Source organism: Olea europaea, unplaced genomic scaffold (assembly GCF_002742605.1).
Source record: "Olea europaea var. sylvestris unplaced genomic scaffold, O_europaea_v1 scaffold905, whole genome shotgun sequence".
NCBI lineage: Eukaryota > Viridiplantae > Streptophyta > Magnoliopsida > Lamiales > Oleaceae > Olea > Olea europaea.
The window spans coordinates 120599-191449 of record NW_019267524.1 but is presented as its reverse complement, the minus strand read 5'-3'; the positions used below and the strand labels follow the sequence as shown (position 1 = coordinate 191449).

General features: G+C 33.0%; 1 protein-coding gene, 1 long non-coding RNA gene and 1 other non-coding gene across 8 annotated transcripts; 1 reads left to right on the top strand and 2 right to left on the bottom strand.

Moving 5' to 3' along the window:
* Positions 1–45091: 45091 nt before the first annotated feature.
* LOC111392227 lies at positions 45092–46456 on the bottom strand. Its single transcript, XM_023017515.1, has 2 exons — positions 46096–46456; positions 45092–45507 (listed from the first exon to the last, which is right to left on the bottom strand). The coding sequence occupies exons 1-2, from the start codon at positions 46454–46456 to the stop codon at positions 45092–45094; spliced, it is 777 nt and encodes a 258-aa protein (XP_022873283.1).
* A 6806-nt stretch (positions 46457–53262) lies between these two features.
* On the bottom strand, positions 53263–53335 carry TRNAR-UCU. Its single transcript has one exon. It is a non-coding gene; the product is annotated as a tRNA-Arg (tRNA).
* An 8418-nt stretch (positions 53336–61753) lies between these two features.
* Positions 61754–64060, top strand: LOC111392228. 6 transcript variants are annotated; one of them, XR_002702233.1, is made up of 4 exons: positions 61754–62542; positions 62627–62659; positions 62757–62859; positions 62979–64060. It is a non-coding gene; the product is annotated as an uncharacterized LOC111392228 (long non-coding RNA). The 6 variants fall into 6 exon arrangements; XR_002702230.1 differs by having other exon boundaries at positions 62757–64060; XR_002702231.1 differs by having other exon boundaries at positions 62627–62859.
* The last annotated feature ends 6791 nt before the right edge of the window (positions 64061–70851 follow it).

The following is a 70851-nucleotide window of genomic DNA, read 5'->3' as shown; positions in this document are numbered from 1 at the left end:
TTTTATTTTATTTTATTTTATTATTTTTTTTTTATGAAGGGAAACTTATCACATGGAACCACTTATTTTCACAAATTTCCGTGTCGGTGATTTGAGGATAAAGTCATAATGGGAATGCCAAGAAATTCAATAGGGTTGAGCTTGGTATTGAAACTAATTCGATTATATTAATTTTCATAAAAAATATTTGATGCACGGGCAACTAGTCTTAATTTGGAGGTATTTTTGGACCATTCTTGTAAGGGTATTTACTATTTAGCTTTGTATATCTTTGACTATTTTTGCAAATTTATTTTTCTTAGTTCAACGTACTTCTTAAATTGTAAAGTAGAATAGAAGTAACGGTAATTAATCCAAGTAAAAGCCAAAAAAAAATGTCATAATCATGCTCGTGATATTTTTCTAATTGTTTGATTTATTTTGGATTGTATTACTATCATTAAATTTAGTAGTGGTGTAAAATTTTGATTGTGCCTAACCTGCTCGACATGGTTTCTGAATATTCCGTGCTAAGTAAGACATACCAATTTTACCAGATTAGTCGGACAAGATCGTGTGGAATTATGCTAATTATTAAGGTTATGAATATACACAAAATTAATCTAGATATTTGTTTTTATTTTCGAAAATAGATCTCCTTGTACTCTTGAACATGAATTAAAAATGGTCATTAACTATGACAGACATCAAAATATTAGGGACTAGGTAGTGCACACCAAAAATCATGTCGTCCCTTTTACATACCAAACTTTGAGTTGGAAAAAAGTCGTCACACTTTAGTCCCTGTTTATCATCCTTTAAAAATTTAAATGCTTGCTACAATACCATTCTCCATCACATATTAATACACTAAAATATTCTACACACAAACTAACAAAACTTCCTTACTTTTTAATCATACATTCTCCAAAAAATACTATTCAATAACTCATTATTTTCAAATAAATTTCATCAAACAGGCTCTTAATATTTCAAATAAATTAGGGTATGTTTGTACCTCTTTAACTTCAAAAAGTGTATTATGAAATAGTGATTGATGTTGACTATTTTTGCAATTTTAATTTTCTTAGTTCAACGTACTTCTTAAATTGTAAAGTAGAATAGAAGTAACGGTAATTAATCCAAGTAAAAGCCAAAAAAAAATGTCATAATCATGCTCGTGATATTTTTCTAATTGTTTGATTTATTTTGGATTGTGTTACTATCATTAAATTTAGGAGTAGTGTAAATTTTGATTGTGCCTAACTTGCTCGACATGGTTTCTGAATATCTCATATTAAGTAAAACATACCAATTTTACCAAATAAATTGGACGAGATCGTATGGATTATGCCAATTGTCGAGATTATGAATATACACAAAATTAATCTAGATATTTTTATTTATTTTCGAAAATAGATCTCCTCAGACTCTTGAACATGACTTAAAAATGGTCACACTTTAGTACACACCAAAATTTATGTCGTGCCTTTTACATACCAAACTTTGAGTTGAAAAAAAAGTTTCGTCACACTTTAGGACCATGTTGATCATCCTTTAAAAAATTAAATTGTTTGCTACAGTATCTTTTTTATCACACATTTACACAATAAAATATTCTACATACAAACCAATTAAATTTTCTTACTTTTTAACCACACATTCTTAAAAAATACTATTCAATAACTCATTATTTTCAAATAAATTTTATAAAACGGGCTCTAAATATCAATAAGTTGAAGAATTACACTAAATTCAAAACATGTGAATTCAACGGTCGAAATTTAAGAAATGGTGGCTGAACCAAAGCCAAAAGCCAAAACATGTGAATTCAAAACTTTTTTATTTACTAAATTTTTCATATTTCCAATCCTATGATCGTGCACTCTCAAATTTGAAAAACATATTTAGGAAGTGTTTATAAACTATTTTAATTATAAATGAATAGAAATCAGTGATGAATATTAATGTGACTTGTCGATCTATTGAAAGTATTGATAGAAGAATAGTTTAAGCCCTTATTTGGTGCGAATTAAAATCAGATGTTTAGTAAATTTTGGTAAAAGTTGTTAAAATATATGGTTGAAAAGTTATGGATCCCATAAAATGTGTAGTTAAAACTAATTATTGATTTTGATTTATATTAAAATTTTAATTTTAATTTGTACCAAACATGATTTAAATATTTACAAACATAAGCCAAATATAGATAAAATAATTATAAATTTGTAAACGGATATTCCAAATTCCAAGATTTGTATCAAATCGAGACTCCAATTGGATTTGTATACAAGTTGCGTCTACTAAAGCTTGATGAAAACGTCCATTTTATCTTTCTTTTTTTTTTTTTTTTTTTTTTTTTTAAGGAAAAAAAAAAAATAATTTTTTTTTTTTTTTTTTTTTTTTTTTTTTGTTTGATAACCCAGGTGTCCCAGCTTAGCCGAACTAAATCCTGGACCTCTAGCCCCCGGCCCCTCATTGACTAGTGGAGGTAAATCGCAGGTTGTGCCCTTGTTGGTTCCCAGGTTTCCACATGGCTTTTATTCCTTCCCCAAAGGGACCCTCCTCCATGGTTATTACAGAAAACGTCCATTTTATCCATTGCTTGTAGTGATGCTCAACACACTGAGATATTTCGTGATGGTTACAAATTGCAATTAATTGGCAAAGCTAGAATTCAAATAAAATAATAAAATCTCACATTTTAAATTTAATTATTATTGATGAAGAAAAGGTACATTAAGTAATTACTAGAAGGGAACTGATTGAATATGACAATTGACAAATTTAATCGTATGTGTTTGTATCTTCAATTGTATTTAACATGTCTATTTTAACGTATCAAATACGTTTTCAGGAAAGTAAATGAACAAAATATCCCAAAATTTTAAGTCATTTTAGCCTTTTGATATCATTCACTAGTCTTTAAAGAATCTTAAATGCTATCCGTCTATCTTTTGATATAGCTTTTGGTATAAATCAAGTTGAAACAATTGATTGACTTTCACAAGTTTTAATTGTTACCAAGTTAGCAATTATAAGTTAAATATTTAGTAGGTTTGAAACTTAATTGAAGCTTTGGTTGACTTTGAACCAATTGCGAATGAGTCAAGTCATGTGCTATTTGAAGTATATGAGTGGGTGGAACGTTGCAACCCTTATATAAAATCGACCAAGTTAAACTTAGGAAAAAAAAAAAGAATCAAAATTATTAAAAATAAATTCGACCCACTTTGCAAACAGTAAAATAAAAGCAGCAGCAGAAAAAACAGTTGACTTTAAATTATGTTTCGTCATTGACTGAAGAAAAAAAATATTTATATTTAATTAAAAAAATATCCTTATCTAATGGAGAGTGGGCACAAGCATTCACCACGAGGAATAACAAGGAATCAAGGATCTATGCCCCCCAGGGCACATCCGAGTTGGTGGAACAATCACTTCGCTGGGACACTGGAAGCAAGGGTGGGGAGTTCGATTCCTAGAGTTAACACTGGGAGCCATATGGAGAGGAAGCCATTGGTGTGAACAAACGCCCAGTGAGGAGAGCTCTCTTTGCGGAAGGAGTCCAAATGAGTTGTGGGAACCTGAGAGCCACCTTATTAAAAATAAATTCGACCCACTTTGCAAACAGTAAAATAAAAGCAGCAGCAGAAAAAACAGTTGACTTTAAATTATGTTTCGTCATTGACTGAAGAAAAAAAATATTTATATTTAATTAAAAGAATATCCTTATCTAATGGAGAGTGGGCACAAGCATTCACCACGAGGAATAACAAGGAATCAAGGATCTACCACATGGGAAACAATCCTGCTTTCTTTGGGGACTATTTTGTAAAATTCGTAGGACTTTGCTACGCTAACAGAGTTGGGGACATGGTTTAAAAATAGGGAACACGTGTCAAACATTGATTGGCCAGTTTGGAGGGGAAAAAAAGACCAGACAGTTGTGCAGCACTTGTTTTCAAACCCTGTCATTTTCCCATTTTTTAGTAGTTTTATCCAAATTCTTTTGATACTTAATTATTAAATGCATGATTTTACTTAGAGTATCGCCAAGAGATTTTTTAAACATGAAATACTCTATATTTTAAATGGTCAATCCTTAAAATCATACTTCGAAAGACTCTTTAAAATAACAAATGATTTAGAAAATGTTTTAGTTCAAATAAAAGATAGAGAAAAATAATAAATATTTCTTTAAGAATGGTAAAATTAAGTTTTAAATATAAAGAGTTTGTTGACCTTCGAAAATGGTCAACTGGTGTTGATACAAGATAATATACACGTGGACGTATTATGTAGTATTTTTACTGTAAATATGAATGTTCGTAAAAGAAGGTGAATAGTGGACAACGCAAGTATATTATTCCCTTCACTGTATTTTTTCAAGATCTCTCAATTGATACAAGAATTCCCTATTTATAGTGATCAGGCAGACATGATCACCGTAGGATTGGATCCTCGAGGCCTGATCTGTCGACCTTAACTGTTACATCAACTATGTCATCTATTAATTACATTGATAGACTTTTGACAAGAGGTCAGCCACTCTATAAGTTTGGATGACATTCCTGACACTTATTAACTACGCACGTCACATCAGTCAACTCTGGAAATGTGCTTGTCCGACCCTCTTCTGTTTGTCAAGGACTTCGGGTAGTAGAGTGGTTCGGCGACAAAAGGCAAATCACCTCGGATCAACTTAGTGCAACGACCTCGGCACTTCCTTTGACAGCTTCGGACGTTAGTCCCTTCTGCACCAATTCTTGGGTGCTCGCCATGTGTGTGCATATGAGGTCTCTACGTAGACCTTTCTGTGTTGACTAGTAACAATAATCCCTCAAATCTATGTTCGATCATTTATGTGGTAAATAGAATTTGTAATTAATTCCGAAGTTTCCAAGAAAAATCCAAGAGAAGAAATTACTGATGGATGTTAGTCCCCCCAAATCTAATTTACCAACATTGATGTGGGAACTAGAATTTTTGAGAGGGTGGTGACGTTGAATTTTGAGCTTATAGTTTCCCAATTCAGTTTGGGGCTTTCGAGGGGGATCAACTGAGGTGCTTTTGTAGCAGAGCCGAAGTGCTTTAAGATGTAGGTCGAGGTACCTTTGTGTTGTAGTGTTGCTGACGTTGTAAGTGTCACAGAGAGGGGTTGGATAGGGTCGGCATGGGAATATGTGAAGGGTCTTTTGTGCTGTAATGATTAGCTGTCTTTGTTGTGCATCTGAAATTGTGATGCTTGAAACGGTTCAGGTAGTTGAACCGTCTTTTATCATTTATTGACACAAGTTGCTATGTTGACATTCAGTCTTCCCAAGGAAGGGGGTGTCCTCAATTTTCAAGGCATAGCCACGTGTTTCGATTTGGGCCCTGAAGCTGAAACGTCGATTTTATCGGGTGGCCTTTAAGTGCCTTGAATTTGGATGGTCCAGATTCTTAAGACTGGACGGTTAAAAATGTATGTGTCTGCCTGCAAAAATGATCATTCTTGCTTGAGCATTCATTTATTATGTGAATTGCTCTGTAATGTTTCCTTGCGATATGACAAAAAAATCATATTTATGCTTGGTGGATTTTGAAAGGAGTTGGTGCAAGGGTTTGCTTGATTTTGGATAATGTCATGGAGAGTGCAAGTTGGACGCTTCTTGGGTGCAATAGATGTGATGCTTGGATTTGTGAAAATGAAAAATACAAATGAAACCTCAGCACAATCTTCTCTGAACGCCCTATGCGGAGGGTTGTCCACAACCTTATATTATGTTACAATAGGGTGCGATTTTGGCCTTACTTTGAGCCGACCTTCGTAGCAGGTCAATGAACTCGTACCTTCCCTGGGCAGCAAGGCTAACTCTTTTGCTAATATGAACTAGGCAGAGTGTATTGTAGCTGAAACTTTGAGTTTCAACATAATCCCACATGTCTTGCAAATGTGAAGGTTGCAGCATATTGTGGACATTCTTAAGGAGAAGAGATTTGACGATTTATGTGCAGTGGCAACACTTTATCATCGTTTATTTTTCATTTTTACCATCCATTCTCTTTTTGTGCTAAATAATGCCTTGTAAGTGGCTCTGATTGCCCTTGATTGTAATGTTTCATAGTAATGAATATAATTTTTACCTTTTATGCGAATCTGTGTTTGGACTTCAAATTATTATTGCTTTATATTCGGGGTTGTTTTTTAGAAGAGGGTCGTGCCCTTACAGTAGTCCTCTATTTTCTTATTCTTTTGTAGGCAACTTTTGTGCCTTCATGAGGGTCAGTTTTGTAGGGTTCGACCCTTTGTTTTATTCTACCCTTAGGGCGAATTTTTATTTCTAATGGGGATATTTTTGAGCTCCCACTTCTTTTACCGAGGTGCCCTTTCTTGGGCTGAGCCTTGCGGATGCTTTTTAGCTCATATTCTGAAGTCCCTCTATGGGTCAATGCCCTTTGAGCTATACATTTTTCTTGTTCCTTCAAAGGAACTACCTCAGAAAGTGCCATGCACTTTGCTGAGGATTTAGGTAGTCTTTTCTTCGTGGAGTGGACCATGTCATGTCTTATGTTCCAGTACAGTGTAAATGAACATGCACGATAATAAGACCAGTGTGATGGGTCATAAAATATGCTAGCCGTAATTGTTATATGCCAACTATCTAGTAATTGCTAATTTAATAGTAGATGTTAAAACAAGGAGATTCTAGAAACAAAACATAACTTAATGAAAATTTTCACAAGCCTTTACAGAATGTTGCTCGAGGTCCTAGAGGGAGATGAGGTTGTGTGCCGACGCTGCCGTTTTTGCATACATTATGAAGGGAGCTGAGGTCCTTATTCTCTGCAGTTATCAGATCTTCGTAGGTATCTTTTTGATTTTGTACTTAGTGGTTAGTGCATAGTCATCCTTTTCATGGTGTATGCATATTTTTGGGATGGCTCCATGTGGGGTCTTTCTTTTTCTGCATTTGGCATCTCGACCGAGGTGTTTCATCTTCACCTCTTCTTTGAACAATCTTATTTTGCATAGCTCATTTTGGGGTTATGTATACAGGGTCGGGGTACGACTTCTAACCTAGTCCGATTTTCTTATTCGGATGGGATCGAAGTTTTACCCTTGGAATAGAGGGATCGGCCTTCACCTTTTGTGCCCAAGCTTCCTTAGGCAATATAATTCCATGAGGCTTATGGCTGAGTTGCTTTGACTGGAGAGGACAACAAATCTTACTTTCCAGCAACTGCTGTCAATGGGTCATTTTCTGTTGCCCGATGTCATTGGGACCTGCCTCGACAATTATATAACTTAGCGCCTCTTTCTGCAAAAGGAGCTAATTCGAAGCGGCCAAAATTGGCGCTCATTTTTTCGGACGGGGCCTTCTACTTTTTTCATGAGGATAGTGGTTATGACTTCTATCTCCTATCTCTATTTCTTGGATAGGATGGGGAAAATAGTGTATTACTTTTCTATGGGGTTTGTGTCCTTAGTTTACCGACCTTCTGGGCAGGTCGGCTCATGTCGGTCGAGGTTGCGAAGTCTGGCTTGGTAGTTATATGTCTTAGTGCTTCTTTCTGTGAGAGGGCTTCTCTGGGCCTTGAGTTTTTCCTCTTGCGCGATCAGTTTAGGTAGGTCCGCATCCGAGCTAATGCAGCTCGTCTTTCCCGCCAATTTCTAGGCGAGGGATGCATCTGTCTAAGAGCGAGCTCATCTACTGTTCTTGGCTGAGGTTGTCCATGTTGATTTTCCTCTAAAAAGGAATCGAACAAATGTGGTTTGTTTGAGGAAATTAGAGGGCGCCCAGTTTGAGCGGGTGGAGGCCAGCCTTCTTTGTCTCTTGTAGGACTAAGTCTATCGAAGACACTAGCCTGTACCCTTGGTGCGTTAGCTCGACCGCCTTCTACAAGAACGACAGCCTCGTGAGTTATTCGACCGGTGTCATAATTGGTAATCGTGTCCACATTTACCCCTATTTCTAGTGGAACAACTTCCTCATTTTGGGAGGATCTGGCCAGTTGACTTTGCATGCGTCTGAGTAGTTTACACATTATGGTGTTTTGCCAGGAGATGGCTTTCATATTTGTAGTGACGGCGACCATTTCTTTGGTTAGCCTTGCTGCTAGTTTGTGCCTGTTCCTCGAGCCACTTCTTTGGTGGTGGACCACTGAGCCGATTGGCAGCGGTTCTTGGATTACTGGGGCATTTTGTGAGGATGTCTCCTCACCAACATGTTCTTTGGTCCGACTTGACATGATTCTTCCTTCTTCGGATTCATAGCCGCTCCTTCTTGGTGGATAGCCTTTCTTTAACTCTGTTCCAGGAGTTGTCTACCTTTATTCAAGGATTTTTCCTTTTTGGTTTCTCCTTTGAAAACTCAGATTTTTCCTCCACGAAATTTTCGTGGTTTAGCTATTCCAAACTTCCCACAGACGGCGTCAATCTGTTGACCCACGAAAATGGTCTATAGGTGTTGATACAAAATAATATACACGTGGACGTATTATGTAGTATTTCTATTATAAATATGAATGTTTGTGGAAGAAGGTTAATAGTGGACAACGCAAATATATTATTCCCTTCACTGTATTTTTCCAAGATCTCTCAATTGATATAAGAATTTCCTATTTATAGTGATTAGGCTGACGTGTTCACCGTAGGACTGGATTCACATGGCCTGATCTGCCGATCCTAACTGTTACATCAACTCTGTCATCTATTAATTACATTGATAGACTTTTGACAAGAGGTCAGCCACTCTATAAACTAGGCTGACATTCCTAACACTTATTAACTACGCACATCACATCAGTCAACTCTGAAGACGCGCTTGTCTGACCCTTTTTTGTTTGTCAAAAACTTCGGGTAGTAAAGTGGTTCGGCGGCAGAAGGCGAACCACCTCGGATCAACTTAGTGCAACGACATCGGCACTTCCTTAGACAGCTTCGGACGTTAGTCCCTTCTGCACCAATTCTTGGGTGCTCGTCATGTGTATGCATATGAGGTCTCTACATAGACCTTTCCGTATTGAATAGTAACAAAGTTCGTTGGAGTATTTCAAAATTTTAATTTTCTAAATTTATAGATATTCTCCAAATGATAGAATATACTCTTTAAAAATAGAGAATCTCTTAGAGATACTTTTATCACATGGATTTTACTTCTTCTGTTTTTATTTTTTTATTTTTCATTTTTTCATTTTTATGAATGGAACCTTATCACATGGAACCACTTATTTTCACAAATTTCCGAGGATAAATTCATAAAGGGAATGCCAAGAAATTCAATTGCTCTTATTCCATCATTTTTGAATAATTATATATATACACGTGCTACGATATTTATAAATAGTCGAGTACATCAACAAACTTATTTATCGATATAACAAGAAGGCTACATTTGAAGGTGAACGACCGACATAGAATATATATATGAACTTTAAAAGTTTGAGGGAGATTGCACAAATTATTATTGATGAAGAAAAGGTACATTAAGTAATTGCTAAGAAGGGAAGTGATTGAATATCACAATTGACAAATTTAATCGTATGTATTTATATCTTCAATCGTATCTAACATGTCTATTTTAACATATCAAATACGTTTTCAAGAAAGTAAACGGACAAAATATCTCACAATTTTAAGTCATTTTAGCCTTTCGATATCACTAGTGTTTTTTAATCTTAAATGTTATCCATCTATCTTTTGAAATAGCTTTTCGTATCAATCAAGTTGAAACAATTGATTGACTTTCACAAGTTTTAATTGTTACCAAGTTAACAATTATAAGTTAAATATTTAGTAGGTTTGAAATTTAATTGAAGCTCCGGTTGACTTTGAACAAATTTGGAACGACTCAAGTCATGTACTATTTGAAGTATACGAGTGGGTGGAAGGTTCCAACCCCTTATGTAAAATCGACCAAGTTAAGTGCGGTGAAAAGTTATTTCATGCCATGTATTGTTTGTAGAGAGATGGATAATGTAATGTTTCTTTCTTTAATTTACTGACTTTGAAAAAAAAATTCAAAATTATTAAAAATAAATTCGTGATTCTGAAGGAAAAAAATATATATTTTTATTTAATTAAAAGAATATCCTTATCTAATGGAGAGTGGGTACAAGCATTCACCATGAGGAATAACAAGGAATCAAGGATCTACCACATGGGAATCAATCCTGCCTTCTTTGGGGTCTATTTTGTAAAATTCATTTGATTTTGTTACACAAACAAGATTAGAGACGGTGTTTAAAAATAGGGGACACGTGTCAAACATTCATTGGCCAGTTTGGAAAAAAAAGGACCAAATAGGTGTCAACACCTGTTTTCAAACCCTATCATTTTCATCTGTTTGGATAGGTTTATCCAAATTCTTTAGATACCTAATTATTAGATGCACCATTTTATTTAGGATGCGTTTGATTGCAAGTATGGAAAGAAAATAAAATTTGGATAATTCAATTGCCTAGAATTTATATGTATAGAAATTGTCAATTAAATGTGTTTGATTGATTTAATTTTCATTCTAAAAAATATTATACTTGTCCATTTTTTATTGGTGGGTTAATGAGAGAGAGAGAGAGAGAGTGTGTGTGTGTGAATTCCGTGGAAAATAAAATTCTACTCTTCCTAAAGAAAATATTTTCCTTGATTTGAAGGAAAATATGACCACGTGATCAAAAGTGAGAAAACATTTTGTGTAAAAAAAAATAACAATCAAACAGCACAAAAGTAGGAATTTGAGTGAAAAAACACATTTTCCATGAAAAATATAGGCAATCAAATGCATTCTTAGAGTATTTTTAAGAGACTCTTTAAACATGAGATACTTTATATTTTAAAGAGTCAACCCTTAAAATCATACTTCAAAAGACTCTTTAAATTAACATTTTAATTTAGAAAGCGAGTTTGAGCCAAACTCACTCTTTATAATTAAATACATTCAAGGTGTTTCAATTTTCAATGTAGGAAAATAATAAAATAATTTACAAAAAGAATTAGCTAAAATAAAAGACAGAAAAAAATAATAAATATTTGTTGAGAATGGTAAAATTAATTGTTAAACATAAAGAGTTTGTTGAAGTATTTCAAAATTTTAACTCTCTAAATTTATAGATATTTTTCAAATGATAAAATATTTTCTTTAAAAATGGAGGGTCTCTTGAAAATACTATTATCACATGGATTATTTATTATTATTATTATTATTATTATTATTATTATTTTCAATGAGCGGAGCTTATCATATGGAACCGCATATTTTCACAAATTTCCGTGTGGGTGATTTGAGGATAAAGTCATAAAGGGAATGCCAAGAAATTCAATTGCTCTTATCCCATCGTTTCTGATTTTATATATATATAAAGATCGTCGAGTACATCAGCAAACTTATTTATCAATATATCAACAAGGCTACATTTGAAGGTGAACGACTAACATAGAATGTGAGCTCACAGGGTTGAGCTTGGTATTGAAACTAATTCGATTATAATAAATTTTTTTTAAAGCGTCGTAAAGCGAAGATGGTAGTGACAATATTGATATGTTAATCTTTCATATTGCTAATGGCTAGGTTCAACCTCTAAGCTCGACCGTTATTCAAGAATATCCAAATAGTTTATTTCGTAAATAAAGAAAATTATATATTTTTATCTACACTCAAATGAATAATTGAGTCTCCTTTCAATTTTTTGTGATTTTTGAATTAGAAGCATCAAGTCTCGTGGAACTTGAATTTGATAGGTTAAATGAAAATATATGTTAGAGTAGCACATGTCGTACGTGTAGAAAAAGAATTTGAACAGAAATAATAAGTTGTCTTTACTTTCAATTAAAATAGAAAATTCATAATATTATCTCGACAGTCAGGCTCGTCGGAGAAATCATAATATCTTATGTGGAGTCTATATTTCACTTTGAAAAATATCTTTCCAAAAATTAGTGGAGTGGAAGAGAAACTTGGTACGCAACACACAAAGATATTGACACGTTTTTAAGGCAAAATAATGCCCTAAAAAACATTTGATGCACGGGCAACTAGTCTTAATTTGGAGGTATTTTTGGACCATTCTTGTAAGGGTATTTACTATTTAGCTTTGTATATCTTTGACTATTTTTGCAAATTTATTTTTCTTAGTTCAACGTACTTCTTAAATTGTAAAGTATAATAAAAGTAACGGTAATTAATCCAAGTAAAAGCCAAAAAAAATGTCATAATCATGCTCGTGATATTTTTCTAATTGTTTGATTTATTTTGGATTGTATTACTATCGGTAAATTTAGTAGTGGTGTAAAATTTTGATTGTACCTAACTTGCTCGACATGGTTTCTGAATATTCCGTGCTAAGTAAGACATACCAATTTTACCAGATTAGTTGGACAAGATCGTGTGGAATTATGCTAATTATTAAGGTTATGAATATACACAAAATTAATCTAGATATTTGTTTTTATTTTCGAAAATAGATCTCCTTGTACTCTTGAACATGAATTAAAAATGGTCATTAACTATGACAGACATCAAAATATTAGGGACTAGGTAGTGCACACCAAAAATCATGTCGTCCCTTTTACATACCAAACTTTGAGTTGGAAAAAAGTCGTCACACTTTAGTCCCTGTTTATCATCCTTTAAAAATTTAAATGCTTGCTACAATATCATTCTCCATCACATATTAATACAATAAAATATTCTACACACAAACTAACAAAACTTCCTTACTTTTTAACCATACATTCTCCAAAAAACACTATTCAATAACTCATTATTTTCAAATAAATTTCATCAAACAGGCTCTTAATATTTCAAATAAATTAGGGTATGTTTATACCTCTTTAACTTCAAAAAGTGTATTATGGAATAGTGATTGATGTTGACTATTTTTGCAATTTTAATTTTCTTAGTTCAACGTACTTCTTAAATTGTAAAGTAGAATAGAAGTAACGGTAATTAATCCAAGTAAAAGCCAAAAAAAAATGTCATAATCATGCTCGTGATATTTTTCTAATTGTTTGATTTATTTTGGATTGTGTTACTATCATTAAATTTAGGAGTAGTGGTGTAAATTTTGATTGTGCCTAACCTGCTCGACATGGTTTCTGAATATCTCATGTTAAGTAAAACATACCAATTTTACTAGATAAATTGGACGAGATCGTATGGGATTATGCCAATTGTCGAGATTATGAATATACACAAAATTAATCTAGATATTTTTATTTATTTTCGAAAATAGATCTCCTCAGACTATTGAACATGACTTAAAAATGGTTATTAACTATGACACACATCAAAATATTAGGGACTAGGTAGTATACACAAAAATTTATGTCGTGCCTTTTACATAACAAACTTTGAGTTGAAAAAAAAGTTTCGTCACACTTTAGGACCCTGTTGATCATCCTTTAAAAAATTAAATTGTTTGCTACAGTATCTTTTTTATCACACATTTACACAATAAAATATTCTACATACAAACCAATTAAATTTTCTTACTTTTTAACCACACATTCTTAAAAAATACTATTCAATAACTCATTATTTTCAAATAAATTTTATAAAACGGGCTCTAAATATCAATAAGTTGAAGAATTACACTAAATTCAAAACATGTGAATTCAACGGTCGAAATTTAAGAAATGGTGGCTGAACCAAAGCCAAAAGCCAAAACATGTGAATTCAAAACTTTTTTATTTACTAAATTTTTCATATTTCCAATCCTATGATCGTGCACTCTCAAGTTTGAAAAACATATTTAGGAAGTGTTTATAAACTATTTTAATTATAAATGAATAGAAATCAGTGATGAATATTAATGTGACTTGTCGATCTATTGAAAGTATTGATAGAAGAATAGTTTAAACCCTTATTTGGTGGGAATTAAAATAAGATATTTAGTAAATTTTAATAAAAGTTGTTAAAATATATGGTTGAAAAGTTGTGGATCTCATAAAATGTGTAGTTAAAACTAATTATTGATTTTGATTTATATTAAAATTTTAATTTTAATTTTAATTTGTACCAAACATGATTTAAATATTTACAAACATAAGCCAAATATAGACAAAATAATTATAAATTTGTAAACGGATATTCCAAATTCCAAGATTTGTATCAAATCGAGATTCCAATTGGATTTGTATACAAGTTGCGTCTACTAAAGCTTGATGAAAACGTCCATTTTATCCATTGCTTGTAGTGATGCTCAACACACTGAGATGTTTCGTGATGGTTACAAATTGCATTTAATTGGCAAAGCTAGAATTCAAATAAAATAATAAAATCTCACATTTTAAATTTAATTATTATTGATGAAGAAAAGGTACATTAAATAATTACTAGAAGGGAACTAATTGAATATGACAATTGACAAATTTAATCGTATGTGTTTGTAACTTCAATTGTATTTAACATGTATATTTTAACGTATCAAATACGTTTTCAGGAAAGTAAATGAACAAAATATCCCACAATTTTAAGTTATTTTAGCCTTTTGATATCATTCACTAGTCTTTAAAGAATCTTAAATGCTATCCATCTATCTTTTGATATAGCTTTTGGTATAAATCAAGTTGAAACAATTGATTGACTTTCACAAGTTTTAATTGTTACCAAGTTAGCAATTATAAGTTAAATATTTAGTAGGTTTGAAACTTAATTGAAGCTTTGGTTGACTTTGAACCAATTGGGAATGAGTCAAGTCATGTACTATTTGAAGTATATGAGTGGGTGGAATGTTGCAACCCTTATATAAAATCGACCAATTAAACTTAGGGAAAAAAAAAAGAATCAAAATTATTAAAAATAAATTCGACCCACTTTGCAAACAGTAAAATAAAAGCAGCAGCAGAAAAAACAGTTGACTTTAAATTATGTTTCGTCATTGACTGAAGAAAAAAAATATTTATATTTAATTAAAAGAATATCCTTATCTAATGGAGAGTGGGCACAAGCATTCACCACGAGGAATAACAAGGAATCAAGGATCTACCACATGGGAAACAATCCTGCTTTCTTTGGGGACTATTTTGTAAAATTCGTAGGACTTTGCTACGCTAACAGAGTTGGGGACATGGTTTAAAAATAGGGAACACGTGTCAAACATCGATTGGCCAGTTTGGAGGGGGAAAAAAGACCAGACAGGTGTGCAGCACTTGTTTTCAAACATTGTCATTTTCACATTTTTTAGTAGTTTTATCCAAATTCTTTTGATACTTAATTATTAAATGCACGATTTTACTTAGAGTATCGCCAAGAGATTTTTTAAACATGAAATACTCTATATTTTAAATGGTCAATCCTTAAAATCATACTTCGAAAGACTCTTTAAAATAACAAATGATTTAGAAAATGTTTTAGTTCAAATAAAAGATAGAGAAAAATAATAAATATTTCTTTAAGAATGGTAAAATTAAGTTTTAAATATAAAGAGTTTGTTGACCTTCGAAAATGGTCAACTGGTGTTGATACAAGATAATATACACGTGGACGTATTATGTAGTATTTTTACTGTAAATATGAATGTTCGTAAAAGAAGGTGAATAGTGGACAACGCAAGTATATTATTCCCTTCACTGTATTTTTTCAAGATCTCTCAATTGATACAAGAATTCCCTATTTATAGTGATCAGGCAGACATGATCATCGTAGGATTGGATCCTCGAGGCCTGATCTGTCGACCTTAACTGTTACATCAACTATGTCATCTATTAATTACATTGATAGACTTTTGATAAGAGGTCAGCCACTCTATAAGTTTGGATGACATTCCTGACACTTATTAACTACGCACGTCACATCAGTCAACTCTGAAGATGCGCTTGTCCGACCCTCTTCTGTTTGTCAAGGACTTCGGGTAGTAGAGTGGTTCGGCGACAAAAGGCAAATCACCTTGGATCAACTTAGTGCAGCGACCTCGGCACTTCCTTTGACAGCTTCGGACGTTAGTCCTTTCTGCACCAATTCTTGGGTGCTCGCCATGTGTATGCATATGAGGTCTCTATGTAGACCTTTCTGTGTTGACTAGTAACAATAATCCCTCAAATCTATGTTCGATCATTTATGTGGTAAATAGAATTTGTAATTAATTCCGAAGTTTCCAAGAAAAATCCAAGAGAAGAAATTACTGATGGATGTTAGTCCCCTCAAGTCTAATTTACCAACATTGATGTGGAAACTAGAATTTTTGAGAGGGTGGTGACGTTGAATTTTGAGCTTATAGTTCCCCAATTCAGTTTGGGGCTTTCGAGGGGGATCAACTGAGGTGCTTTTGTAGCAGAGCCGAAGTGCTTTAAGATGTAGGTCGAGGTACCTTTGTATTGTAGTGTTGCTGACGTTGTAAGTGTCACAGAGAGGGGTTGGATAGGGTCGGCATGGGAATATGTGAAGGGTCTTTTGTGCTGTAATGATTAGCTGTCTTTGTTGTGCATCTGAAATTGTGATGCTTGAAACGGTTCAGGTAGTTGAACCGTCTTTTATCATTTATTGACACAAGTTGCTATGTTGATATTCAGTCTTCCCAAGGAAGGCGGTGTCCTCAATTTTCAAGGCATAGCCACGTGTTTCGATTTGGGCCCTGAAGCTGAAGCGTCGATTTTATCGGGTGGCCTTTAAGTGCCTTGAATCTGGATGGTCCAGATTCTTAAGATTGGACGGTTAAAAATGTATGTGTTTGCCTGCAAAAATGATCATTCTTGCTTAAGCATTCATTTATTATGTGAATTGCTCTGTAATGTTTCCTTGCGATATGACAAAAAAATCATATTTATGCTTGGTGGATTTTGAAGGGAGTTGGTGCAAGGGTTTGCTTGGTTTTGGATAATGTCATGGAAAGTGCAAGTTGGATGCTTCTTGGGTGCAATAGATGTGATGCTTGGATTTGTGAAAATGAAAAATACAAATGAAACCTCAGCACAATCTTCTCTGAACGCCCTATGCGGAGGGTTGTCCACAACCTTATATTATGTTACAATAGGGTGCGATTTTGGCCTTACTTTGAGCCGACCTTCGTAGCAGGTCAATGAACTCGTACCTTCCCTGGGCAGCAAGGCTAACTCTTTTGCTAATATGAACTAGGCAGAGTGTATTGTAGCTGAAACTTTGAGTTTCAACATAATCCCACATGTCTTGCAAATGTGAAGGTTGCAGCATATTGTGGACATTCTTAAGGAGAAGAGATTTGACGATTTATGTGCAGTGGCTACATTTTATCATCGTTTATTTTTCATTTTTACCATCCATTCTCTTTTTGTGCTATATAATGCCTTGTAAGTGGCTCTGATTGCCCTTGATTGTAATGTTTCATAGTAATGAATAGAATTTTTACCTTTTATGCGAATCTGTGTTTGGACTCCAAATTATTATTGCTTTATATTCGGGGTTGTTTTTTAGAAGAGGGTCGTGCCCTTACAGTAGTCCTCTATTTTCTTATTCTTTTGTAGGCAACTTCTGTGCCTTCATGAGGGTCAGTTTTGTAGGGTTCGACCCCTTGTGTTATTCTACCCTTAGGGCGAATTTTTATTTCTGATGGGGATATTTTTAAGCTCCCACTTCTTTTACTGAGGTGCCCTTTCTTGGGCTGAGCTTTGCGGATGCTTTTTAACTCATATTCTAAAGTCCCTCTATGGGTCGATGCCCTTTGAGCTATACATTTTTCTTGTTCCTTCAAAGGAACTACCTCAGAAAGTGCCATGCACTTTGCTGAGGATTTAGGTAGTCTCTTCTTCGTGGAGTGGACCATGTCGTGTCTTATGTTCAAGTACAGTGTAAATCAACATGCACGATAATAAGACCAGTGTGATGGGTCATAAAATATGCTAGTTTTAATTGTTATATGCCAACTATCTAGTAATTGCTAATTTAATAGTAGATGTTAAAACAAGGAGATTCTAGAAACAAAACATAACTTAATGAAAATTTTCACAAGCCTTTACAGAATGTTGCTCGAGGTCCTAGAGGGAGATGAGGTTGTGTGCCGACGTTGCCCTTTTTGCATACATTATGAAGGGAGCTGAGGTCCTTATTCTCTGCAGTTATAAGATCTTCGTAGGTATCTTTTTGGTTTTGTACTTAGTGGTTAGTGCATAGTCTTCCTTTTCATGGTGTATGCATATTTTTGGGATGGCTCCATGTGGGGTCTTTCTTTTTCTGCATTTGGCGTCTCGACCGAGGTGTTTCATCTTCACCTCTTCTTTGAACAATCTTATTTTGCATAGCTCCTTTTGGGGTTATGTATACAGGGTTGGGGTACGACTTCTAACCTAGTCCAATTTTCTTATTCGGATGGGATCGAAGTTTTACCCTTGGAATAGAGGGATCGGCCTTCACCTTTTGTGCCCAAGCTTCCTTAGGCAATATAATTCTGTGAGGCTTATGGCTGAGTTGCTTTGACTGGAGAGGACAGCAAATCTTACTTTCCAGCAACTGCTGTCAATGGGTCAGCTTCTGTTGCCTGATGTCATTGGGACCTGCCTCGACAATTATATAACTTAGCGCCTCTTTCTGCAAGAGGAGCTAATTCGAAGCGGCCAAAATTGGCGCTCATTTTTTCGGACGGGGCCTTCTACTTTTTTCACGAGGATGGTGGTTATGACTTCTATCTCCTATCTCTATTTCTTGGATAGGATGGGGAAAATAGTGTATTACTTTTCTATGGGGTTTGTGTCCTTAGTTTACCGACCTTCTGGGCAGGTCGGCTCATGTCGGTCGAGGTTGCGAAGTCTGGCCTGGTAGTTATATGTCTTAGTGCTTCTTTCTGTGAGAGGGCTTCTCTGGGCCTTGAGTCTTTTCCTCCTGCGCGATCAGTTTAGGTAGGTCCGCATCCGAGCTAATGCAGCTCGTCTTTCCCGCCTATTTCTAGGCGAGGGATGCATCTATCTAAGAGCGAGCTCATCTACGGTTCTTGGCTGAGGTTGTCCATGTTGATTTTCCTCCGAAAAGGAATCGAACAAATGTGGTTTGTTTGAGGAAATTAGAGGGCGCCCAGTTTGAGCGGCTGGAATGGGGGGCCAGCCTTCTTTGTCTCTTGTAGGACTAAGTCTATCGAAGACACTAGCCTGTACCCTTGGTGCGTTAGCTCGATCGCCTTCTACAAGAACGACAGCCTCGTGAGTTATTCGACCGGTGTCATAATTGGTAATCGTGTCCACATTTACCCCTATTTCTAGTGGAACAACTTCCTCATTTTAGGAGGATCTGGCCAGTTGACTTTGCATGCGTCTGAGTAGTTTACACATTATGGTGTTTTGCCAGGAGATGGCTCTCATATTTGTACTGACGGCGACCATTTCTTTGGTTAGCCTTGCTGCTAGTTTGTGCCTGTTCCTCGAGCCACTTCTTTGGTGGTGGACCACTGAGCCGATTGGCAGCGGTTCTTGGATTACTGGGGCATTTTGTGAGGATGTCTCCTCATCAACATGTTCTTTGGTCCGACTTGACATGATTCTTCCTTCTTTGGATTCATAGCCGCTCCTTCTTGGTGGATAGCCTTTCTTTAACTTTGTTCCAGGAGTTGTCTACCTTTATTCAAGGATTTTTCCTTTTTGGTTTCTCCTTTGAAAACTCAGATTTTTCCTCCACGAAATTTTCGTGGTTTAGCTATTCCAAACTTCCCACAGACGGCGTCAATCTGTTGACCCATGAAAATGGTCTATAGGTGTTGATACAAAATAATATACACGTGGACGTATTATGTAGTATTTCTACTATAAATATGAATGTTTGTGGAAGAAGGTGAATAGTGGACAACGCAAATATATTATTCCCTTCACTGTATTTTTCCAAGATCTCTCAATTGATATAAGAATTTCCTATTTATAGTGATTAGGCTGACGTGTTCACCGTAGGACTGGATTCACATGGCCTGATCTGCCGACCCTAACTGTTACATCAACTCTGTCATCTATTAATTATATTGATAGACTTTTGACAAGAGGTCAGCCACTCTATAAACTAGGCTGACATTCCTAACACTTATTAACTACGCACATCACATCAGTCAACTCTGAAGATGCGCTTGTCTGACCTTTTTTTGTTTGTCAAAAACTTCGGGTAGTAAAGTGGTTCGGCGGCAGAAGGCGAACCACCTCGGATCAACTTAGTGCAACGACATCGGCACCTCCTTTGACAGCTTCGGACGTTAGTCCCTTCTGCACATGTGTATGCATATGAGGTCTCTACATAGACCTTTCTGTATTGAATAGTAACAAAGTTTGTTGGAGTATTTCAAAATTTTAATTTTCTAAATTTATAGATATTCTCCAAATGATAGAATATACTCTTTAAAAATAGAGAATCTCTTAGAGATACTTTTATCACATGGATTTTACTTCTTCTGTTTTTATTTTTTTATTTTTCATTTTTTCATTTTTATGAATGGAACCTTATCACATGGAACCACTTATTTTCACAAATTTCCGTGCCGGTGATTTGAGGATAAAGTCATAAAGGGAATGCCAAGAAATTCAATTGCTCTTATTCCATCATTTTTGAATAATTATATATATACACGTGCTACGATATTTATAAATAGTCGAGTACATTAGCAAACTTCTTTATCGATATAACAAGAAGGCTACATTTGAAGGTGAACGACCGACATAGAATATATATATGAACCTTAAAAGTTTGAGGGAGATTGCACAAATTATTATTGATGAAGAAAAGGTACATTAAGTAATTGCTAAGAAGGGAATTGATTGAATATCACAATTGACAAATTTAATCGTATGTATTTATATCTTCAATCGTATCTAACATGTCTATTTTAACATATCAAATACGTTTTCAAGAAAGTAAACGGACAAAATATCTCACAATTTTAAGTCAATTTAGCCTTTCGATATCACTAGTGTTTTTTAATCTTAAATGCTATCCATCTATCTTTTGAAATAGCTTTTCGTATCAATTAAGTTGAAACAATTGATTGACTTTCACAAGTTTTAATTGTTACCAAGTTAACAATTATAAGTTAAATATTTAGTAGGTTTGAAATTTAATTGAAGCTCCGGTTGACTTTGAACAAATTTGGAACGACTCAAGTCATGTACTATTTGAAGTATACGAGTGGGTGGAAGGTTCCAACCCCTTATGTAAAATCGACCAAGTTAAGTGCGGTGAAAAGTTATTTCATGCCATGTATTGTTTGTAGAGAGATGGATAATGTAATGTTTCTTTCTTTAATTTACTGACTTTGAAAAAAAAATTCAAAATTATTAAAAATAAATTCGTGATTCTGAAGGAAAAAAATATATATTTTTATTTAATTAAAAGAATATCCTTATCTAATGGAAAGTGGGTACAAGCATTCACCATGAGGAATAACAAGGAATCAAGGATCTAGCACATGGGAATCAATCCTGCCTTCTTTGGGGACTATTTTGTAAAATTCATTTGATTTTGTTACACAAACAAGATTAGAGACGGTGTTTAAAAATAGGGGACACGTGTCAAACATTCATTGGCCAGTTTGGAAAAAAAAAGGACCAAACAGGTGTCAACACCTGTTTTCAAACCCTATCATTTTCATCTGTTTGGATAGGTTTATCCAAATTCTTTAGATACCTAATTATTAGATGCACCATTTTATTTAGGGTGCGTTTGATTGCAAGTATGGAAAGAAAATAAAATTTGGATAATTCAATTGCCTAGAATTTATATGTATAGAAATTGTCAATTAAATGTGTTTGATTGATTTAATTTTCAATCTAGAAAATATTATATTTATCCATTTTTTATTGGTGGGTTAATGAGAGAGAGAGAAAGAGAGTGAATTTCGTGGAAAATAAAATCCTATTCTTCCTAAAGAAAATATTTTTCTTGATTTGGAGGAAAATATGGTCACGTGATCAAAAGTGGAAAAATATTTTTTATGTGGAAAAAAAATGACAATCAAACAGCACAAAAGTAGGAATTTGAGTAAAAAAACACATTTTTTATGAAAAATATAGGCAATCAAATGCACTCTTAGAGTATTTTTAAGAGACTCTTTAAACATGAGATACTTTATATTTTAAAGAACCAACCCTTAAAATCATACTTCAAAAGACTCCTTAAATTAACAATTTAATTTAGAAAGTGAGTTTGAGCCAAACTCACTTTTTTTAATTAAATACATTCAAGATGTTTCAATTTTCAATGTAGAAAAATAATAAAATAATTTACAAAAAGAATTAGCTAAAATAAAAGACAGAAAAAAAATAATAAATATTTGTTGAGAATGGTAAAATTAATTGTTAAATATAAAGAGTTTGTTGAAGTATTTCAAAATTTTAACTTTCTAAATTTATAGATATTTTTCAAATGATAAAATATTTTCTTTAAAACTGGAGAGTCTCTTGGAAATACTATTATCACATGGATTATTTATTATTATTATTATTATTATTATTATTATTATTATTATTTTCAATGAACGGAGCTTATCATATGGAACCACATATTTTCACAAATTTCCGTGTGGGTGATTTGAGGATAAAGTCATAAAGGGAATGCCAAGAAATTCAATTGCTCTTATCCCACCGTTTCTGATTTTATATATATATAAAGATCGTCGAGTACATCAGCAAACTTATTTATCAATATATCAAGAAGGCTACATTTGAAGGTGAACGACTAACATAGAATGTGAGCTCACAGGGTTGAGCTTGGTATTGAAACTAATTCGATTACAATAAATTTTTTTTTTAAAGCGTCATAAAGAGAAGATGGCAGTGACAATATTGATATGTTAATCTTTCATATTGCTAATGCCTAGGTTCAACCTCTGAGCTCGACCGTTATTCAAGAATATCCAAATAATTTATTTCGTAAATAAAGAAAATTATATATTTTTATCTACGCTCAAATGAATAATTGAGTCTCCTTTCAGTTTTTTGTGATTTTTGAATTAGAAGCATCAAGTCTCGTGGAACTTGAATTTGATAGGTTAAATGAAAATATATGTTAGAGTAGCACATGTCGTACGTGTAGAAAAAGAATTTGAACAGAAATAATAAGTTGTCTTTACTTTCAATTAAAATAGAAATTCATAATATTATCTCGACAGTCAGGCTCGTCGGAGAAATCATAATATCTTATGTGGAGTCTATATTTCACTTTGAAAAATATCTTTCCAAAAATTAGTGGAGTGGAAGAGAAACTTGGGACGCAACACACAAAGATATTGATACGTTTTTAAGGCAAAATAATGCCCTAAAAAACATTTGATGCACGGGCAACTAGTCTTAATTTGGAGGTATTTTTGGACCATTCTTGTAAGGGTATTTACTATTTAGCTTTGTATATCTTTGACTATTTTTGCAAATTTATTTTTCTTAGTTCAACGTACTTCTTAAATTGTAAAGTAGAATAAAAGTAACGGTAATTAATCCAAGTAAAAGCCAAAAAAAATGTCATAATCATGCTCGTGATATTTTTTTAATTGTTTGATTTATTTTGGATTGTATTACTATCGGTAAATTTAGTAGTGGTGTAAAATTTTGATTGTGCCTAATCTGCACGACATGGTTTCTGAATATCCCATGTTAAGTAAGACATACCAATTTTACCAAATAAATTGGACAAGATCGTGTGGAGTTATGCTAATTGTCGAGGTTATGAATATACGGAAAATTAATCTAGATATTTGTATTTATTTTTGAAAATAGATCTCCGTAGACTCTTGAACATGACTTAAAAATGGTCATTAATTATGACAGACATCAAAATATTAGGGAATAGGTAGTGCACACCAACATTTATGTCGTGCCTTTTACATCCCAAACTTTGAGTTGGAAAAAAGTCGTCACACTTTATCCCTGTTTATCATTCTTTAAAAAATTAAATGTTTGTTACAATATCATTCTCCGTCACATATTCACATAATAAAATATTTTACGCACAAACAAATTAAATTTTCTTACTTTTTAACCACACGTTTTTCAAAAAATACTATTCAATAACTTTGATTTTCAAATAAATTTTATCAAATGGGCTCTTAATATTAATAAGTTGAAGAATGACACTAAGGGCCCGTTTGATTGACCCTTGTTTTCCCTAGAAAATGGAAATGGAATTCCTTTTTTCACAAAATGGCTTATTTGATAGCCTTTTAATTTCATAGAATTGGAATTCCACCAACAGTCGCCACATCAGCATTTTCTTTCTATTGATGGAATTTCAATCCTCACCAAAATTGTGAGAATTTGAATTCTAGCTTTTCTTTTTCCTTTTTTTATTTAGGTTTTTTTTTTTTTTTTTTTTTTTTTTTTTTTTTTTTTTTTTTTTTTTTCTACAATGGAAACAAATTCTAAGAATTATAAAAAAATATTTCACCTTATTTAACAATTTTCATATAAAACAAAATCAAACAAACATAAAGATAAATGATTTTTTTTTTTTTTTGGGTTTTTGGCAATGGAAACAAATTTTATCCCAAATACCAATAAATTTTATTCCTTTAGTTGAAAATTTTCATGTAAAACAAAGTCAAACGAATACCAAAAACTACTTCTATTTCAACATTTTTCACTTGAAAAATTATATGAATCAAATATAATAATTTACAATTCCCAAAAAAACGATTTCGAGACAATTCAATTCTCTGTAATTTATTTTTTAGACAATTTAATTCTATCTTTTCAATCAAATGGACCCTAACAATATTCCAACTTTCTTATAATTAACCAAGAAGCAAAAGAATGGAGTAGGTCAAAATTAGAACCATCAAATTTGGGTCGCTATCCAAATTCAAAACATGTGAATTCAAGGTCGAAATTTAAGAAATGGCGGCTGAACCAAAGCCAAAAGCCAAAATATGTGAATTCAAAACTTTTTGATTTAATCCCCGTTGGGTACACATTAATATAAAAAAAAATAAGAATGAAAAATATAGTCGTTACGGACCTCACATAAGAGATAGAAAGTCAAATATGATGACTTTATGTAATATATAACTGTCATATTTTTCATTTCATGGGCAAATAATGAAAAAAAACGGGGGCTAAATTTTTCATATTTCCAATCCTATGATCGTGCACTCTCAAATTTGAAAAGCATATTTAGGAAGTGTTTATAAACTATTTTAATTATAAATGAATAGAAATCAGTGATGAATGTTAACGTGACTTGTGGATCTATTGAAAGTATTGATAGAAGAATAGTTTTAAGCCCCTGTTTGGTGGAAATTAAAATCAGATTTTAGTAGATTTTGATAAAAGTTGTTAAATATATGGTTGAAAAGTTGTGGATCCCATAAAATGTGTGATTAAAATTAATTATTAATTTTGACTTTATTAAAATTTGAATTTTAATTTGTACCAAACAGATTTTAAGTATTTACAAACATAAGTCAAATATAGTTACAATAATTATAAATTTGTAAACGGATAGTCCAAATTCCAAGATTTGTATCAAATCGAGACTCCAATTGGATTTGTTTGCGTCTACTAAAGCTTGATGAAAACGTCCATTTTATCCATTGCTTGTAGTGATGCTCAACACACTTGAGATGTTTCGTGATGGTTACAAATTGCAATTAATTGGCAAAGCTAGAATTCAAATAAAATAATAAGATCTCACAATTTAAATTTAATTATTATTGATGAAGAAAAGGTACATTAAGTAATTACTAGAAGGAACTAATTGAATATGACAATTGACAAATTAATCGTTTTATATCTTCAATTGTATTTAACATGTCTATTTTAACGTATCAAATACGTTTTCAAGAATGTAAACGAACAAAATACCCCACAATTTTAAGTTATTTTAGCCTTTTGATATTAATCACTAGTCTTTAAAGAATCTTAAATGCTATCCATTTATTTTTGAAATAGCTTTTGGTATAAATCAAGTTGAAACAATTGACTGACTTTCACAAGTTTTAATTGTTTACCAAGTTAACAATTATAAGTTAAATATTTAGTAGGTTTGAAATTTAATTGAAGCTCCGGTTGACGTTGAACGAATTTGGAATGAGTCATGTCATGTGCTATTTGAAGTATACGAACGTTCCAACTCTTATATAAAATCGACCAAGTTAAGTGCGGTGAAGAGTTATTTCATGCATGTATTGTTCATGGAGAGATGGATTGTGTAATGTTTCTTTCTTCAGTTTACTGACTTTGAAAAAAAAAAAAAAAGAAAAAAAAAAAGGAAGAAGAAGAATTAAAATTATTAAAAAAAAAAAATTTGACCCACTTTGCAAACGGTAAAATAAAGGCAGCGGGAGAAAAAACAGTAGACTATTGTTTCGTGATTGACTGAAGAAAAAAAAAATATTCTTTTTATTTAATTAAAAAAATTTCCTTATCTAATGGAGAGCGGGTACAAGCATTCACCACGAGGAATAACAAGGAATCAAGGATCTACCACATGGGAATCAATCCTGCCTTCTTTGGGGACTATTTTGTAAAATTCGTTGGACTTACAGAGTTTAAAAATAAGGAACACGTGTCAAACACTTATTGGTCATTTTCTTCTTCTTCTTCTTCTTTTAAAAAAAAAAAAAAAAAAAAAAAAAAAAAAAAAAAAAAAAAAAAAAAAAAAAAAAAAAAAAAAAAAAAAAACTGGACAGGTGTCGCACTCAACACCTGTCTTCAAATCCTGTCATTTTCACATATTGAGTTGCTTTATCCAAATTCTTTAGATACCTAATTATTAAATGCATCATTTTACCTAAAGCACATTCAAAAACTCTTTAAACATAAAATACTCTATATTTTAAAGAGTCAATCCTTAAAATCATGTTTTAAAAGACTCATTACATTAATGGCTCAAACTCACTCGTTATAATTAAATGCATTCAATGTGTTTTTATTTTTAATGTAAAAAAATAATAAAATAATTTTAAAAAAGAAAAATAATAAATATTTGTTGAGAATGGTAAAATTAGGTATTTAATATAAAGAGTTAGTTGAAGTACTTCAAAATTTTAACTCTCTAAATTTATAAATATTTTTCAAATGATAGAATAATTTTTTTAAAAATAGAAAATCTCTTAGAGATACTCTTATCACGTGGATTTTACTTCTTGTGTTTTTACCTTTTTTCTTTTTTATGAATGGAACCTTATCACATGGAACCACTCACGGTGTGTTCTCTTTGCCATTTTTGGGCCATTTTTTATTTTCGATTTTTCAAAACTGTGTAAACGTATTTTCTTTCTCGTTTTCGAAAATGAAAAAAAATTGTGAAGAAAACACAAAACAATATTTTTGTCATTTTGGGCGTTTTCAGTACAAAATTGGAAGAAATTGAAAACACAGGAAATGGTTCAAAAATGGCTAAAAGAATGTATTTTCAATGATTTCAAAACGTACAAAACCCAAAATGAATTCAAAACTCAAAACTGAAATACAAAGAGAACAACCCCTTATTTTCACAAATTTCCGTGTCGGTGATTGGCGATAAAGTCATGAAGGGAATGCCTAGAAATTCAATTGTTACATTTGGAGGTGAACGACTAACATAGAATGTGAGCTCATAGGGTTGAGCTTGGTATTGAAACTAATTCAATTATAATAATAATTTATTTATTTATTTATTTTTTGAAGTGTCATAAAGAGAAGATGGTAGTGACAATATTGATATGTTAATCTTTCATATTGCTAATGCCTAGGTTCAACCTCTGAGCTCGACCGTTATTCAAGACTATCTAAATAGTTTATTTCGTAAATAAAGAAAATTATATATTTTTATCTACGCTCAAATGAATAATTGAGTCTCCTTCGATTTTTTTGTAATTTTTCAATTAAAAGCATCAAGTCTCATGAAACTTGAATTTGATAGGTTAAATGAAAATATATGTTAGAGTAGTACACGTTGTACGTGTAGAAAAGAATTTGATAGAAATAATAAGTTATACCTTAAATTATAATTAAAATAGAAAATTCATATATTATCTCGAAAATCAGGCCTGTTGGAGAAATCATAATATCTTATGTGGAGTCTATAATTTCACTTTGAAAAATATCTGTCCAAAAATTAGTGGAGTGGAAGAGAAACTTGGTTCGCAACATTGCACCACACAAAGATGTTGACTATTTTTGCAATTTTAATTTTCTTAGTTCAACGTACTTCATAAATTGTAAAGTAGGATAGAAGTAACAGTAATTAATCCAAGTAAAAGCCAAAAAAAAAAAAAAAAAAAAAAAAAAAAAAAAAAAAAATCATAATCACGCTCTTGATATTTTTCTAATTGTTTGATTTATTTTGGATTGTATTACTATCAATAAATTTAGGAGTAGCGGTGTAAATTTTGATCGTGTCTAACCAGATCGACATGGTTTCTGAATATCCCATGTTAAGTAAGACATACCAATTTTACCAGATAAATTGGACAAGATCGTGTGCAATTATGCTAATTGTTGAGGTTATGAATATACACAAAATTAATCTAGATATTTGTATTTATTTTCGAAAATAGATCTTCTTATACTCTTGAACATGATTTAAAAATGGTCATTGACTATGACAAACATCAAAATATTGGGGACTAGGTAGTGCACACCAAATTTTATGTCGTGCCTTTTACATCCCAAACTTTGAGTTGGAAAAAAAGTCTTCACATCCCTGTTTATCATTCTTTAAAAATTTAAATGTTTGCTATAATATCATTCTCTACCACACATTCAAACAATAAAATATTTTACACACAAATCAATTAAATCTCTTTACTTTTTAACCACACGTTCTTCAAAATATTATTCAATAACTCATTATTTTTAAATAAATTTTATCAAACGGGCTCTTAATATTAATAAGTTGAAGAATGACACTAACAATATTCCAACTTTCTTATAATTAACCAAAAAGCAAAAGTTTGGATTAGGTCAAAATTAGAACCATCGATTTGGGTCGCAATCAAAATTCAAAACATGTGAATTCAACGGTCAAAATTTAAGAAATGGCCGCTGAACCAAAACCAAAAGCCACCGAGACTTTTTGCTCTACTGGCCGTCAAAGTACGGTCAAGAGTGGTGTACCGTTTTGTTCCACCCAGCAGACATACATAGGGAGAGGAATATTTATTTTATTGTTATAATAATAATAATAATAATAATAATAATAATAATAATAATAATAATATTTTGTTGTGTAAGTGTGGCATGATTGTCCGAAAACCTTATTTGCACTACATTTTGTTGTGTTATTATTTGTATTGTTTTAATTATAATGTAATGGAGCTCACGACGAGTTGTCTTGAGATTTCCGTAATTCAAAGTGAGTTTTAGAAGTTGGGCTCCCAAATCGTAGTTGAAACATGGTTTTTTTTTTTTTTTTTAATCACACAGTGTCAACGAAAGTGTAAGTGTGGCATGATTGAATCGATAAACAAAATAATATTCACCATTATAATCAAAGGATCACTTAAATACTATTAGCTTTGCAATTTATATATAACAAAATAGTAATGATACTATTTTTATCATTCGGACAATATTTTGATCATTTTCCCAAGTTTAGAGCCAAGAGTTTTAATTTATGCCTGCCTATAGCAGTTGTTAAAGAATCGCATTAAAATTACTTATCCTTATTCGAAAACTCGATAAAAAAAAATCATTAAAGAAATAGTAATAAAGTACAATAAAATATGGAATAAAGAACTAAAAAAATATATTTTAAAAATTCGAGTTTTGACTAAAACATGCTAAAAAATCGAGAATAAATGGAAATCAAAGTTACTTTATACATATAAATACAAAAATAAAGTAAACAAAATGTAGAAGTTTCAATCCCAGTATATAAGTGAAAATATATATGATAATATTTTTGTCAAGTGAAAAAAATAAAAATAAAAATAAAAAACTTATCGTCCTTGAAGCATTTTACACATTTTTCTTTGTAAATGATCGCGCACTCAACTATATTTCATTCATCTTACAATTTCTTTATAATCCATTTATAAAATTGCCAAACAGAGGTTAAGTGTTAAATATAATTTTTTGTCAACTTCATCTTTTTAAATGTGAGGAAATTAAGTTAGAAGTTGACGAAATAATACAAAAAATAAATAAATATGCAAATGGAAGTAAAGGTTAGAAAATTAAAAAAAAAAAATCATTTTTTTAAAGGTTGGGATGAATTTACTAAAAAAAATAAAAAACTTTAAAAGTTTGAGGTTGACCGCACAAATTTTGTAAAAGGAAAAAAAAATGAAAAAGAAAAGGACATGAAGGTTTAAGAAGGGCAACAACAATGATAAAAATTCTTATGTACAAATCTCAGATAGAAAATTACAGATCCAAGAAAATACACTTTAACAACTCTACAAAATACCACTGGACACCAAGAATAGTGACCGATTCAGGCTCAGATTCTTGTACCCTTCTGTATCATCAAAGAGACCTGTACACAAACCAGACACCCTTACAAGTCTCTAACGTGGGATTGCTTCAATGGACAGATCTGGACTTTAATCACAGATATTGGTTTACTCACACAGAGAAAATACAAAGATTTCAAATCTCACTTAGAGAAAAGGATCGACTCACACATAGAAGATGAATAGACGAAGAACTCAGAAACCCAGAAGGTTCCAAATGGCTGGAGAAAAGAGAGAGAATGAAGAAGTCTCTCAAATTAGGGTTAAAGACCCGTATTTATAGTAACACACAATCAACCGTTGATCTATATTTTCATCCAATGGTCCAAAGCAACTCACACACAATTGGGCTGAATATCGGGTTTGGGTTGGTGGGTCATCTCAGATAACGTTATTGGGCAAGGTTTAGTACTTAGGCCGAAGGCCATTTATCTTATCATTGCCTAAAAAATGGGCTGGACTAGCATCACAGTCAAACAATCTCCACCTTGATGCTATTAGTAATACAAGAAGCCTATAGTACGGATTTTATTAAAAATTAATATCCAATAAAAAAGAAAACATAAGCTTTCTAGCACTTCCAGTTGGTATCAAGTATATTAGTTGCAAACACCACAAAGATTACCCATTATCAACATTCAATATTTGTAAATACGTTTTAAAATTGTTTAAAGGTAATACCTTTGTCCCCATGTTTGTAGGATTAAATTCAGTAGCAATTTTCTCAAGGAACAAATTTCTTTAGAGTCAATATCTTTAATAAAATGCAATTTTACATCAATGTGTTTAGTTCTTTCATGATAAACTGGGTTTTTACATAGGTGTATTGCACTCTGACTGTCTGAATATAGTACAACAGGGTTGCTCAATTCATTTATTTCAGAAAGTAAACCTTCAAGCCACAAGGCTTCTTTAATTGCCTCAGTTGCAGCCACATATTCTGTCTCAGTTGTAGATAAATCTACAATTGGTTGGAGTTGTGATTTCCAACATATACAAGTTCCACACAAAGTAAACACATAGGCAGTGGTTGATTTTCTGTTGTCCCTATTTTCGGCAAAGTTAGAATCAACAAAGCCCTTAAGTACCACACCCTTTTTGCAAGCACTAAAAGCTAAGCCTAAGTGTGATGAACCTTTCAAATACCTCAATAACCATTTTAAAGAAACTCAATGTTCAAGTCCAGGGTTAGCCAGGAATCTGCTAAGTGTGCTAATGGAATGAGTCACATCAAGCCTAGTGTAAACCATGGTATACATAACTGATGCTACTGCATTAGCATAGGGTATCTTTTCCATTTGTTTAATCTGAGATTCACTTACTGGACATTGGTCCTTACTTAGTTTAAAATGGCTGGCTAAAGGAAGAGTAACAGATTTTGCATTATTCATAGCAAATCTAACTAACATTTTCTCAATATAACTAATTTGTTTTAGGCTCAATGTTCTATTACTCCTATTTCTGATTATTTCCATCCCCAAAATTCTTTTAGCAGGGCCAAGGTCTTTCATTTCAAATTATTTGCTCAAAGATCCTTTAATATTATTGACCACATGCATGTTTTCTCCTATCAATAGCATATCATCAACATACAAGAGTATAAAAGCAATAATTTCATTTTCTTCACCATACTTAAAGTAAAGACAATGATCAAATTCACTTATTGTAAAACCAACAGCAGATACAAAGTTATCAAATCGTAAATACCATTGTCTTGGAGATTACTTTAAACCATACAAGGATTTTTTTAACAAGCAAACATGTTCAGAGTTAGATTCATCAACAAAACCATGTGGTTGTTTCATGTATATTACTTTATCAAGACTACCACGCAAGAAGGCCGTTTTTACATCTATTTGTTCAAATTCAAGATTATAATGTGTCATAAGAGCAAGCATAACTTTAATAGTAGTATATTTAACTACCGAGGAGAATATTTCATTATAATCTATGCCTTCTTTTTGCGTAAACCCCTTAACTATAAGTCTAGCCTTAAATCTTATAAGCATTTTCTCATCATTTCTCTTCTTAACAGTAAATATCCATTTACAGTCAACAATGGACTTACCAGCAGGTTTAGGAACTAAGTTCCGAGTCTTATTTTTCATTAAGGAGTCCATTTCATCTTTCATAGCATCCAGCCATTTATAGATTGCTGGTTGTTAATAGCCTCTTCATAAGATTTAGGTTCTTTAAAAACAAGATCTTGATAAGAAAGAACGACAAGTGTACAAGGTAATCCCTATACCTAACAGGTTCTTTTATCTCCCTTCTTATCCTATCTCTAGACAATTGATAATCACCTAATTCTATAGGCTGATTTTCTATGCTTTCTTGCACACCTTCTTCTTCATTTTCATGAGGATATGAAACATTTTCTACCTCTTCCTCCACCTGTTCACCTAGAACAGGTTCAAATGGAACATCAACCTCCACCTGTAATCTGGTTTTATTATTCTCTTTTTTTTCAGAATGGCCATTTGACTCAATATTATTCAAACAAGGCATTTTGATTCATCAAAAATAACATCTCTACTTGTGATGATTTAAAAACCCTTTGTTTCCTTACTCCACAATCTATAACTCTTTACCCCCATCAGGATAGCCTAAGAAAACACATTTAATGGCCCTAGGTTCTAACTTACCAATACTATGATGAGAATAGGCTGCATACCCAAATTTTTTTAAATGTGAGTAATCAAGGACATGGCCAGTCCATTGCTTTTCAGGTGTTTTATCACCTAGAGCACTTGAAGGTGTTCTATTCACAATGTATGAAGCTGTCATCAAAGCTTTACCCTATAGAACTTTGGGAACACCAGAACTTATGAGCATACACCTCACTTTATCCAATAAAGTCATGTTCATCCTCTCAGCAACTCCATTTTGCTGATAAGCATAAGGTACAGTCCTATGTCTATCAATCCCAACATTACTACAGAGCTAATCAAACTCCTTATTGCAGAATTCTATGCCATTATCAGTTCTAAGCACTTTACCTCTCTTCCCAGTTTGATTTTCTATCAAGTTCTTCCAAGTTTTGAACTTTTCTAGGGTTTTAGATTTATGTTTCATTAGGTAGACCCAAACTTTCCTAAAATAGTCATCAATCAACGATAGAAAATATTTATTTCCTCCTTGAGTGATAGTAGATGAAGGCCCCCACAGATCAACATGTATATACTCTAAAATAGAGGTGGTCCTATGCTTTTCGGTGTTGAAATGCATCTTATGCTGCTTAACTAAAGTACAATTTTCACAAAAGGGAACTTTAATATGGAATCCTTTCCGAACACACCCATTTTATAAAGAATCTGTAGACCCTTCTGGCCTACAAGGGCTAATCTCTTGTGCCACTTTAAGGTGGCATCAAGTTCAGCATTGGAAGATTCAGTAACTTCATCACTAATTATACTGGCCTTAACAACATAAATTCCATTTTTTTATTCCCTTAAAGATGACAAGAGAGCCCTTAATCACCTTTAAGAATCCATCACCAATTTTACCTTCTAGGCCCAAATCATTCAAGTTACCCATTGAAATCAGATTCCTGTTGAAATTCTGAATGTATCTAACCCTTTCAAGGGTATAGATATATCCATTCTCAAATTTCAATGTAACCTTTCCTAAGCCCTCAACTTTACAGGCTATGTTGTTACCCATCACTACCTCTCCTCCATTTATTTTCTTAAAATCTACCAGCCAATTCTTCCTAGAGGTCATATGGAAGGTACAACCACAGTCCAGAATCCATTCCTGAACCTGATTTCCTTCATTAACAACATTAGCAATATCAGGGTTAGGAGTTTGTTTGGTCACAGCATAGACATCAATGGTAGTGGGTTCTACAACATTTCCTTCATCCACCCCGTTTTGTTTCTATTCATTTTTCTTTTTGTAACAGTCCTTTATAAAATGTCCTGTTTTTCCACGCCCATATCATTTTTTATTCCTGGTTTTAGATTTAGATCTACCCATACTTTTAAACTTTCTCCTATGAGTAGTTCCCTGACTACTTTGACCTTCCCGAGAGGAATTAAATCTGGTTAGGGTCCTACCTCTAACAAATAGATTTTCCGGTCCAACACTATTCCTTTCAGTTCTAAGTTCAAGATCCTTACTCCTCAAGGAGTTTATTACTTGTCAGGTGTAAGGGTGTCTCTCCCATATTTTATTGCTGCTTTTACTTCTTTATATGTCTCAGGGATATCATTTAAAAGGACTACAGCCTTGTATTCTTCTGAAACTTAATCACCGGCATAAGTTATGTCTTGCACTAACTTATTAAAGCTATCAAGACTATCTTCTAAGTCCTTAGTGGGGTCAATCTTAAAACTAAAAATTTTTTCCAATAGAAACAATTTATCAGGTAAAGATTTGACTAGTTAAAGTTTCTCTAATTCATCCCATCGTGTTTTAGCATCATCATGCTTACCAACTTTTCTCAGCACTTGATCAGACAAATATAAAATAATAGAAGTATATGCAAGTTCATTAGATTCTTGCTGTTGATCAGCTGTCATATTTTCAAGATATTCTTTTGTTATTTCTTTAACAATTTTTTGTTGAATCAAGAGACCTCTCATTTTTTGTTGTCAAATGGGAAAATCCCATTTTTCATCAAAAACACCAAGTTCAAAAGAAGTGTTTGTCATTTTCAAGAACAAGAAATAACACAAAGTACTTCAAAGGTTTTGAAAAAAACTTGACAATTGATCAATCTTGAACAATAGAAGTGTTTTGACCTTCACAAATTTTGGGAGAGTCAAAAGATCACACAAGAGTATAGTAAAGCAATCAGATATGAATATCACAATTATGTAAACAGTAGAGACACACAGTCTATCAAAATCAAGTGAACAGAGAACTAATCACATATTACTACACAAGATCATCAAATTCACCAGGATTCCGTGAGAATCATGTTCTCAGGTCAATGCTCAATTTGAACATCCCAAAAACAATACAGTATACTTCAATAACAAGTCACTCAGATTCAAGAAATTATTAGAATTATACTAATCAAGTGAACATAAACGTGAGAAATGTAGTTAAGACATATAAAGAAAACACATAATATTACAAAAATAATCAGATCAATGCTATGGGTATAACCGAATGCAAACCAGAGGGTGGTTCATAGAAATTTAACCACCAATCCAACCAAACACAAGGGATCAATTTAGAGCCTCTCAATTCTAGTAGCAGAAACGAGCAGTATTTTGGTCCAGGGGCCAATCCAAACCAAGATTGGATTCACCTTGGGGTCCAGCCACCAATCGAACCAAGAAATCACCCAGGACTTTCAGAGTTTCACTCGAAACAACCGGATCCGTAAGTGAAACTCTCAGATCAAACCAAAATTGGATCTAGGATTTCATGGAATATCAATCGATCTTGGGACAGAACACAGGAAATTAAATTTCCAAGTTCCAGAACCTGATCGAAGGAAAGAAATCACTAGTATAATGCTCTGCTACCACTCTTATATACAAATCTCAGATAGAAAATTACAGATCCAAGAAAATACACTTTAACAACTCTACAAAATACCACTGGATACCAAGAATTGTGATCGATTTAGGCTCAGATCCTTGTACCCTTCTGTATCATCAAAGAGACCTGTACACAAACTAGACACCCTCACAAGTCCCCAAGGTGGGATTGCTTCAATGGACAGACATGGACTCTAATCACAGATATTGGTTTACTCACACAGAGAAAACATAAAGATTTCAAATCTCACTCAGAGAAAATGATCGATCCACATATATAAGATGAACAGACGAAGAACTCAGAAACCCTGAAGGTTCCAAACGGCTGGAGAAAAGAGAGAGAATGAAGAAGTCTCTCAAATGAGGGTTAAAGACCCGTATTTATAATAACATACAATCAACCGTTGATCTATATCTTCATCCAACAGTCCAGAGCAACTCACACACAATTGGGCTGAATATCGGGTTTGGGTTGGTAGGTCATCTCAGATAACATTATTGGGCAAAGTTTAGTACTTTGGCCGAAGGCCATTTATCTCATCATTGCCTAAAAAATGGGCTGGACTGGCATCACAACCAACAATAATAAAATAAATAAATAAATCCAAATGGGAAATGAGTGTAATTTGGATTTGAACTCATTTTCCCTCGAGCCTATGCTAACAGGATGTTGCGTGGCATCCAGTGCCCAAAAAATGCAGTGCATCTGGCACATGCATGAGGTGAATCACTCTGTACGAGTTGCAAAATCACTTTTTATGATAGAGGATACTAGATAGAATAATCATATTTAGGCTGACTTCAGTATTGTTATACTTTAAAGGGAATTTGCTTTAGTTGTGCTATAAAAAAATAAAAATAAAAATGCTGAAAGTATCAATTAAGTGTTTGATGATCTTTTGTCTCAAAATTGATGTAAGTTTTAAAATCAACATTTTAGCTTTTGGTAAATAAAAGTACTTTATTATCTTGATTGTAGATAATTACCTATGCTATTAGAATTAGATCAGCTCGACTTGGAACCAGGCCCAAAGACGAACTAGTAAGACCAAAAAAAAGAAAAAAGAAAAAACCCCTTAATTTAAACGGTCCAAAAACTCGTCGAACCAGGCCCAAAGACGAACTAGTGAGGGGAAAAAAAACACTCTTAATTTAAACTGTCCAAAAACTCGTCGACCCTTCCAATTTTAAGATTTTTGACCCATTTTTTATTCCATTGATTTTTTATTTATTTTTATTTTATTTTTTTTGTTTCTTGTTTCAACGGCTTAAAAGAAAGAATTCTAGGTCATCACTTTTAATTCTGCCATCATTACTTTAGTTTGGAAGCAATCATTACTTTTTAAATTTACATTAGGCTTCTTTTTAAATTCTACTACATAGTTGACGGACTGTGGAAAAGAATTCATGCCAATATCTCTCTCGACTGTATATTTTTACTGTGTGCAATTCTGCCCTTGAAGCAAAAGACTCGAACCAGTTGCCTCCTTTCAATTCGACAACAGGTTGCAATCAGTATTTGATTATTTAAAAAAGGTTGTATCGCAGCCTTGAGGGTCCTCACCACCCCGTCCCTAGAGCATCGTGAGGGAGGCAAATTGTGAGATGTGTTCCAACAGGCCAAAAAACAAGAGCTTGCTCGTACACTGGTGTCTATAAAGAGTTGAATTTCATATCTTAGGAATCGAACCCTCACACTGCGACTGTCAACAAGACTAATTTGATTATTATATTAGATGATAGGTACTATCCTCCTCAAGGTTATTACGTATTATAATAATTTTAAAAGTTAGGTGCACCGTGCACTATAATTATGGAATACGTTCAATACTTTTATTTTTCTTTATATTTAAAAATATATACGTTTATGATAATTATTGAATATTCATTATGTCTTCAACCTGTTTAAATGTTCCTAGATGTACTTTTTGAACTTTAAGTTGATAATTTATCATGTTGTTCTTGAAAAAGTACAACCCTACAAATATTAATATTCTAGGATAATTAGCATAAAACGTCCTTATGTTTCAATGTTATTGTACAAAACATCCATACATTTTATTTTTTGACATTTTCACATTTCATTGCGAAAATCATCATTTTTATTTATTTTTATCCAATTTCTCAATGATAAAAAAATCTAAAATGACATATATACCATCATATTTAAATTAAAAAAAAGAAAAGAAAAATAAAGAACAAATTGCAATCAAACTCTGAGATTTAAAAAAAAAAGGCAAATGAGTACAAATAAATTATTAAAATGGTAATTATCACAAAACGTCCTTACGTATCAAAATTATTGTACAAAATGTCAATACCTTTCATTTTATGGCATTTTCACCCATATACTCACATTTCATTTTGTACAATAACATTGAAAGGTATTGAAGTTTTATCCAATATTCTACTAGAAAACATGCTCCTGGAGAGTTAATATTTCTAAATAATAGTTTGTCAGTGTTCATGAAGTAGCACAACATTATTTATATTTAAAAATAATATTTGTTGCTCGTGAAGTAGTACATGATTATTAATGTTCTATTTAGATTTTATGAGCTCCCGAATAGTATAATTAAATAAAATTTAACATAAATTATGTTTTTGTTCCTGAAGAGTAAATCTTTACATAATTATATTTCTATATAATAATATATTATTAATTTTCAAGAGCATGACATTAAATTTCAATATTCCAAAAGAATGTTGAAATGTTGTTTTTGAAGAAGCAATAATAAAACACAATGTGCTCTTGAAGTAGCATATGTTTTGAAAAATATATTATTTTAAATTCACGTTTATCTTTGAAGGAAAACATATAACACATGTTATATTGACATTGATTAGTTTGTCTACTTGATTGATTATTATATGATTATATAATGTTTAATTATATTATTTGAAATTAAATAATTAAATTATATGTTATATTAAACTCGAAGTTCAAGTTAATTTTATTATTTGGCATGACCAGTTGGAGAATTACTGGATCAACAATGATGTGAAACTAAAAATTCAATCGGATATTCAACAAAGAATCAAAATATTCTTTAATCAAATGTATATGATATTGTTCTCTTTATTATTGGCCATTAACAATCATTAGCTAAATAGGGACTGAATTATTTATATTTCTGAAAATTAATTAAGGTGATAAATGGGGCTCTGTCACCCACCATGTCAACTATCTAAATATTTTTTGTATCTAATAGATTTGATACATATATTAGATGATTGCACAGTGTTCATAGTCTGAAATTTGTGAAATTACTGTTCAAAATTTAAATTGTGAGCTTAATTTTTATATTACATAATCAAGACATTATCTTGTTAATGCTAGTGATCTTAAATCTCAACTTTTAAATAAGTGTTAGTTGGAATGTCAATAAATGATTTAACAACATTGTTCGTTAAACACCTCCAATTAATTGAGAACAAAGTACTTTCCATTTCTATATAAGGAGTGCTATTATGCATCATGTCAAAATCGTAGTTCTTCCTAGCTATAACATTTGGTTTATAGTTAGAACCTAATTTTTCAATCTAATTATTTTACTAGTGCAATATATGTGAAATTAATTCACTACAATGCACTGAGATGGACGTAGTTTGAACCCTTATCCCAAATGAGTGATTTTATAATAGACTAAAAATAATTGTCAATTTGAATGGACAATTCTTTCTGCTTTAAAAAGAGGAATTAAGAAGTAGAAAATAATATACAAACGTATCATTATCATCCAAAAAGTTATTCAAACATAAAGTTCAAAAGATAATTTATTTAGATGAATTTACTGACCAAAGAGATCAAAAAAATCTCACATACCATATTTAAATACTCCAACTCGAATTAACGTCTTGTAGAACAATTAATTAATATTATATTTGGTAAATTTATGACAAGCCTAAAACGTAAATAAAATTTTCAAACGAAAATTAAGCAATTAGCAAAGACAGTCCCATAAATAAGGCATATACTTTTGATGAGTATTTATACATAACAAAATATAAAACTCCAGAAAAGGTTCTGGAACTTGAAATGTTAAAAATTAGGATATTTTTATAAGTTATGTCGTTATGTAAAAGAAATAAAAAAAAAATATTATTGACCACACTTTTATACATGATATATTGCATTGTATATGAATAGCGAGAATCAAAATAAATTTATCGAAGCATATCCATCGAAAAAGTAATTGGTAAAATAAATGGGCTCAACCCTAGCAAATTGAGTTACTAGAGAAATTTGAAATTGAATCTACAATTAAAACACCTAAATGTGCATATATATGCGAAATGAAAATAGAATAAATAAAGTCGCAATATGAAATCTATGATTCTTTACGTAATGAATTTCGTGAAAACTTGTTTAAATAAATAAAGTATCATTTGGTGGATGTAATCATAAGTCTATATTTTATCAGTCTAATAATGCATGGAATTTGATATGGATATAATAAATTTGACATGACTATTAATGTTACCTTGGAAAATTTAATATAATTGAAGCATATAATTCAAGTGATATTATCACGATAAAGTAAATACGCGTTGTATCAATGTTTTGTCCCATTGGATTTTTTATAAAGATTTTTAACAAAACAACATTTGTAGCGTACTTAAAAGAGTAGTGTACCTTTTCTCCTTCATTAGAATTTTTCTCACAGGATTTTTCCAAATAATGTATTAACAAGGCATATTTTGTAGTGAATGTCCATAACATATAAGATATTTACCATCAAAATAATACTCTGACATATATGCGATTCTTAAAAAGATCGACAATGGCCATTTCAAAATATCATGTTGCTACAGTTATCAAATGTTGATAAAATATCTCGTATGGAGATGATGTTATTTGAAGATTGTACAAGACAACATGCGACATACTTCACCAAATTGTCATATTGAAAATATTGGTGTACAAGACAATGATGAATTAATATAAGAATTGAAATTAGGGGAGTAGCTATGCTTTTTTTCTTTGGTCAAATTTTTCCTACTGAATTTTCTTGACAAGATTTTAACGAGGCAGTATTTTTATTACTCCAAATTATTTATACTCTTTTTTCATTTATTGGCATTCTTGTTTAATCAATTTTTTGTCAAATAATATTTCAATAAGATAGTCTTTTTTTGGATAAGGTTTTCAATAAGATAGTCATTATATAAATAGTCATTTAAATGGGAGTGTTATAATTATAGTAATATTTTATGAATGACTTTTATACGCTTACAAACATAGTTATTATAACCGTTGTATCTCTTGTAACCCTAATTATTCCTTGTAAATATGAGATTTTGGTTCTTAATAAGATACACAAGTCTATTGATTTATCTAATTTTATTTTTTTCCTCTCTAGTTTATTATAAAAATAATGAAAATCCATTTTTTTTTATTCCAAATTAATCTGGTTTATTCTTCATTTTACCGTCTATTTCTTGGGTTCAACCTTGCATACTTGCCTCTTGGATATCAAAGGCTTGTATTCCTTCCACTTCCAAAAGCAGTTCTGTGTTTTCAAAGAAACTTGATTTTTTTTTTTTTGTAAAATTATTATGATTATTATCATCATCATCATCATCATCATCATCATCACTAGTTTAAAATATATTTTTAGTTTTATAAAAATGTGTAACATTATTAAATATTTTTCTAAGATTTTGTATTTATTATAGTCACTTTAAAATGAAAAGAAAAATCAATTTCTATTAAATCTTGAAATTTATAAATTTACAAAATAAAGCATAGTCAATATGATAGAAAGCGAATTAATTTAATTAACTAAGCTTGAAATTGATTTTTAATTATAGAGTTAGTAATAGGAGAAACTAAAAGAGTGTGTTTGATTGGTTTTATTTACCATGAAAATTGTTATTTTTTCACTCAAATCCCTACCTTTTGGATATTTGATTGACAAAATTTTTCCATGAAAACTATTTTTCAACTTTCGGTCATGTATCATTTTTTCTTTAAAAACAAATAAAATATTTTCCTTAGGGAGGGGTGATTTTAATTTTTCTGGTAATTCACTCTATCTTTCTCTCTTTTATCTATCCACACTCTCTCATCTACCTATCAATAAAAAATAGACAAGTATAATATTTTCTAAATTGAAAATTAAATCAATCAAACGCATTTAATTAATAATTTTCAATAAATAAGTTCTAGACAATTCAATTGTTTAGAATTTATTTTATTTTCACACGAATTCTATGTTTGTAATCAAATGCACCCAAAAGAAGAATATGATACACTACATTATGCGGCTTCTACAAAATCTAGTATAAGAGGGGTAGAATTTTTCTAGAATCATTTTGTTTTAAAAAATTTAATAGGCGCATAAAGTTAAATTTTTATTTTGAAAGGAAATTTTTTTCTTATCAGGGTGTATTCAATTGAGATTTTTGAAAACTTTGATGGTTCTTTTTAAGTGATGACTTTTGTGGATTTCGTGGATCTTTTTTAGATTTGTATATAATTAGTGGAAGTTTTTCGTAAACTTCTATGAACTTTCATTTTAAATTTTTTATAGACTTTTGTAAAATTTGAAAGATTTTTGAAAACTTTCATTTAAAATAGAATTTACATCGATATAGTAAAATGATGTGAGATTCTCACATAGGAGGTGTTAGTTCTTACAATTTCCCTTTTCTTTCCCTTTCTTCCCATATAATAAAAAATTTTGAAAAAAAATAAAAATTTAAAACCTTAATTAAATAAAGAATAATCAAAATTATACATATATATATGATTCAATATTACTAGTATAGTATAGTTTTAAAAATAAATAAAAGTCAATATATTTAAATTTAATTATAAATCTTTCATATAAAATTTTATAATTTAATAAAAAATTAGTATTCTCACAAAAAAATGAATGAAAAAAGGAAAAAAAAAAAAGTTACAAGAATCCAATTTAATTTTTTCATAGAAAATAGAGATAAATAGTAAGAGAGAAAATGAAAGAAAAATAGAAATAAATATAATCAATAGAAAAAATTAAATTTTAATCATACATGTTCATAGAAGGTTAAAAGAAAGAAAGATTGAAAAAAATAATTTTATTTTTTTATTATTTATTTTTTGTGAAAGTCTCTCAAAATCTCGTGATTATTGAGAAACAAATTTTAAGATTTTATATGAGTACTTTTTGCTTAAAAATTTGTACTTCAGAAACTTTTATAAAAGTCTCTAGAAGTCATTAAAATTTGAATATCCCAAGACTTATAAAAACTTTTAAAATATTTTAATTGAATACACAATAATTTTTAAAGATTTTTTAAAAGTCTATAAAAGTTTCAATTAAACACACCGTGACTTTTATAGACTTCTTAAATTTTTTTTTTTTACATCAATACTTTTAGAGAGTTTCAAAAAGTCTCAATTGAATACCTATAAACTTTTTAAATCTCAAAAAGTCATTAAAAATTTCAATTGAATACACCACCTTAAATTTTGGACCCAGAAATTTTAAACCTGAGACAAATCACCTCACTTCATTTCAGGCCCATGTAAACATTAGTAGATCATTTGTTGGAAATGGTTTAGTAAATATTGAAAAGGCTTTGAGTTCAAATTTCAGTAGGAATCGCAGTTTGAAATTTACGGGACAAAATATATTCACATTCTATTTTGCAAGATAATTAACACGATATATTTATCTATCGAATATGATTTTAAATTGAATGAAATATTTGATGTCGAAATATCCATTCGAAACTTGGAAAAGTGAAGAATTTGATTTGATTGGAAATTTTGAACTCTTGTCCTACGTAGGAAATCTTAAAAACTTTTATATGATTTATGTAGTGAAAGTTTGGCAATATGGTTTGGGGTTCAAAGGGTATCACTAGTTTTTGGAAGGAGAAGATCTATATTTTATTGGATTCGTTCCTATGCCTACAAAATGCACGTCATCCATCCGTCCGTACAAACGGCTCGTGCATGGGTCAATTCTTGTGTGAGTGGGTTTCTTACATATAATTTTTGGACAAAATTTATTTAAATTTTTGGACTAAAATGTAATTAATCAGTTTCTTGGTTATTTAATTAAATTACTTATAGCGGTAATTTGAATTCCAACCATTGACTTATTTTTGAGAAATTTTCTATCTATGATAGCATGTGTATGACTGCTATCGACGTGCCTTTTTCCCTTTTTATTATTATTATTATTTTTTTAATAGCTTCTACAAATGTCTATTAACCGACTTATCATACACAGGGTTTCATTATGAAGAGAGCCGTCGTTTTGCTTTTCGAACAATCCCACTATTGGGAGAATTAAAGCAACGATATAAAATCTTTCATTTATTAGCAAACTTTGCTCATATTTTTCATTTGTATCACAATGAGTACCAAACTTTAAAAAATTCATAACTCAAGTCCAAAATGAAGGTTTCCGTCAGTTTGAATACAAAATCGTCAATTAACTCCCAAAAAAAAAAATTAATTATTTTCCCCAAATAAGGCGGGGACATTTTGGATAGAACAACACATTTTCCTTATTGAATCAAAAATTTAAAAAAACAAAAAATAAAACCAAAACCCATCCTCATCTCTTTCTTCCCTAACCCCTCACCCCCAAAACCAATACCAAAACCAAAACCACTCCATCCAATCGCCACCACCAACAACTACCCAAGCCGTTATTGTAGCAGAAAAAGAGACCCCACTAACATCGCCACCGTAACCTTCCCAAATATTTTCTACCACAAATCGACCCACAACTAATTCACCAAAAATCAACAAAAGAAGTCCCCGAAAGATATCGACATAAATCACACTAAATGTAAAATCTAGTTTGACAATATTGGATGGCAACTCATACTTGGCAACATCATATTCATCCATTTCATAAACTATTTTTAAATCAATGGCCCAAATTTTGACAACACAGACATTGTCAACAATTATTGTAAAGTTTAATTGTACAAATAGTCAGCGGCGAATCCAAGATCGAAGTCCAGCTAGGGCGGGTTGACCGTTGACTATTGACCGTCGACGATCGAACTAGGACTGGTTGACCGTTGACCATCGACGATCGTAATAGTCCGATCGTTTAATAAAATTAGTTATATAATATTAAAAGTTATACAATATATATGTAAATGAACTGAAGCATCAAAATCGTATACATATGAAAATATACTTCAATACAGCCCAAAATAGTAAAAAAATACGATACAACCTTACTCAATTACTTTGTAACTGTAAACTTCGGCAACTGTATTCTACGGGGTCTCATGATTTGAAAACGTTGCAATATTAACTCATCCTCAAATTTTTTAAAAATAGCTTTCTCCACGTAAACCACTAAATTGTCATTCAATCAGACATCTCCCATTTTGTTGCGCAAATCACTATTGATTAGATTTATACCAGAAAATACCCTTTCAATACTTGTAGTTGCCACAGGTAATATCAATGTCAAGGTGAGCAACCTATAAACCAATGGAAAATAACAGGAACTTCCAGTTTCAATCAATTTCTGAGCTACACAAAATATGCTATTGAGATTAAAGAAAGCTTCGTCCATTCTCACGAGCAAAAGAAACTTATCAAGTTGAAGTCTAAGTAATAAAAGCTTTTCACTATTGAAGTCCAAAGGATAGAATTGAGCAAGACGTAGCAATTTATTCTTATCAAAAGCTGCAAATGAATCTCCTAGCCTTAAACATGAAATGCAAGTAAAGAGCTCAGTAATTGTTTCTGGAAAACGATCATTCAACTCTTGCAAAATTGAGTCTATCGCATGACAATACAAATCAATATAAAAGCGATGAAAATAAGTCACCTACTAAGCTACACGCCTAGGTTGACCTTTCACTACTACAATATCCTCCATATTAGGCACTAAAATATGTCTATCAACACAAAACTCAATCACCCTACTCGACAAAGTATTCCAACCATTCTTTCTCAGGTTCTGCAGTGCACACTTACACAAATTCAATAACCTTATTGCATTCTGAATATCCTGATCCTTTTTCTATAAGGCTTGTGAAAGGTCGTCTGTAATTGCAAAAAATTCAAACATAAAGTGGAGACTGAACACAAACTCAAAATCTTGAATAGCATTCATCTGTCTTACGGTCGAAGATTTTTGATCTGAATGTATGCCATCTTCTAATATATTTTCAAGAACATCTATGATAGCATTAAACATATTAATGAAACGAGTAATTGTCAGTAGATGTGAGCCCTATCTAGTATCACCAGGGCGTGCCAAACTCATTTCTTGAAACTGACCACTTCCACTAGTAAGTTTCCCAATATTAAACTTCTCCAGAAGATTAGCTTAAAAACTTGTTCGAAGAGCATCTACACGCTTACATGATGCACCAACCAAATTTAAAATAATAGCAAGTCCGTCAAAGAAATCACCAAGCATACAATTCCTACGTGCGACAGATACAATTGCCAACTGAAGCTGGTGAGCAAAGCAATGAACATACATAGCATGTGGGTTCTCTCTTAAAATTAAAGCTTTCAACCCATTGAACTCACTTGACATATTACTTGCTCCATCATAGCCTTGACCTCTCAGGCTAGATATGCTCAACCCATGTGTAGAAAACATTGCATCAATGACATCCTTCAGTGATTGGGTACAAGTATTAGTGACATGGGATATACCCAAAAAACGCTCCTTCACTTGCCCACTTTTATCAACAAATCTCAAAACAACTACCATTTGTTCTTTCATAGAATTATCACGAGCCCATCAACCAAAATTGAAAACAAAGAATCACCTATCTCATTGATAATAGCCCTTGTCATCTCTACGGCACAACAATTAATCAAATCCTTTTGGATGGTTGGTGAAGTCATTTGGTTATTTCCAAGAGCATTACTAAAATAATACTTCTTTAATTTCTTTACAACGAGCTACATACCAGTTCAGTAACTTAATTAGATTTCCTCTATTAAGAGACTCTTTTGATTCATCATAACTACGAAATGACAATCCTTGCCTAAAGAGGAATCTAGTACAATCTAGCACTGCATTCAACCTGGTCCTATAACTTTGTTGTTGACTACTACTTTGGCTAGACATAACATAGGAGATACTTTGCTTTTGATTCATCAAGTTGGTACACTCCGCAAAAGCTTGATTATGAGCACTATCAAAGAGACCGACATGATCTTTCAATGTCTTTTTGTGCTTCCAATCCCTAAAGCCGGTCTTAGTAAATATATGGCCACCCCCTTGACCCCCTCTATCGGGTTTGAACAAGTAGAAATGCAAACAATACGTCGCATCCTTTTCTATACTGTATTCCAACCAATGAAATTCGGAGAACCATTCTTTTCGAAAACATCTATTATCATTTCCCATTGGTCTTCTTGGAAAATCATGTCCATATGGTTGACAAGGACCCTTCTCCAAGTATCCTATCCTAACATCATCTTTGATATTAGGATCATACGACTCGATAGGAGGGCGTATCCCTGGATCAGATACAAGATCATCTACATTAAATTGAGCCCAGGACTTCTTTGTCTTATTCAATAACTCTTGTGCTCAACTAGAATCACTGGTGGGACTAGATGCACAACTAGAAGTAGAAGAATTGGGTATGGACTTTCGTTTTGATTGAAAAAATCGTTCCATAATCTGCAAACGTCCCAATTCATTTTTCAATTACAATTGATTAAAAAAATAACCAAGTACACACTGGTTATAAAACCAACAAAGAATCAGATTAATTGACACAAGAACTAAAGAACATCATGTTTTCTGGTGGTTTTTATAATGTTCCAAGTTCCAACCCTATTCACAACTATGGGTGGTTTGATCTAATATTTCAAGAATTGAAATTGAACCATAAATTTCGATTCTTTTGTATTCAATCACTATAGAAAAATTAAAATCGAAAACGTTATGATTCCGGCCTGAAGAATAGTGAATAGATCATCATTTTTTTATGTATGGGTGTTTTATTTTTCAAATATATTAGTTTTAATTTTCTTCGAGCCTCTGCCGCTTGAAGATTAAGACAATTGATTTTATTTGGTCCTCAATTATCCTGAAATGCTAATGGAGTCATGGGACATTCACTTGGCTTTTAGCATTGGAAAATATAGTCTCTTCATAGGGATGCACACGAGTGGAGTTGAAAATAACTAAATACTTGGAAAACTTTATTGATACCAAATGCGTTAATTGAAGTCAAGCTAATTTAAGCAAGCTAGGGGGCTATTGAGCTCTCAGTTGCTAGGTCCGATTCTAGATTTCAGTTCAAATCTACAAAAATAAATATTCTTCTAAAAATTCACAATTCAATATTTCAATCAATGGCATTAGGCAGTAGCCAGTAGGCAGTTGAGAGAAACTGGGAAAGCCGAAAAAAAAAATAGAACAAAATGAAAATCCAACAAAATCCTAAAAAATAAATATTCTCCTAAAAAATTCACAATTCAATCAATGCAACTTAAGTACAGTAACAAAATTCAACAAAATCAAAATAGCCAAATCAAAATAAAACAAAACCAATAAAAGAACAAATAAAATAAAATAAAATAAAATAAAGAGGGAAAGCCGAAAAAAAAGAGTTACCACACTTACCAGTCGAAGTCGGGCCTCTCGGCAACAGGAGTAGGCGAGCCTTCAAGTTCGAGTTCCGGTCTGCAGCGATTGGCACTAGATTTTTTTGAACCAAAAAATGAAAGTGAAGAAGAAGATCCCTCCCAGTCCCAACCGGCAGCCAACAAACTGAACGAAGTCACGATTCTGAAATTGAAAGAAAGGGCAAATGAAATGGGTATTAATATGGGTCAGGGTAACGGGTTTGGACTTTGGATAAATTAATTTTACTCTTGGGCTAAATAGTAAAAGGCCCAACATTTTGTAAAAAAGCCCAAACCAACAAATAAATAAATAAATAAAAATCAAACGGGTTTGAGGGTTTCCACCTTCTTCTTCTCTAGGCGACTGTCGGCGACCCCACTGGTGACACTACTCGATGGCTCTGCAGATTCCAGCGGAGCCAGCATGCACGGCCGCACCCCCTCGTCGGGTGCTGGCTCCGCGCTTGCAAATAGTATAATTGAATCAACTAATTGGAAGTCCTTTTTTGTGAACTGGATTTTGAAAGGAATTTTTCAGAGTTGAAAACAAAAATTATTTACGCATTTTCAATTGTTTGATCTGGTTCTACCACTACTGTCACTGTCTCCTCTTCAACTCCATTGAATGGAGAATTGTGGAAAGACAAATGACTTGCAATTGAAAGTAGGAGGTCACTATTGCTGATAGATTACTAACATTGGTATCTGGGTTGCTACTTGTCGAAGCTATATATATACACAATTGAATACTGCACAAATATCACTAAAATTTGGCCTTCTCATTATTGTAATCTTGCTAAATCACGTAGATTAAATCAGACCAGTTTTCATTTTCATTAATTGTAACCACCCACTCTTTTGGAGTTTATAAGTTGTGGGTGTTGAACTTTGATGACGAAAAAGAGAATAATGAGAAATTCAAGGAGAATTGGAATAAAAAAGTAGCAGCAGAAGCCAAGAGCAAAGGGAGGAATGGGAGGAGTCGTCAAATGGAGTGGAAGATCTTTTTTTGGGGCTGCGATTCAATAATATTGACAGAGGTTTCAAAATGGCCGGGGGAATTGGACGTGTTTGGATTTGAACTTGGATTAGAGTGATGGTTGTGCTAACGTTGGGTGGGTAGTGGTGGCTGTTGACGGTGGTGATTGGATGGAGTGGTTTTGGCTTTTGGGAAGAAAGTGGTGAGGCTGGGTTGTGATTTTATTTATTGTTTTTTAAAATTTTGATTTAATAGGAGAAATGTGGTTTGTCCAAAATAACCCTGCCTTATTCGGGTAAAACAATTAATTTTATTTATTTATTTATTTTGGGAGTGAACTGACAGTTTTGGTGGTCAAATTGATGAATAACGTCATTTTGGATTTGAGCTGTGAATTTTTTAAATGTTGGATTTTCACGTTGGCACAAATAAAAGATATGGACAAAGTCTACAACTAAATGAAATATTTGGTATCGTGACTGCAATCCCCCCTCCCGCACTATTCTAAAAGGTTTGTAGAGTGTTCAAACAGTTACGAATAAGTCTATAAATAATCTACATTGATGCAAAAAATTTACATCATCTTCATTGTCAATATTCATGCTTTTAAATTCACTTTTTTCTCTAATTTCGATATTACTTTTCGAGTGTAAAAACATTGTATTGAGTTTGTTGGAACTTCTATTTATTGTTGTTCAACTTTATTTCGTACTCAATAATTGAAAATTATTACTATTCCCTGCCACTATTTAACATATAATATGTATGTGTCTGAATCCTAATTAAATTGTTGATCTCAATTATTTAATGCACGTAAATTAAAACGGGGTAGATAATAATGAATACTTCATAATCATAATCATAATCAAAGAGTATTATAATTTTTTTCTGTAAACATGTTAATGCCAGGTAAATCATCCCAATCTAGCCTAAAATTCCACAAATCATTATAATGAAAATGAAATCCCATTATTGTCATTGAATCACTAGTATACCGAAATCGCCAATGAGATCGTACCTCAATATAGGGAAAAATACATAACTACAATACATTAAAAATACGATTTCACATTTACCAAATTTATTAAATAATTTCAGAAATCAGTTATTAAATCATTAAAAACGTAATGCTAATATATAATTATCTTTCTATATAATCACTTTAAATAACATTTCTGTTTCTAATTCTCCACTTTGATTGGCCTTTCAAAATGAGAAAGTAATCTCAAATGAGAACTGGCCCCAATACTAATTTATAAATACATCAAGTTTAATTAAATCTTACTAATACCTGATTTATGGAATGTAAAGTTTCATATCTTATTTTTGAAATGTAAAATTTAAAGGTATGAATTTGCTTAATTTTCCCCACGCCATTCAACTCTCGATCTAAAATTTTCTGGTCCACTACACAATTTCTTTCTTTCCACACCATTGCTGAAACTGTGCAAGTTTATTCCAAAGAACAGTTCATTGTTTCAAATGTTGGCTTATTTTGAATATTATCTTTAAAATAAACCACCATCCAAACATGTCATTACTACATAATCTAGCAAACTCATAGCATATATAAGCAAAAATCTTCTCATAAAAACAATAAATTCAACAACATTAAACACAACAATATCCTCAGATCCACAAGATCTTCTATATACGACAACGAGTAATCGCAGAACAACCCCTAGTATAAGGATTAACAGGCCCTCTAGCTTTAAAGCAGTTATGAGTATAATAAGACCTCCCAGAGCGCGGTGGACATGGAATTCTGTTAGCCGAGAGCGCGCCATACGAAATATAGTACTTTATTCTGTGCCAAAACAAAGATCTCCTAGTACCCAAATCGTCTTCTTGTCCTTCTTCATTAAATTCTCCGAAATCGCTCTCGTAAAACGACATCCCCATTGGCCATTCAAGTGATGCATCAGTCGGAAGTTTCAAGCTGGGTTCCTCGGACTGAGATGAAACGTGCGAGTTGAGTGCGATGGAAATGAGAAGAACGAAGAAGAAAAACAAGGGTTTTGTTGAAGAGTTCATTCTTCTGGAAGTGTGAGAAAACTGAACGGTGTGTGTCGTTTTGTAGGGTGATAAGGCGAGTTAAGGGTGGTGGGGACGAAGCTCACATGCGGTGAAGAGCGTTACAGCTTGCACGCAATCAATTTTTGCTACTTTTTCTCGATAAGAGAGTAGGATCATAATTATTCCATAATTAGCTTTTAAGTTGGAGTTGCAGAAGTGGGTAAGTAGTGTTATTGAGGGGGACACAATGTTTTGGAAAATTGCAATCGAGGTGTCTGATTTTATATGTTTTGGGTGAATGAGTTCTCCACCTTTATAATTTGAAGTTTTATCCTCACTTTGAAACTTTTAGCCAACTCGGTCATTACAGACGGATTAGGTCCAATACGACCACAACAAATATATAAATTTCACATGTAGGTGAATGTATAAATACTCAAATTTTCAATTAAAACAATAAAAAAGCAAGTGATATAAGCAAAAAAAAAAAGAAAAAAAAAAGAAACTATCATAGTTCGCAATATTTTCCTTCCAGTTACTCACTATTTTCCACTATTGATCCCTTCTAGCTGTCGCCACCCCAAACCACCACGGCACCACCGTATCAGAATGAACTTTTTGTACTGCTCAAGTCACACTGCTGGTTTATTTTATTTTTATTTTTTTATTCAATTGTTTTAATTAAAATAAAAATATGTACTTTACACTATAAAAATTGTAAACATGTAAGATTCATCCTGTCACAAGGACTAGTATGCTACAAATATAAAAAAAGTTGAGGATGTGAATGACAAGAATAAAAGGTTGATGACTCACTACCAAAAATGCAAAAATTAAGAACTATTGCATATTTCCCTCTAGCATTAATCCAGCATAAAATCAAAATAATATTTCTTCAACTAAAATTAACGTGGCATTTTGTGTTTGCAAATAATTTCTTTTTATAAATATAGTGATTTTAAGTAATTCAGTACATAACTTGGAACTTGATCAATCAACGGACACAAACTTTCCATTCTTTAAGTTTGGCAATTTCATTTTTGAATAAAAATAAACTTAATAAAAAAGGTTTAGTCCAAACTAGACCAAACACGATCGACCCACTTTTAGAACTAGCTAGTGGAACGGTAAAGCCATTGAGAATTGCCCAAATTGGTAACCAATTGGAGCCGATTTACATTGATCAAGATCGATTCACCCATTTTAACACTTTTGAGACTCAATGTAAAGTTGTTCAAATTAAGAAAATAAAGCAAATATCTAAAGAAGGAAATGCTTATTTAGGATGCCTTTATTTATCATATTAGAGTTATAGATAGAAGCACTCAAGGTGAATGCCTTGTTTCACATAAAAAGTAAATATTTACTCGAATTATTTTCTCTTGTGGTTAGCCCCATAATTCACCTTACAAACTCAAAAGGCTTAGTTAATTACAATGTCGTACTTGGAGGCGTACTTGAATTATCCGATCTAGAGTTGATCATGTTTAAAATCATCTCGCTTGAAAAGGTGAACATTTTAGCTATAGATTTTTAAATTTGCGGACATCGTTTATCGCAATAATAAAACTTCATTAGCACACCATTCATCCAGTTACTCAATTTGAATAAGACGCTTTGGTAATGTATCAATAAAAATTCGTGACGAGATTAATACTTATACCCCTTGGATTGTACAAAATAATAATAATAATAAAAATAATTCATCCTTTAGAATGCCATATATCTTTTTCTTAAGACATCCATAATTTTAAAAAATATATTATCTTTTCATAAATAGCATAATTAATTGGCATGGAGCACTCAAGGATTTGTATAAAAATGAAAACGAAGTTTTTGTTTGAATATTCTTCTGAGAATTCATTTGAAATCTTTTTGCGGGCAACGTGAACTGCCACATATGTATTCTGCAGCAGGAACAGATTAAAAAATTACACGCCCAGTGGGACTCGAACCCACAATCGCCTGATTAGAAGTCAGACGCCTTATCCATTAGGCCATGGGCGCTTTATTGGCTGCTTTGTATTATTATAATTATTATATCTGTTGATTCACACATTGATAAGATTTTCGCCCCAAAAAATGCTGAATTGAGATACAATGCAAACGTTGAAGGACATTCATTCACTTTAATAGAATGAATTGTGCCTTGAAAGATCTCTTATTCTTAATTGTCAACTTGAGACTAAGAATGACAATTTGGTTTGTTGGTTCGGTCCGAATTGGCCTGAGTCGAGGCTTGGGCTGAGCCCCATTTTGGGGCGCTGAACCGAGCTCAAGCCAGTCCTTGTGGATCGTTGGGCCGTCTTGTAAATATTTAAAAAATGGGCAGCTTTGTGCTGCCTATATGTTATATAAAAAAATAAAAAAATCGAACCAATTCGGCTTGGTTAGGCTCGAGTCTTGATTTTTTGGTCAAGCTTTTGCTTGGCTCTGCTCAAGTAAAAAAAAGCTTGACTTAATTTTACTCGACTATTCGACTAGTTGATATCCCTACTCGAGACTCAATCTAATTTTCCTCCCAGTTCCACCATACAACCTTAGACTGTAGATGAATTGATTTCATTAAAAACTATATATTTATATATTAATTGAGTCCGACACGGCCTAATTATAGGAAATGGTTGCCACAAGGTATGACTAGTATGTCTAAGTTAAGCAATTGACACAGTCAGATTGTCTCTTAAGCAAATCAACCCAATTTGACATGTCTACTCTCTTCATGCAGTAATTGTGCTCATATATTATTTATAGTATTCAATGTCTCGAAGCTTTGTTCCCTCCAAGAATTATGAAACACAATAAATAAAACTTGCAACTAGATTATTGCTAAGATTTTCCACAAAAAAACATGCTCAATCGGGAAAAAATGCAAATGATTCACAAAATCGAATGAACTGTGTTTTTAAAGCCGCCTTCACTTTTATTTCCAATCCCAGTATTGGCCCATCTGCTATTTCCTCCCAATCCCACCACACAACCTTTGATGGTGGGAAAGAATTAAGGATGTAAATGAGTCGAGTATAGTCAAAGCTCGTGGTTTGGACATGGCTCAAGTAAAAAATGATTCGAGCTTTCTTTGCCCGAACTGAGCCCTCAGTTGAAAAATTTAGGCTTGGCTCAATATGACTTGAGTCTCATCGAGCTGAGCCAACTCGTTATTTTTTTATTTTTTTTAAAGGCAATTACTGAGCATACAATAATACAGGTAGCTAAAGCTGCTTTGAAACTATGCTGTAAACACGGGCCAAAATGGCTAGTGACATGGTGGCTTGTCACGGGTTGACCTATGTGGCTCGAGCTCAGGCTCGGGTTGATGCTCAAACATGAGGTTCGGCTCGATTTCTCTGAGCCATGAGCCGGGCCGCTTGAGCTTTTCCCCAGTCGAGCCATGGGCCGTTCAAGCCGACGAACCAAATTGACATATCTAGAAGGAATTGTTTTTCGGTTAAACAATATATATATATTCATTTATATTTTATTTTAAGTATTTGTAATGTTATAATATTCTTCAGTTAAAATTTGACTTATAAATTATTACAGGAATGGAATTCATAAGCTAAGGACTTAAATGTTACAAAATTAAAAGTTTAAGGACTCAACTGTCGAAAAACATAAGTTAAAGACTCAATTGCTAATTACATATACGTCCAGGGACCCTTTTCAAATTCTACTAAATTAAAACAAGGTATTAAGCAAATCCAACTATCCATGTCAGAGTAATATTTAGTAGTGACTTAATCAATTTTTATTTTTATTTTTTTAATCAATGTTCGTGTAATGATCGTGTGTCTAGTAGTTATATAGAATTGAAGTAATTGCATCCATATACAGTGGTGAATCCAGGACTTCGACTCGGATAGGGCGGTCGTTGATTGTTGGCTGTTGTCTGTTGATAATTAACGACCGTATAACGATATCGTTTATTAATATTAAATTAAATAATATTAAAAATTCTTCGATCTATATGTAAATATACTAAAACGTAAAAATCGTATATTTATATCATATTATGTTTTCATACAATCCGAAATAATATAAATTACATGATACATAAGACTTCTTTGTGATATCAATACTTAACAAATCGTTTGCTTAGCTAAAAGTAATTGAGAGATTAGATACACCACTACAAAAACTAGATTAAAATTCAGTTGAAAAAATCATTCCATAATTAGTATGAGAATTGAACGTTAATCAAAGATTACGAACGTTAATCAAAGATTAAACGTAATTAAAAGTAATTTTAAAATATAATTAAAGTTTCAATTTTCAATTCTCAACACCAATTCATCACAAATTATAAATTCCCTAATTTCTCATTTTTAATTTTCATGAATCACATATTCACATTTCACGATACTCAAATTAATTTTTTATATCACAATTCACAATAGACAAATTCTCAAATAACATATAAATTAAAATTCAATACTCATAAGTCATATCTTATAAATTATTAAAGCATAAAATATTTAAAAAGAAAAAAACCAAAAAAAAAAAACATTTTGTAAAGTCTTAACATATATTATTTTGTTAAATTTAGATTCAAAATTCAACCATTACTATAATGGTTAAACTTCCAATCATCCTAATTCTAGAAGTAATAGGTTTAAATCCTTTCCTTAGGAAATTAATTTTGGTAAATATTGTAAAAATAAAAATTTTACACCATGAAATGGAGGAGAAGGAATCGAACCCAAGATTCACAATATATAAAAAAAGGCTCTAACCAACTAAGTAGAAGAGAAGTTTGAAAATAAAGTAAACTATCAATTATATAACCTAAAATTTTTATCTATTAACAAAAAAAAAAAATTCTCCCCGACGAATCCAGCTAAGATGGCCGCCCTAGCTAGCCACATACTAAATCCGCCCCTGTCCATATAAATGACATCGTTTGATCAATATATGTGATGTTTTATTGTATAAAATTGAAATATCTTTTTTACACTATACATGCTTAATTATTTAATTCATCGGACTTCTAAGATTGGAAGAGATCATATAATTCTCACATAGGACTTATGATTTTGTAAAGTGGGGCCTGTTTGAAGCAAGCGAGGAATCAACAATAGGGGCTTTAGCAGTTGCGAGGAAACTTCCTACTAAATAATGGGAAGTGGGCCACTTGGCTCTGTAAATTTAGCATAAGCAAGAGCAACATGATGCTCTAAGGTATTAGCCACATGATGGAAGATTCAAATACAGGTCAGACTGCTCAATAGAGAATAGATCAAGAAACTTACCAAGCATGAAAAAGAAAATTTTTTACCATTCGAGCAATTTTTATAAGTATTGTGGTGGATGATCTCATTCACGAGTGTGGATAACTTTCAATTGCTCATGACCTCGGTTGTATCTGAAAGAGAAATATGATGGTACTAGTAAGATTAGACTCAAAGAGCTAACTATTAAGTTTAACGCTTATAATAAATCTCCTGATCATAGCATCATACAGTATTTAAAAACTATCTAACATGATCAGAGAGCTGAAGTCATCTGGTCACATAGTCTCTGATGAGCAGCATGTTCAGGCTTTAATCCGTCTCCTTCTTGTTAACTAAAAACATTTAAAAGTTAATTGGATTTACAATGATAGCATCAAAACTTTTGCTGATGATCCTTCCATTTTGAATTAGAGGATGAGAGAATTGGTGTATTTAAATCTTTAGGATATGATTTTGTGGTTGAGTCTAGTTCCGACAAAATTTTGGCTTTTAATGTATGAACAATTGGAACAAGGGGAAAAGGGAACGAGAGAATATTGGACATAGACCTTAAAGTAACAAGCCCAAACGTGATAAAAAGGGAAAAAATGATTAAAAAGAAGAAAGACGAGTGAGCCAAAATGCTACAACTGTCAATTGTTGAATCACTTTCTTGGGATTGCCTTGAGACAAAGAAGGAAACTCTTATAAATATTTCTTTTAGTATTGTTCATATTACTAGCACTTTTTTGTTTATTGAATATTATTTTCTGTACATCATAGACTCAGAAGTTACGGACCATGGAATCATGGATCGAGAAGCTTTGTGGAGTTCCTTCGATTTTCAATTAGTGGAAATGTAGGTGGAGCCAAGGTGAAAGGTACTGGTACATTCAATTTACATTTACATGTAGATTGAACTATTCTCCTTTATGATATCCTATTTGCACTAGGGGTACGTCAGATATTAATTTAAGTTGTTTTTCGTTTGAAATTATGTTTGAGTTCGAACTTCTGTGGTTGAAATAAGGGATGATCAATATGTCTGAGCCGAGTTATTGACATCATGACATGTCAAATTGTTCTTTGAGTAGATCAACACAATTTGACTTGTCTATTCTCTTCATGCATCTTAATTGTGTTAACGATTATTTGAAACTGAAAAACTATTAAGTTGTGTCTAGTTAATGAATAATGAGACATCTATTTTGTATCGCAATTATATTTTCTTTTAGGCAACTATATACGTTAGAAACAACTCGACTCATCTTAACATCTCTATCACCTTGTTGCATATTCAGTTCCCCAATTGTTTGTTTGTTACCACCCATCACTTTACTAATAGAGAGTCAATTATTATACGAGTGCATAAACATTTCCTTCATAATTCGTTTGGGAAGTGTTTATAAGTAGTTTAGTTTAAAGATAGATTGAAATTAGTGAAAAACAAGTAGACATTAGAGGCGGTCCTGAGGGCGTTCGAGTTAAGCGACCGCACAGGGCCTCAGGATTATAAGGGCACCAATTATTTATTTATTTATTTATTTTTTTGAATAAGTCTATATATATGTAGAAGTACATATTTATAATGGTACATATTTTTTTTATTAATTTTAAGATTTAAAATTTTTATTATTATACAAAATTAAAGGGCACAATACTTATGAAAAAAGAGTGAAAAAAAAAATTATATTATGTTAATATTTGTTTAATTTAACATATTATTGAAAATTAATGTTTAATTTAACATATATTGAAAAAAAATATTTTTATAATCCTAAACTATTTTGCTTTCAAAAGATATTATAAACTATCTGTTTTACTAGTTCTAATATCAAATGTCCAATTAGCTTCGTTAATCAATTACCAACCTAAAAAGAAAATTAAGTAGCCCAAAATTCAAATGATTACAATGGAGAGTAAAAAACTAATACTAAATTCATTTTTATAAGTTCTCTCATTCTCATCCTTTGACCCACAAAGAATAGTCAAATAAAGAAGAGAAGAAACTTTATTGTCAATATTTATTACTTGCTCTATAATAGTATAATCTATTTATTGGAGCCGGTTGTCCACTTGTGAATTGCTATATCATAATTTTTTATTTTTTTTGGGTTCTAGAAGGGTAAGTTTTTGTTGGTTAACTAATAGTTGATTATATTCAAAATTTTGCAAATTTTTTTACCAGAAGAAACAAAAATAGCTTTTGATATATTGATTTATTTGAGAATATTGGATTGCTTTTCGAATATATTTATCGCTTATAGACTACTATTAAAAATTATTGTTATTGTTGCATTTGTTGAACAATATTCTTCAAAACTAATGTTATTAAATCTTATTTACGATCAACCATGTTACAAGAACGAGTCCACTTGTGAATTGCTATTTCATGATTTTATTTTATTTTTATTCTAGAAGGGTAAGTTTTTGTTGGGTGATTTTTGCGATTTTTTTTACCAAAAGAAACAAAATTAGCTTTTGATATATTGACTTATTTGACAAGATTGGATTGCTTTTTGAATATATTTATTACTTACATAATACTATTGACAATTATTGTTATTGTTGCATTTGTCGAAAAATATTCTTCAAAACTAAAGCTATAAAAATCTTATTTGCAATCAATCATGTTACAAGATTGATTGAATATGCTAGTTTTGATATTTATTAAAAAAGATTTGTTAAAACATATTGATTATGAAAGTTTAATTAGTGAGTTTGTTTCTAAAAATGCTAGAACAAATATTTTTACATGATTTGTTGTATTTCAAGATTTACATGTGGTACTGGCTATTTTTGATTTCAAAGTTTGCTCATGTGAAATTGTACCAAGAGATTAATAGTTTGGATGGTTCTCTGTTGATGACATATGAATTTTGATGAAGTTCGGAGAATGATTTTAAGCTTTATTTATATTTTTTTATTCACAATATGTAAAAATAAACAAAATATTAGTGTCATATTTTTGTCATGAAATGATGTTATTGAATTAGTTTTTTATAATATATTTTTTATTACATGAGAGGGGCACCATTTTAAAATGTCGCACGGCGCATCTAAAATTCTAGAGCCGGCCCTGGTAGACATCATTAAAAAAATTCACGAAATTTATAATAAAAAAGTGATTTCATTGTTTACAGTGAGTTTATGAACATTAGACAAAGAAGACTCAACGTGACGGTCACATTGCAATCCGGCATAACATTACCCAAATTCAAAACTAAAAAATAAGATTTATGGTACCCTACTTTCTGAAATAGGAGTTGTTATCCTTCTGACAAATTTCATGTGATTGTGGGGTGTATTTTTTTTCTTATTTTTTAATTTAATAATTTTTCAAGGCTCAATTTTTTTCGCATGAGACTTCATTTATGGCTACTCAAAATTATCTTCTCAACTCCAAACATACCAAAGCTAAAGTGTGCTTTTTTTGAACTTTAAATAGATGCATTCCAATGCGTTTCGTTCCTTTACTATATTTGTGCAGTAATATATATTTTGTGTTGTTATAACTCGTCCTCACGATATAATTACCATTTAAAACGTACATAGACAACCCACTTGTCTTAATTTATGTAAAAATGTGGCAGCTATATAAGATATTTGATTTGTCTGACATAAATATAAAACTAGTTTGACTTGTCAAAATAAAAAATAGTAATTCGTACTGGATGTGTTGGTGAATGATGGATCTTTTATCACAAGTCTTCACACGATATTGAATTAAATATGTTGACGTCAAAAAATGACTCGCTCACTTGTTGTCAACTTAATTGATGATTTAGAAGAAATAGTTTGAGCTGAAATAGGTAAATTATGCTGACATATAAACAAAATCTGCTAAAACAATAAGAAAAGAGTAATTTGTATCGAATGGAGAGAGTTTGAAAGTGAGTTTCGTATACTTGTTGGGTCCCGTCCCTATGGGGGACCATTATAGTCCCATTTATAGCAAGAAATAGGCAAATTCGAATGCTTTACATCATATCAGCTACAGTGTTGATCTTAACGTGTGTGTCGTTGATTTAATTTTGATTGCTTGTTGAGCTCGGCTCCCACGTGTCATGATGGAGTAGAGGTGGGAAATAATCATTACAAAATAGTGATTGTCACAATTTGAGGTGCCCCATGATATTTGCCATGTGTCCTCAAGTGATTGGGTTGGATAAAGGTATGATGTTAGCCTTGGAGTGAGGGAGATCAGGTTGTAATAATGATGTTCCCCAAATGACCGTGATGTTTTCCTCCTTTTGAAGATAAGTCAAGTTGAACTGAAAGTTGTTCCGAGCTGATCAGAACTAAACTGGGATTTCTGCTCTATCATGATAACCATTTCATGATATTTAAACTCAACTTAAATCGGTTTAATTACTTTAATAAGCTAGTAAATCGATGGAGGTCAAAAAATATCCCCCACGGTCCAAAATTTATAACAAATAAATTTTTGGACCTTTATCAAATAGCATGGAAAGAGGGTGACTACAAAAACCTTTTTCTCCTTCCCACGATAGCTTTTGGGGAAAGTTTCCCCATAAATGCATCAATAACTGTCATTTTTCTTCCAGCTTTTTCATTAATGGTACGGACTGGATTGCTTTGAAATTTTTCCTCTTTAAATACACCTTTTGTCCCTCCATTTCCATCTTATTTCTATGTCCTTAACTTTTTCTCTCTCAACATTTTTTAGCCCTTTTCACCTGTTTCTTTTTTTCCAAACCTAAATTTTCAAAATGAGTTCTGACAAGTGTAGACTTTAGTCCTGGGTGAACAACTAAGAGTCTGTTCCCCTAGCGAATCCTTACCTAGGGATGACAATTCGGCTCGTCGACTTAGGCCGCCCATGACTTGACTTGAAAACAAAAAAACCAGAAAGGCCCCACTTGGAGGCAGCAAAATCCTTTTAAAAGGCAGTCGTAGTTGGCTGCCTTAAAAGGCAGCAAAATGCTGCTTTTTAAGGCAACTTATTAATATAAAAAAAAGAGCAAAGATATAAGCAAGCCTGCCCGGTTGCCGAAAGCTCGGATTGAACCTAATTTTTTTAGCCGAGCTTAGGCTCGGAGAAAAGCTCATACATTTTACTTGAGCTGAGCTCGAGTTTCTACTTGCGAGTCGGCTCGACTCGACTCGTTGACATCCTTATCTTTACTTGAGCCCAGCTCTAAAGAAATAGAGGTGTCTTTTCCAATCTCGTTGGCTACCTTCTTATGTGTGGGGGGGGGGGGGGGGGGAGGCTTCCTGACCTGTCACTAGGAGGGGTACTCCTTACAGATCTGAGACTACGGCAGTTCATCCAGAGGTGAACATAGAGATATGAGCATCGAGGAGGTAGTTGTTGATGGAGGTAGTGAGGTCGGATTATAGGTTAATTGAGAATTTTGGGGTATCGCATCTTATGTAACAGTGAGGAACTTGAAGCAATGGTGAAGGACCTACCATATTCCTGGCTCAGTAGCGTTTCTCACTCTCTTACCTAACCAACAGGCTTACGACTCTTTGATGGATGGGGTTATCCTTAACCTTTCTTTGCTGTCTTCTAGCCTAAGTTACCATTTTTCCCTACCATCCATAAATTTTCGCATGCTTGGCGTATTGTACCTGCTCAACTCCGTCTCAATGGTTGGAGGGCTTTCTTTAGTTGTATGTTGCTATGAAATAGTTTAGGTTCCCTGAGCTGACTATTGAGGAGTTCAATGCCTTGCATAACTTCAAAGAGGATGGAAAAGATTCGGGTTGGTACTATCCCAGCATGTATCCAAACCAGAGAGGTCTAGTGGTTTGGATAGCACTTCTACTACTAAGAAGTGGAATGAAGAGTTTTTTTTCATCCATGGTGATTGGCAGCTCCACTCATCTGAAGTGGAAAGGGATGTAGTGGTTCACATTTGTTACCTAAAAATGAGTAAGTTGGATTTTTTACCTTATTTTTGTGATAAAAGGGGTGGTTTTGATTGCTTATATACCAACAACATGCCATCGAGCCACCATTACTCCTAACCTGAGAGTAAGTTGAACTTTATTAGAGCTCTTACTCACCAGTGGAGGTCCTGCACTATCTTGATTAATGATTACAACCTCTTTTGAGCAGGTCTTTTTGCGATCGACATTCCCTCTACCCTAGGTAAGAGTTGAATTTTGTTGAAATTTCAGCCTTTATGTATTTCAACAAATCTACGTTTCTGTCTTTCAAAGTCAAATGTTGAGATAAGGTCTTTTAGTGCGATGTGCCAAAGTTATAATCCCCAAGAGGGTAGAAGAAGAGGCCGAACACTCAAGCAGAAGCTCGTTTAGCTTGTCATTCCATGGTGAGCTCATACGAAGGTAAGCTTCCACAAACTCAGTAACCTTTATCTTCTCCAGCTGGGTTGAGCATATTCGCCCAATTCTTTTCTAGTCCCTTGTGATTTTTCCTCTAATTTGTTCTCCAACTACTTCTCCAGCTGCCTCTTATCCAGACTTTCCAATGCCAAACTTAGATGGTTTGGTTGGTACTTGTTTTAAGGCTTTGTTCAATTTTTACAAAGCTCCTTCACCTGCTAGGGCTTTCACATCAACTTTTCCTCCACCACTTTGAAACTTAATTCGTTTTATTACTAGGAATTGGAATGATCGTTGCTAGAGATATTTGGCTCAAATGAGTGCAAGGAAGTCCTTCATTATTGCTAGTATCCATGCTCAAAGGTCAATACTTTATTTATTGGTGGTTTCAGATAAGGTGGAACTTTCTTCTTTCGTGCTTTCTTGATTATTGAATGATATTCTAAGCTTATTTTCTTCTACGTCCTATTATAGGTAAAGGCTGAGGTAGAGGCCATTGAAAATATAAGGGAAGAAGCTACTAAAGTGAACCAATTTAAGAAGGAAAAGGCTCGTTTGGAAGAGGTTGAAGTGAAGTGGAATGAGGAGAGGTCTGCTCTGACTACATTATTGGAAGGTGAGGCTGCTGCTAGGTCCTAGTTAGAGTAGAAGGTGGAAGAAGTCACGGTAAAGGAGGGCCGCCTCAAAAAGGAGTTGGAGCAAACATATTAGAAAAATGGCTGAAGAGGTGAAGAAAATCAAAATGGAGAAACATTGAGTGATCTAACAGCTAGGATGACTTTAGCTATGGATGGATGGAAGGCTTTCCCTAAGGGTTAAGCTTATAATCAAGAGGTATATATGGTAGCCATCCATTAGCTAATTAGTTTTATGGAGACGAAAGTTCCAGACTTGGACATCATCTTTCTTTGTGAAGCTTTATCTCGTTCGGAGGCAATTCTGGTTGACATGACTGGGCTGGCTCCCGGGGCTCAAGAAGATGATGAAGTTGCTTCAGAGTAGCGCAACCTTCAGCTATTTAGAGGGTTTAGATCCCTTTACAATCTTTACCTTATTTTAGCATCTTCTTTTTGAGGAAAAAACACTTTTATAACATTTTTGAAGTTTTTGTATGATTTTGATGCTTCGATGTTGTTCAAGGAATTATTTAAGTTTTTGTTATAAAAGGTAGTTTGGCTGAGTACACAAATTGTTTATGACTGAAGTTATTATCTCTTACTATGGATTTTCAATTGAATGTTTTGACTGAGGCAAACTTAGCTCGGATCGAACTGGATGGCTCATTTTATATTTTCTCAAAATTTTGTCTAAGTGTCATTACACTTAGCCCAGGTTGCTGAGAATCAGACTTTTGAAATTTCATGATGGAAATTGGGCTAACGGTTATAGTTGAGGCATGCTATAGCTGAGTCGCAGAGCTCATCCAGAATTTTCATGAAATTTTGTCAAAGTGTTGTAGCATTTACAACTTTAGCTCGTGCTGCTGAGTAGTTGGCTTTGGAATTTTGTGTTAGAAATTGGGCTAAGTATTGTAGCTGAGACAAGCTTTAGCTGAGCTGAAGACCTCATTCGAAATCTCCACGAAAGTTTGCCTAAGAGTTGTAGCACGTACAACCTTAGTTCATGCTACAGAGGAGCAGGGTTTGAAATTTTGTGTTGGAAATTGGGCTAAGTGTTTCAGTTGGGGTAAGCTTTTGTTGAGCTAAAGAGCTCATCTAGAATTTCCATGAAATTTTGTTTAAGTGTCGTGCGAGATTGAGGTGACTATCATAAAGATCATTTTATTCAAATTTTTTATACAATGAGGTACAATCCATCAACTACTGATAATATTTTGAGGTGTTCTACTTTCCATTGGTGCAAGAAGTGCATCATTGTATGTCTTTGAGTTTATCGGATCCTCTAGATAGGATTTTAGTGATTTTGTGTGGCCCTTTCCATTTAAGTTCTAGGTATCCTATGTTGAGCTCTTGTGTTGTTAAATTGATTTTAGTGATTTTGTGTGGCCCCTTCTAGTTAAGTTCTAGGGATCCTATGTTGAGCTCTTGTGTTGTTAAATTGTTTTCCATTATCTGAAATCTGTAAATAATTGATTTCTAAATGACGTCCATAGTTTTGTGCTCGGTTATCTTTGCAAGAGGTTTAACCACAGCCCATTTTGTAAAGTAGTTAATGGCGACGATAGCAAACTTAGTTCCACCTCGTCTAGTAGGCATGGGTCCAATAAAGTCTAACCCCAATTTCGAGAACAGCTAAGGGCTGGTTATAGTTGTAAGCTTCTCCGGAGGAGCTTGGACAATGGGTACAAATCATTATCTTGTGAGCTAAGGACTGTCTTCCTGTGTGATTTTTGCAAATTCCTTCATGAATTTCTTGTAAAGTGTATAAGGCCTTTTTTTTTCATTTAGGCACCTCAATAATGGGATCGCATATCCCCTTTTGTAGAGAACACCATCTAAGAGCGTATATTAGGCTAACCTTATCCTCAATTTTTTGGCTAGGTCAGCGAGGCTTTCTCCAATTCTTAGGAATTGTAGAATCTCATCCATCTAAGAAGGCTTGGGGTCTATAGCCATCAACATCACAACATTTTCCTCAATAGCAGGCTATCCAATTCTTCCAAAGGGACGTTCTCTAGTTCATTTACACTTTTGCTAGTTGTAAGCCTGGTTAGTGCATCAATATAACTGTTTTGGAATCGAGATATTTGTTTTACCTCTATCATCTTAAAGTTTCTTAATTTTCTTTAGGCAACTTTCAGATAGCTATTCATTATGTCTTCTTAGTTCTCGAAGACCTCTTTGATTTGGTTTATTATAAAATGGAAGGCAATGCGCACCTCAACCTTGATATTTTTAATTCTTTGTCCATTTTAAGGCCATCTATTAATGCTTTACACTCTGCCTTGTTGTTAGAAGCCTTGAAGTTGAGGTTCAATGCTTGATAATAGTGGCAATCTGGACTAATCAAGACTACTTCGGCACTTGCTCAGACCTTAGTTGAAGACCTATCAACAAACAACTCCCAAGGTCTATCTTTGTATAAATCTTTTTGGGGATTAGAGTTGAATTTAGCTACAAAGTTGGCAAAGCCTGTCCTTCTTTAGCTGTTCGTGGCTTGTAAGATATATTGCATTGGTCAAGCTCGATAGCCTATTTTACCAAGCGTCCCGAGATCTAGTTTTTGCAGTACTGGGGGTTAGAGAATAGTTGGTTAAGGCTTGTATGGGATGTTTTAGAAAGTAGGGTCATAGCTTTCTTGCTAAATTAACTAGTTCTTAAGTGAGCTTTTCTATAGGAGAATAACGTAGTTCAGCATCGTGAAATGCCTTGCTGATGTAATAGACTGGGTATTGGAACCCCCATTCTTTCCTGATGAGTATATTGCTCATGGTGTACTAAGATACGGCTAGGTATAGTGACCGCTTTTCATTAGCCTTAGGCTTTGAAAGGAGATGTGGTTGAGATCATCATATTTCTACTTTTCGAAGGCTTTGTGACATTCTTTAATTCATTCAAACTTCTTTCCTTCCCCAAGTGTGTCAAAAAAAAGGATCACACCTGTCAGTAGATAAGTAGACAAATCTACTCAATGCTGCAATTTGGCCTTTGAGACTTTGTATTCCCTTAGGTTGAATTGGAGCCGTCATTTCGAGGACAATGCGATTTTATTCTGTATTGGCTTCTATCCCCTGGTGATTCACCATGTAACTCAAAATTTGCTGGAGCTGACCCCAAATGCACAGTTGAGGGTGTCGAGCTTTATTTTATATTTTCGAATGATTACAAACATGTCTGACATGTGCTGGATGTGATCTTCAACTTGGGTGATTTTTAATAGCATACGTCGACTTAAACTTTCATGATTTTGTCGATCTGTTGGGCAAACTGAATTCACAAGCCTTAGGCATGCTGTTTCAACGTTCTTGCAGCCAAACTGTATCATCTTGTAGCTATACAAGCCTTCATACATAGGAATTTGATTATAACTAGAGTAGGCTTTTATAAAGCTGAGAAGTTCATGTCTAGCTGTAACGTTGACCATTTGATCTATCCTTAGTAGTGGGAAACTATCCTTTGGACAAGCTTTGTTAAGGTCGGTAAGATTTATAGAGACAATTCAATCTCCATTATTTTTCTTCACCAAAACGGGACTGGCGACCCATTTGGGATAAGTTGGCCCTTGGTAAACCCATTTCAAGCAGTTTCTCCACCTCTTTTTGTAGGACTTTATATCTTTTAACATTGAGTGGTCTCATTCTTTGCTATTTTAGCCATGTTGTAGCATCTATATTGAGCAGGAGACAAGTAACCGTAGGATCAATTTCCTCCATATCATTATGGCTCCAGGCGAACACGCCCAAGTTGCTACTAAGAAATTTTTGAAGTTCGGACCTGAGGGGTTGTTGCAATTTGGATCCAATTTGAAGTTCCTTCGGGGGTATGGCCTAGCTGACTTGGACCTTATCTATTTCTTCTACAGGTTTTGCTCTACCTTTTTTGAGCTTGATTCTACGATCTAATAAGTTAAGGTCATGTTCTTCTAGGTAGGCCACATTTACTTCATGCTGGAATGAGATATGGAGAACTCCGATTTTTGTGAGGCAGTGAGTAACACAACACCTTTCAGTAGATTCTTTATTCCCTTTAATCTCCCCTGGGCCATGGGAAGTGGAAAACTTAATGGATTAATGATATATCGATACGATGGCCTTTAAGTCAAATAGCAATGGTGTCCCATGATTCCATCATAAGGTGGGGTGGGATCAAACACTACAAAATCAATGTCTATATGAACTCAACAAGTTGTACTGTAAGCCTCAATAGTAAGCTTTATTTGTCCTTTTGCCATAGATAAGGCTCCATTAAGTTCAAAAACCATATTTGGGTATGGTTGAAAAAAATGGAGTGGAATTCCTAGCTTTGCCATTGTCGATTAGAACCCGAGGAATGATTCCACCAGCTACTGGTAGAGACTATTAGGACACCTTAGGAAGGATGTGGGTTTGCTTCTTTGGCTTTAATTAGCAGGCAGCTGTCTTCAAGTCTTCTGTAATATTTATGAGTAATTCTTATTTCAGTCAAGTTGGTGGAGACAGGTCTTTTTAGCCTGGAATCCTTTGATCTGTCATACTGCCCTTTGCGGAACATATATACCCTGAGCTAGACAGGTCAATATTATAGTATCGAGCTTCAGCTTTATCTCCTCAAACTATACCTACTCCGTGGGAGGTAGGAAACTTATGTAATAGGGATAAAAGGACGTTGCAGCCTTTAGCTCATGGAGTATAGGTCATCCTAGGATGGCATTAAAGTTGGATGGTAGGTCGACGGTCACAAAATCAGCAATGATTCTCCTTTAGCAGGGTATTTCACCAAGCTTGACCATCAAGGTGATCTAACCTCGGGCTTCAACAGTGTCTCCAAAAAAGCCTTATAGCCTTCTATGGTAAGGATGTAGATACTTTTCCTCGATTCCCATTTTTCAAGGTCTTCGAGTACAACATGTTGACGAAACTTCCATTATCCATGAGGGTTCTTCTTACATGAATTTCGACAATGGGCATGCTTATAACCAAAGTGTCGCTTTGATTTTGCATTACTGATTAGGAATCATTTTCTAAAAAATTGAATCATTCTAAGTTCGCCAGGTTGCTTGGGGATTTCTGCTTGGCTGACTTAGCAGAACAGGTGGCAGATCAATTTGAAGGACATGAGCAATATGAGTTGTTTTATTCAATTTGGATAGAAATTTCCTTCATTGACCTAGTCTGATCAATGAATCAATCTGCTCTTTTAGTTCCCAACAGTTATCCATGTGTTAAGCAGTTGTCTATGAAACCTGTAGTACCTTTGTCGATTCGTTCCAGGTAGGTTTTTCTTAATGGGTTGAGGTCGACGGATGACCTCCTGGTCTCTTACATGTATGAATACCTCCTCGAAAGAGGCATTCAGAGAATGGTAATAATAAAATCTTTCAGGGTAAAAGTGAGGTCGGTCAGTATCTCGATTCTCCTTTCTACGTTCAGGTGTGGACTTTTTATCCATCTGTTTGTCTTTAGAATAAGCCGAATGATTAAGGTCAGCAACGAACTGTGTTTCGTTTTCGTATTTATGGATTGGACTTATCTTTCGTTAATTACTTTACTGACTTGGGCTTTTTAGGACGACGAATTCCAAGCACATCACTTATTTCCCAATAGGGTGGGCATTAATATGAAAAACTCTCCAGCTGGTACGCCTTTCATTCCACTTGATCTAAAATCGCCTCTTCCACTCTAATGTGTTTTTCGGCCCTACTTAGGAATTCATCCATCATCATGGACTAACCACCATACACATTTTTTAGCCTTGATCCAAAAAGATAGCTATAAGGACAACGTCGTCTGATATTTTTTCATCCTTTATGGACCGTTTGTTGAATCTATTCAAGTAAATTTTCAAGGATTCACTGCGCTAAATTTTCAAGGATTCGCTGCGCCCTTGTTTAATATTCTCAAGGAATTCCTTGAGCTTTGTTCTGGCTTTGGAGCCCATGATCTGAGATAAGAATTCCTTAGCCAGGTTATTCTATTTTTTGATGGACCTCGATGCAATCTTCTAAACCACCTCTGAGCTTTGTTCTCTAATGTCAAGGGAAAAGCTCAACACGTGATGGCATTGCTAGCTCCTTGCAGTTCCATTCATGAAGTGTCTCTGTTTAGATGGCTAAGGAGATCTTCTTTCCCATCGTAGCTGATGAGTTCAAGCACTTTTTACTTTTGGAACAATGACTCAACTAGTATATCTTCTGTGAAAGGAAAATGGTGGCTAGTAAAGTATTCTTCAATAGAGCTCTTATGTTTGACATTCATGTTGGGGATGCATTTCTTTAATAAGTTCATCTTAGGTTCTTCAATTTTTTTAGCTATCTATTTTGAAGGGGTTGATTTTCTTGCTTTTAGGTCATGTGATCGTTGGGAGCCCAATCTATCGAAAATTCTTCTAGCTTTTTTGTTAGTCCTTCTTGTTGGAGGAGGACTGTTTCTTACCACATTCGTCCGACTCTGTGATGACTCTTCACCTGAGAAGTTAAGACTTCTTCTGGTGGGTGGGTCATCCAGTTCGTTTTCGAGCTAGAGATTGCATCTCAATATCAGCTAGGGGAGAGGTACGGATTTGGTTTCTCTCCATTATGCTAACAATATTGCTTTTCTCATTGCAGTGAACTGAGGGTTAACATTATTAGCATAATTATTTTTCTTCTGGAATTCGAAGGAGAAAACTTGTGTTACGAGGGTTAGTTCGAGCTAGATTTTTAGAGGTCGAACTGTTGCTCATGGTGATTTTTCAAGTCGGATATGTAGTTTTTAGAGAATTTTTGTGAAAGACAAGGGGCTATTGCTTACAAGGCCCTCCTTCTAGCACCAAGCTGTTGACGTTAAAAAATGATTAGCTCACCGTTTGTCAACTTAATTAATGATTTAGAAGAGGTAATTTGAGCTAAAATAGGTAAAATTGTGCTGTCATAGTAAATAAATCTACTACAACAATAAGAAAGAGTGCTTTTATATTGAATGAAGAGACTTTAAAGTGAGTTTCGTGCACTTGTTGAGTCCTGTCCTTGACCATTACAATCCCATATGTATATTAGGAAATAGGCAAATTTATATGTTTTACATCAAATCAACTACATTGCCGACCTTGATGTGTATGTCACTGACCTAATTTTGATTGGCCATTGAGGTCGGCTCCCTCGTGTTAGCGATGAAGCTGAAATGTTGAGTAATCATTACAAAATTGTGATTGGTCACAATTTGAGGTGCCCCATGATATTTGCAATGTGTCCCGAAGTGATTGGATTGAATAGAGGTATGATGTCAACCTTGGAGTGAGGGAGACCCGAGTGTAATGATGATGTTTCTCAAATGAGAGCGATGGTTCCTTCCTTCTGAAGATAAGTCGAGTTGAACTTAAAGTTATCCCAAGCTGATTTGAACTAAATTGGGACATTGTT

What these genes read in the sequence shown, in the direction of transcription:
- LOC111392227 (XM_023017515.1), bottom strand. Translation starts at nt 46,456, where the DNA reads ATGGTAGTTGTTTTGAGATTTGTTGATAAAAGTGGGCAAGTGAAGGAG. An exon ending in AAATTTGGTTGGTGCATCAT is followed by an intron (nt 45,508 to 46,095) that starts GTAAGCGTGTAG and finishes GTCATGCGATAG; the next exon opens with ACTCAATTTTGCAAGAGTTG.